Consider the following 71,893-nt stretch of genomic DNA (forward strand, 5'->3'; position numbering starts at 1 on the left):
ACAGGCAAAATCAGATTAGGTTAGATTGAAGAGTTCGTCAGATGTTCATGGGTACATCCCCTACTGGGTCAAGGGTAGGTCGTCAGTCACTGGCACGCCCTCTCCTGTGGCTTGACCTTGGCCATGGGTAATCCCATTTGTTAAGACCCGGCTTTTGTTCTGGGTAGAGCACTGACCTCAGGGAGGGGCCAGCACGATCTTCTGTGTGCTGCGCTTTCCACTGTGGGAACCAGCAGAGCCTGCCCTACTGGAGCAACTACTTAAATCCTTTGGCACCACCAGCTTCCTAACTGAGCCCAGATTCCTAAGTGCCAGGAACCGGCTTGCTCAGCACCGGCCCCCACAGTTAGCTGTGGTCCTCTCTGCATAGCCCCTGGGTTCTGCTTATGTAGCTCAGTCACCACGGCGCCTGCCGAGTTCCACCTTCAACGCAGCAACATTGACCACGTTTTTTTTCTCTAGGAAGCTGTTTCTCACAAAACCCTTCATTTTCTGGTTAGCTGGCCACTAGAAAGCCAACCACACCTTTATTGTCAGAAACCTCCATATTCCTTACAAAACTGGTTACAACCAGGAGGGCCGCTGATGCTTTTGTTCAACAGTCTGACCTTTGGTCCAGATTACCCCCTCTATCTTACAAGTCTGCCTGCTGTGAGCAGGGTCGTGGATAGGCATAGCTGGTCCCTCATTCCTCAGAGGTCCCTAGTATGGCATCGTCTTGATGTACAGAGAGTGGGTACATACATTGAAAAAAGACCTTGTATCTAATAAGTAGCCCTCATCTCTCCAGCCCAGATCGGCTCCGAGGGAGCTGGGTGTGGGAAAGCCATGTTTGGTGTGGGACTGCAAACAGGAATGTGGTCCAAGGAACCTTCTCCACGGCGTGGAGAAGACGTTTAAAGCCCAGCACTAAAACAGCAGGGGGCGTGGAGGCCAGCAGTTTATTGGGTGTTTCCAGTAAAGACTCTGAGTCCCAGGACTCCCTGGGGTCCTCCATCACAAACACTGCAAGCACACGTTCATCTGGCTGCGTTTGCACTTTTCAGCGTTTAGACAGATCCTGACTGGGGGTGGGGGAGGGAGTACATGCCCTCCCGCATCCTGCCTGCCTGCCTCTGAAATCAAAACTACAGGCGCAGCCAGATGCAGACGGAAGGAGGAGCGCCGAGAGCTTCAGAACTGCGCGCCGCGGCCCTGAACAGAACGCTACCTCAGCTGCAGGCAGAAGTATGCTTTGCTCTTAAACCACGGGCCAGGAATGTGCCCTCTGATGTTGATTGCAGGTCAAATCAACAGTCAAGTGATAGAAACCAGACCCATGCCGGGACCAGGCTACAGGCAGCTGCAGCCTTAATGAGATCCAGAGTCCTTGCAGGACTCTCTGGCAGGTCCCGAGGGGCGGGGCAGTCACTGTTCTAAAGGGCTCCTTGCCGGAGTCTGGAGGTTTAGCATACCCCCACGCCCCCACACCCTGACCCTAGGGCCCAGCAGGTATGCACCAGAGTCGGCCTGATCCTCACCCTTGAGCCTTGCTTGGGTGAAAGAGAGGGATAGGGAGTCTAAACAGATGCCGTTTTCCCTAGGGCCTCTTTCCCAGCCCAAACCACAACCTTCCTCCCTCCCAGCAGCTCCCAGTGCCCTCCTTTCTCATCCCACTGTCCACGTCCGTAGAATGCAGATCGGCTTTACTCTGCGCTTGGTAAATGCTGAAGCCCATAATAAATAGCATAAAACCGCTGGGTAGTGAGCCGATCTCTGCCCGCTCTGGCAGGCTCGCCTGCTCTTTCCTTTCCCTCTGCTAACGGAAGTTCAGTCTTTTGCAGACTGCCATGGTTTGGGCTTCTGTTTAAGAATACACAATATTTACTAAGCACTCGCCATATAGAGCGATCCCTTGGCGAGATGGAATTCTAAGGAGGCACAGTGCTAAGAGCATTTCTACCACAAGGAGAGCAGATTTTTAGGAACCAGTGAGCTATTGTCACTAGCCAGCAGTCCTCGGAGTGGAGGGCAGTAGTGAAGGGGGATGCATGAGACCCATGTAGTGGCATGTGGTTCCTCGTGGGGTGAGTGGCAGGAAAAAAATAGAGCCTGAATGTTTGTTCTGGTTCCCACAGGCCAACAGAGCAGGCCTCCTGGATAGCTGCCTCTTCGCATTTCTCCTTAGAGCAAAGTGAGGCCGACACTCAGTTTCCTGTGTTTGATGTGGGGGATGAACCGTGTTGTACTTGGGGAACCTCTGAGACTGTTTGGTCAAAAGCATCACCTCAGCTCCCTAACACCCCTTTATACAAAAAGCCCAGATTGTTTGGCTGGGGGACTTCACCCCCAGCTCCTGGCATAAGTCCCCTCCCCTGGGAGTTGCCTTAGTCCAAACTCCACCTCCGAGAAAGTCAAATAGTGACCCCTCCCCAGGGAAGGTCGGGACCACTGCCCCCCAGGGAATGAACTCATGGTCTCCAGGTTTCGCATGGTCTCCCCTTTCCTCTCTTCCCCTCTCTGTGCTTTTCCAGGACCACCCAGGAGCATTTTTATTAAACATGGGCATCTTTTATTTGGTCTGATTTGGTCTGATTGGAATTATTTGGTGGAGAGGCTCGTCTAAGACAAAATACCTAATACTAACGACCGCCTTCAGAGGCTCGGCTCTCTCCATTTGCAAAAGATCTCTGATCTGAGCCTATTGGCTGTTGGTCCTGCCCCTCCGTACCTGTTCTGTGTAATGGTACATTAACTGCGTGTGGCCCTTTGGAGGGGCTGGGGTATATAGACTGGAGCAGGCTAGGAGGAGGGTGGTCTCCGCCTTTATAACTATGGGAAAGTTATATGAAGTTATCATCTTTATAACTATGGGAAAGTTATATAAAGTTATCATCATCCCTACTGAGTAAAGACTTTACAGGGCAGCCTTCCGGGAAGGGGGCACCCATATACCCTCATCTATGCTCTGTAGGCACGGCCACAGCTACGGCCAATAGAATCATTGCATTCTCAGAGGGAACTCTGGTGGAATCTGCCTTGGTTTGTCATTGAGGTCTCCCCAGGGAAGGAATTTTACCAACACTAAGCCTAGCTGTTCACTGAAAGCACAGATACAATTTGAAGCCAGTCTATACACACACACACTCATACACACACACACTCATACACACACTCACATACACACACACACTCACATACACACACTCACATACACACACACACTCATACACACACTCACATACACACACACTCACATACACACACACACTCACATACACACACTCACATACACACACTCACATACACACACACACTCACATACACACACTCACATACACACACACACTCATACACACACACACTCATACACACACACACTCACATACACACACACTCATACACACACTCACATACACACACACACTCATACACACACACACTCACATACACACACACTCATACACACACACACTCATACACACACTCACATACACACACACTCACATACACACACACTCATACACACACACACTCACACACACACACACACACACACACACACACACACACACACACACACCGCCCCATGCATGCACCATAGAAAGAAACACTAGTACTGAGGGACTGAAGTGTGTTGAGCAGTTAGGGATCTTCCTGTCACTTTTCTTTCTCAGTGTGGTGAACTCACTTGCAACCTTGTCACAACCAAGAAGTCAATGAAATGCAAGTCATGACCATGAAAGAAAAGGCTTCCCATGGTCACAGCCCAAAAGGGCGCATCACCATGGACAGAGAAGCGACAAAGGTCCCGATTCCTTGGAAAGTATTCATACTTTCCAAGGAAGAATTTACAGGAGAGAGCAGGCCTGGCCCCACCATGGGAGAAAGCTCCTTTACCTGGCATCTGCACCTCCTTGGAGGAGGCAGATCTCTCAAGTACAGTTGCAAGATTCCTCAGAGGGACACATCACAGACATCGTCAGTTATTCCTCACAGACAGAATCCTGTGTGCAGCTCCCTGCCCCCTGGATGTGCATCCAAAAACCGCATTCCAGAGTAGACTGGACTATTTCAGAACACCCTGAGAATTCAGGAATGCATGCGCATCTTCCTATTAGGCCGGTCACCTGTCTCCTCCATGGTACTTCCAGGGTTCAGAACCTCCTTGAACTGGACTGCAGTTCACCAGCCAGTCATACTCCACACTGGTGGCTCCCACTGCTCAGGTTCACCTGATATTCAGTGGATTCTCACAGGCCACACCTCTTCCTTCAGCTTTAGTCATGGCCCAAAGCAGATGAGGGAAGCAGGCGATCCCTACCTAGGAACAGATATAAGGTGTCTCCTGGCTAGCCGTCCTCTGGGGCCTCAGCATCAACTATAAAAACACGGTGGAGCTTGTGGCAATGATAGCAGGGCTGTTGAAATGCTTGCCCAGAGAAAATCACTGGCATCCATGGAGCACTTCCTATGTGAAAGGATTTATATTCTGTTCAGTCCCATAAGACAGGGATTTATTTTCCCTATAATAGGCAAGGAAACAAACTCTCGTGTATCCTCAGCCAATCACAGAAGACTGGGTTGACCAAAACTGGCTCCAAAGCCAGTCTCCTGCCTGGAGTCCAACCATATTGGCCTGAAGTTATCTGCCCTAGGTTTCCCCCATAATGGATGAGCATCCTGGAAGGCAGGACTTTGAATTCTAAAACAGGACACATTTGGCCAGCCCATGAAGGAAATCAGAGTCAGACACAGAGGCCTTGAACATCTGTTTCCCGCGAGAACAAGCCACGGATGCAGTTCAGAGCAGGGGGGCAAAAGTCAACAAGAAATTTATTTCCTTTCATACTGTAGGGTAAATGTATAGTTTTCCCGTCTGCAGAACAACCTGGCTTTAGCTTCCTGGCCAGGACACTGGGCAGGGTGTGGAGGAGTAGACAGGATTGGTCGGAGGGCAGGACTTGTCACTAGAGAAGAAGTTTTTCTTCTTTCCATGATCCCAAGAAGTCTAAAGGTAGACAGATGTTCTACAAAAGTCTGTTCCCATAGGTCTAGAGAGTTTAACTTCTGAACGTTCTCTCCTCCGGAAATGTTTCAGGGTCCGCATGCCCACAGGGATGGAACCGGAGTCTTTGATCAGACCTCACTACCTCAGAAACCATTCAGAGGGTAAAGAACGGATCTCTCTTTACTTTTCCTCTTCTGCCTTTTTGGAGGCCTCACTCTCTTCCAACTAGCTGGGATGTGTTCCAACAGTCCATGTCCTCGCTAGCCACTTTGAACTTGAATGTACAAATCCGTAGGCACAGCTGGATAACTTTATTCTTTAGAAGCCCAGCCCCCACTGTGTGCCCCCCCCCCCAGGCTCTCTCTGCCAGGTGGGCTGATGGGCTAGAGAGAGATGCTAGCGTTTCAGTGGTTCCCATGGCAGCATCCGAGAAGATGCTAGCCGCGACAGCTGTGGCAGAGTTCAGGGGACCTGAGAGAAGAACATTTTGTAAGTGGATGGTTCCCATGGCAACTGCAGAGGGCCTCTGAGAAGCCACGAACCTGTAGCCAAGGCTAGGTCAGCCTTGAAAATCTAGAATGCCTGTGGCTGTACCCTGGAGGAGAGAATATTTCTGGGTGGTATTTTTAGCACCAGTGTGTCCTAAATAGCTGAGCTTCCATTTCATCTGTCAAGCGTCTGCATGGGATCCTAGGAAAAAGACATGGTTACTCCGACAGGCCTCCCAGACTAGAGTTATGCGTTCGTCTATGGCAGAAGGGATATTATCTGTGGTGGTTTAAATGGTAAATGTCTCTCCCTCCTAAGGCTCAGGTATTTGAATACTTAATCCCCAGCTGGTGGCTCTGTTTGGGGAGGGGGTGCAGCCTTGCTGGAGGACGCACACCACTAGGAAGGGGCTCTGAGGGCTCATAGCCTTTCCCCTCTTCCTCCTTCATGCCCTCTGCTTCCTGTGCAGATGAAATATCACGTGCAAGCTTCCTGCCCCTACCAGCACACCATCCCTTCCCTGCTATGAGTCTGGAACCTTCCTTCCTTAAGTTCCGTCTGGTCGTGGTGTCTTATTGCAGCAGCAGACAGGAACGGACACCGCCTCCATCTCACCCAGCAAGCGAGGAAGGTCGATGAGGGGGACACTCTACAAATGAGGAAACTGAGGCTCAGTTACCCAAATTCATCATCATGCTTTCTTCCTGGGAATGTGAGCAGGAGTGTCCCTGGAGAGCATGTTTTCTCTAGCTATCTACTTGCTATCTGGTAAGAGGAAGCCATGAGGGCCACTTCCAGGCTTCATCTTCATCACCTTGCAGGCCACCACGTTCTCATTTTTCTGGCTGAAATGGCAATGGCTCCTAGAAGTAACCTGGCAAGGATGGTCGAGTCCCTGCCAGTCTGAGTCACTCTGTGTTCATAATAGGAAGAGCTGTCCCATTCTTCTCTTCCCTAACCCTCCCAGACTGGAACATGACGAGAGTCCTATCCAGCCTTCAGCTCCCCTGTACCACATTTCAGAGTTTGGGGTCGGTTTCCAGGCAATTGGTAACATCTATGGTATGTGATAACATTGGGTATCCACAGACGCTGGTTCAGAGATGCTCATGCTCTGCTCATCGTGACAGTTGCTTCCTCTGGTTCGGTGACACACCCAAAAGTTGACTTCAATATAGAATGCAAATCACATTCTCATGACACATTTTCAGGGAGGTTATAGATTTACTACATAATTTTATATAAATACTTGTCTGTGGATGAGGAATGGATGGACGGTTGGATGGTTTGATAAACAGATTGATGGATGTGTAGGTGTATGGTTAGATGAATGGATTGATGGATGGGTGGGAGGATGGATGGGTGGGAAGATGGATGGATGGATGGACAGACAGATTGATGGATGGACAGATGTGTTAATAGATGGGAGGAAGGCTTAGTAAATAAGTAAGTGAACAATGGAAAACACTTCTACTACAGAGCAAAGGAAGGATGGGATATTATAAATAGGGTCACAAGAGTCTAGTCAAGATGTGAACAATATTGATAAGGCTAGAAGCAGTTCATCTCAGTGACAATATCCTCTTTTCATATGCTGGAAAGTCCAGTCACGTAGAGCAATTAGGAGACCAGAAAAGAGCAGAAGATAGAAGACGTGTGGTTTAAGTGGCCCTTGATGCTGGAAGTGCCCTTGATGCATCCCAGCCAGAACTAGGATGGCCACTTCAATAAATAAAAACGCACAGAGAAATCTGAATTTCAAATACATGCATATCTACTAGTGTAATACTAGAGACACATTTTTTCTTTTGGTTTTTGAAGACAGGATTTCACTGTGTAGCCCTGACTGGCCTGGAACTCATTCTGTAGACCAGGCTAACGACAAACTGGCTGAGATCTGCCTTCCTTTGCCTCCTGAGTGCTGGGATTAAAGGTGTGTGCCACCACAGCCTGGCCAGTTAATTTTTGTTAACACAATCACTTTATTGCAATAAATTCACAATTAACCACATCATGCAGCTGGATTAAGGCATAGGCTCTCGCATGTGCTGGCCAATGGCCACTGCTACTGAGACTCATGTCCTGTCCTTCAGTGTGGTCTGCGTCTTAACCACCTGGAAGAAAGAGACCTGTCAAAACTTCATTTGGCCTCTTTCCTGCATTATGGCAAGTATTCTAAGTACAGGACATTGTGAGTCCAGAAATGGCAATGAACATTACAGCCACAAAAACCAGCCTTTGGTTTTCAGCCCACTGGGTTCATAAGTGACTTCCACCCAAGCTGGGGACTATTGTTTTACTGTGAAACATAAGATTTCATTCATAGTGTGATTTACTGAATGGAGCCCAGGAGGTCCTACTGCTTCCACCTTGGAAGGAAGTATACCTGTTTGTGAGTCATGGGGAGTTCCTGTCCCTGCGGAGAGCCTGACAGAAAATAGTCTGTTGTTAGCACAGGAGCCAGTTTAGTTTGGTTTGGGGATATGGTGTTTTGAAGGAGCATGGCCCCCATTATATATGCTCATATATCTGCAGGTTGATGAACTGTTTGGAAAGGATTAGGAGGTGGGGCCTGACTGGAGGAGGCGTGTCACTCAGAATGGCTTTGAGCTTTCAAAAGCCCACAATAGGTCCAGCCTCCTTTTTCTCTCTCTCTCTGCCTCCTGCCTGTGGATCAAGTTATAAATCTCTCAGCTACTGCTCCAACAACATGTGCACCGCTTTGTCACCATGCTCCCTGCCAGGATGCTAGCAGACCAGCCTTCTGGAACTGTAAGCCAGCCCCCAATTAAATGCTTTTTTTTTTTTTTTGGAAAAGTCATCTTGATCACGGTGTCTCTTCACAGCAGTATAACAGTGACCATGTCAAGTTGTTTTTTTCTCCCCTGCTTTGGTTTACTTTGTTTTGAGACAGGCTGGCCTGGAGCTCACTATATAGTTCAGGTTGATCTTGAACCCATGATCCTTTTGTTTCTGTCTTCTTAGTGCTGGGGTGAAGGTATGTGCCACACATCTGGCCTCATGGTTCTATCGGCCTTTAGATAGACGTCATTCTCTTCTCCCTTTAGATTCACACTGCCTTGGCTTGTTTTCTTGATAGTTCCAGAAGCCATGGGGAAAACACTAAAGGAATCTTGCCTCACCCTTCCCTCATCCATGAGTCATATTGCAAGTTAACATTAGATTCTCTACAGAGCAAAAAATAACAACAGGCCTAAGCTGACGCGTCCACCTTCCTGGGCAGAGGACCGTCTGGTCTGCCACCCAGCCCCAGCCTGCTGGGATGTGCCACCTCCCGTGGGTGGAGATTGACAGCTGGACCTAAATATCACTCATGACAGAAGCATTGTCAGTCACCCGCTTCTCACATGGGCCACACGCCCTCAACCCCCACGGCAGCCCTTATTCTTACGTCTGCGTCTCTATGGCGCACGCTCTACAGCCCAGCTTCTCAACCTGCGGTCACAGCCCCACAGCGACTGTCTAAACACTGTGAACATTTCAGCAATAGTAAATGCTTCTGAACACCAACAATTAATTTAGAAGCAAATGGGAGTCACCGGTGTGTTCAGCAGCCTATGCCTCAGCATCTCAAAACTTCCCAGCAGCCTCTGTGCTGAGCACACAGCATGAGCGCATGCGTGCCATCATCATCACGCCATCACAACATATCAACAGGCCTTTCCCAAAATACCTCCCCTCACATTCCAGATGATAGTATGCTATGAATTTTTATATTTTTGTGGTACATAGGAGGCTTTCTGGTTTTATAGACACACGATAGCTTAGCTATAGAAAACAAATTTTTTTTTAGATTTTTTTACCTCAGCGTGTAAATATAACATTAGCATATTCTTGGATTGCATTGTGTTAGAATGTTTGGTTTTAAAAATCGCTGTTGGAGTTGCTGGCTCGAGTCTCATAAATTCTGTAAATAAATCTTGGCTTAAAGTTAGGACAGAATTTCCAACCATGTCTGAAATGGCATTAAACACACGTCTGCCATTTTGACCTGCGTGCTTGTGCAAGATGACGTTCTCAGCACTGCCAGTTATCAAGTCAAAATGTTGAAGATGCTCTATGCCCTGCCGTACCAAATATTCAGCCCAGATTTAATTCTCTATGTCAAAATAAAACAAACACGCCCATCTCATCACTATGGAAATGTACTACGTCTTTACCGGATTGTAAAATTATATGTCTGCCAAAGATTTCTTTCAAGATCAATTTCAGGCTGAGGTATCCGTAAATGTTCGGTGTGTATACCTATTTGTGCACCTATGTGCCTGGGATCGCATAGAAACATCTTGAAAACGAGTTCTAAGTGGAAAAGATTCACATAGCCCTGGCGCAATGTAAATGCACTTGGTGTTTAAAGCACAAGGCAACTGCCAGATATGATGTCACACATCTGTGTGTGACTCCAGCCCTGAGGAAGCGGGGTGACGGAGAAGAAAGTGAGCGGAGGGCAAACCCAAGACCAGCCTAGGGAGACCCTGCTGCAAAACAGGGGAGCATAGGAGAAGGAGCCGGTCATGCTCGAGGTGCCTCTTGCCGTCTGGATGAGATGAGGCCTGCAGGCGCACGGGTGAAATACGGTGTTCCAAGGAGGCTGGAGATTGCGGCAGAAGTATGCAAATGAGCATTACATAGCTGTGCCAGGCTCTGCAGACTGGCCCCCAGGGCATGCTGGGAGCTTGCTGGCCCTAGAGAAGGCTTTGTCTGGATAATCGGTTTTGAGATGAGACTTCTGCCAGGGACAGACCCTAAGTGAAGTGGGAGCCGTCATTGATATAAGATGTCTTACCATCAGGTCCCATTCATCAGCCCCCAACTGTGGCTTCCCCAGAAGTAACCAGATAAAACAAGTTTGTTCTGAAACGTCGAGGCTTTGGGAAAACCAACTTCCACGGGAGTTTCTCCCTGTGTTCTGGTAAAGTAAACTGAAAGGCTCCCGAGTTCTGTGCATTCGAGCGGTGGGGGGCAGTTCATAAACCTCCGCATGACGTCACCACGCCGTCGCGTGACCTCCAGCACAGTCTCGGGGCTCAGAGGCCCTCTATCCCGAAAAGGCCATGAGCGAAATACAACCAGCAGCTTGTTCTAACCTAATTTCTAAAGTATGCGCTGGGCAGGACTTCAAGTGAATTCCTGGGTGTGTGTGGGCGCAATATGTTGCAACTTGTTGCCGTGGGAGAAGCATACATATATACCTTTTCTATAGAAATCTCTGGCAATGCTTAAGATATATGCAAATGGCTTGAAGATAAGAGAAACCATACACTTTCTTTTTATGTGCTAATTCTAAAAATACGGTTAAAATTTAGGCTGTTACCAGTGCTGGAGTGGCGGTTCGTCAGTTACAAGTATGTGCTGTTCTTCCAAAGGACCTGGATTCAGTTCCCAGCGCCATATCACATGGTTCACAACCATATGGACCTCCAGCTCCAGCTTCTGGTCTGCCTGTGCACCTGCACGGTCGTGGTGCGCGCGCACGCGCACGCACACACACACACACACACTCTACAATACAATAAAAAAATCAGGACACCACAGAGATAGAAGACAAAGTATTTTAAGAAAATGAATATTTCAACTATCCTTTCTGTCGACACCATGCCAAAGCTATCGTTTTGCTCTGGCACACACCAAATGGAGCTAGATTGCTTTTTCAGTTAGCAAAGGACTGTAGAGTTGGAAACTACTGCCAAGTTCTGGAGTCTGGTAGGGAAATTCCTTAAAATCTTGTTTGTTTAACAGACAAGAAGGGGACCAACCACACTTTTCTTTGTCAGGGCAGGGAGCCATTCTGCTCCCTTTTGACTTAGTTGTGAACTGGAAAAATCACTTTAAAAAATGAGTGAAAATATACACGATCAATTCATTTCTTGCAAATGTGATTTTTCTTTTTCCAGTTTTTAACAATGTTTTTTTTACCTGTTGTGAATGCTTTGCCTGCATGTATGTCTACACACCACATGCATGCAATGCCTGCAGAGGCCAGAAGAGGGCTTCAGATCCCCAGGAACTGGAGTTACACTTACTTTTGATGTGTACTGTTTTTCTTTCTTCCTTCCTTCTTTCCTTTCCGTCTTTAATAAAAAGTTTGTTTTTTAAATGGAGTTACAGACAGTTGTGAACCACCATATGGGTGTTGGGACCAAACCTAAGTTCTCTACAAGGGCAACAAGTGCTCTTAACTGCTGAGCCATCTCTCTGGCTCCCAAATGTGATTTACCTTACCTGACGCGTCCTCCATAAACTAGGCCAGTGCTGATGTGTCTTGGATTAATAGGCCCAGGTCAATGTCTGTCTGCAGAAGAGGAAGCCATCCTGCTTTGGGCCCCAGTTAGGAGGGTGAATTATGATGGGCAATTGTCACACAAAGTAGCTAACATTCTGAGGATGCCACCTTAGATTCCCAGAGCCCTGAAGAGCCTTTTGAAAGTTAAGGTGCTGACCATGAGCCTCTCCAACCCTGGCTGAAGCAGTGTGATTGGAGTAGATAGTCAGATACACACACAGTCCTGAGCCATCGCTGTTCCCAGCTCTGGGACCGGGGGCAAGGCAATCTCTCTCTCTTTCTAACGGCTGCTTTCTCTGAATGTGAGCCTATGTTCTCACAGTGCCTGGCTGCTGTAGCGTGGAAATGGCTTGTCCCTGGAAGGCTCATGGGCCGGAAGCTTGATCTCTGATGTAGCAGTGGTGAGAGGTGATGGAACCTAGGTCGTAGGGACACCACTTCGGGCCTGGCTCTAGAGAGTGGGCCGGATCTTGAGACAACGAGTTTGCTACCGAAAAAGCAAGATACTGTATGTGGAACCATTCTGTGCGTTTGGCGTCTGGACTCAAGTGGTTAGCATTTCTGTGTCACGCTCTTCTCTTCTGTGATGTCATCTACCACTGGGGCACAGTCACCTGCAGATCTTGGTATTTAAACCTTGTTATGTTTGTTTCTTTGGCAAAGCACATGGACCAAGATAGTTTGTTCCAGTAAGTGAATGAGGACTGGGCGGTGTGTTTGCTTTAAAGACTAAGGAACAGGTGGGTCTGTGCATCTGAGGTCACTGACCTTTCTAACTACCAGTTTGCGGCTTCCTGGTATGGAAATCATACAACACTCGCTCTGTTGCTACGAGAAAACACCCTGATGAAAAGTAGCTTCTTCCAGCTCACAGCTTGCAGTTCCTCACTAAAGGAAGTCTGCACAGGAACCTGGAGCAGGTGTGTCAGCGACCCCCTGCAGGGTGAGCGCTAACCAGAGCACTCCCCGCCCAGGAGGAGCACTCTGATGACTCACTGGCCAGTTTGTCACTTCCTTACACAGCCCAAGACTGCCTGCTCAGGGAATGGAGCCACCCATGGTGGACAGGGCCATCCCTGACCTACCGTTAAGACAATCCCCACATGTCAATCTGATTTACTCATCAACCCTTCAGCAAAGAACACTCCTCTCTATGGGAAGCTTGCCATTTTCAGCTGAGGGGTGAACTCAGTTACCCAGATCAACCCAATGAACTCTATTAGTCAACAGGATAGCAGGTTCTGCGGTCGGAGAACACTGGTACCCACATTTTATGCCACTGAAATTGTTACCAGCCAGCTATCTCCAGATGGGTCCCTATTTCCAGTCTAGCAGGTTTTGTCTTCCAAGCTAATTGTTACTATTCTGCCAGGTTATTTCTGCTCAATTCCTGCTTTGCGTGGGTCATCCTTACCCTCCTTCCAGGAATTCTTCCTTCCTTTCAGGAACGTTGTCATTGCTGTGTGGCTCCTCCGTACCCTGCCTGCAGGCTTCTCAAACCTTCCGGCTGATATCTCCCAAATGACAGAGGCAAAGCTGTGGTGCAGAGTGATACTTTCCTTAAGACTTGAATTTTATGACAAGAACCATGTGGACTCCGTAATTCTATCACAAATAGTCTGTTCTCGTTCATTGTCATAGCTGCTATGGTTTGTTTGCCTGCTGAATGTCCCCTGCAAGTTCCTGAGTTTGCTATCTTGACCCCCTAGTCGAAGGTGTTGCTTTGAGCATTTTTAGTATCCTTTTGGCTTACTTAGCAGAAGTGAGTGCCTGGGGCATGGACTTGAAGCTGATATCTGCTTCTGGCTCTGGAACAAGCTCTCCACTTCCTAATCAACTAAGACATTGATTCTCAACCTGTGGGCCGCAACCCCTTCACAGGGGTCGCATACCAGACATCCTGCATATCAGATATTCGTATTATGAGTCATAACAGTTGTAAAATTACAGTTAGGAAATAACAATGGAAATAATTTTATGGTTTGGGCAGTCATCACAACACGAGGAACTGTGTTAAAAGGTTTACAGCATCAGGAAGGCTGAGAAGCTCTGAGCTAAGATGCAATAAGCCACACCTACTACTGTAGCCAAGGGTTCCAGCCTCTTCAACAGCCAAACCTTCCCTCCTATGAGGGCTTGACAGCCCCTCAAGTGTGAGCCAACAGTCTATCCATAGTAGCCCTTTGTTTTCTGCTTCTGCCTCTTTTCATCAAATTCTGTCCCCAAAATACTTAAAAGAGAAACAGTTATTTCCTCTCAGAGAACCACCTGATTCTTTTTTTTTATGCCTAACTATTGTGTAATGGTTTTCTCTGAGATGGAAACATTCCATCCTGTGGGGAGGCTCCTTAAGTAAGAAGGTAAACCACTCAACACAGCTTCAGGAAGTCCCTGAAACTGACCAGATTCACTAAACCCCTCCCTGTCAGAGTAAGCAATAACAGCTGAGCGTCACTGTGCATCTAACAGAGCCATGAAGTAGATTACTCAGACAAGGAGAGCTGCAGAGACTCTGAGGCCAGACCCGCTGCCTGGAAGAAGCAGAGACCAACTGAGATGTTTGGAAGAGGTTTGGACCAACTGAGTCACCTGGAAAGGACACTGTCCAACCTGCTAAGGTGCCTGTTGTGGAATAGTATTTTAAGGTGTGTTACATTTGTCTGTGCCGTGGAACCTTTGTCTAATGATGCAAAAATGTGCTGTGTTCTTTATGTTGCATAGGCGGGACTGGCAGACAGAAAGAATGCATAGAAGGAGAAAAAGAAAATAGATACAGGAAGGAGAAGAGGAGGAGAGGAGGACTCCAGAGGCCAGCCACACAGCCAGACAGCCAGACATGGAATGAGAAGGAAAGAAAAGATATACAGAAATAGAGAAAGGTAAAAGTCCAGAGGCAAAAGGTAGACGGGATAATTTAAGTTAAGAAAAGCTGACGAGATTCAAGTCAAGCTAAGGCCTGGCATTCTTAAGCCTGGGGGCTGGGTGGGGGCCCCCCAAAAGAATAAAGACTCAAAAAATAAAAAAATAAAAATAACTACAGCTGCCTGCAGGCTGTTAGGTGTGCCCCAGGTCCCCACTGGGGTGGGCTTTGATGACGCAGCTGTCTTTGAGTCCTTTCTGCTCCTGTGAGTCCCCCTCACCCATACTCCCGTAAGTAACCCCAATAAAACACATTGGTTCAGGTTCACCACATAGGTCCGTTCTTTGATCTGTCCTGGGCTCCCTGCGTGGGATGAGCGGAAATGTATGTAGTATCCCCCCAGGAAAAGTCCTGTCAGACAGCGCTAACCTGATTTCTTCCCCTGCCGGTGAACATGTCCTCCCAGGCAGGGCTGAGATCTATTTTAATTCCCATGCTTCATTTGGACACCATGTGGCACCTGCTGGCGCAGTGTCTAAGGGGCTTCTCTTGAAAACAGGAGGCTACGCTTCACGTGGGGTTTGGGCATGTTGGTGTGCCAAGGGAAATTTTCATTTGGAGATCAATTCTGCAGAAATGAAGAGAAAAGCCTCTCTCTAAACATTTTGATAAGAATGTCCTCCCACCTGGCCTAAGCCAGTCTGCAGGCGAGAGCATTGCTGCTTCGTACTCTCGCTCATACACAGATCTACGTGCTGTCTTCCTCCACATCCAGCCTCTCGGGTGTCTGCAAAAAATATTTTAACAATATGTCACCTGTGATCAGAAATACTTAATGAAGTGCTCAGATAATCCTATGGTGGCAAGCCGCAAAGAAGGCTTTATTCTGATCTACATAGGAGGACCCAGGTGCTGTGGGCACAACTTTCATGGGTACTTTGTACCCCACTGTCTGTAACGCCTGAGGACCAGTGGTTAGAAGAAGGCAAAGTCTGCGTTTCATCCCCAAGGCCTCTCCCAGTTCCCACATTACTTACAGATCAACGTTCTCCAGTGGAGGGGGCTGGGGGGACAGCCCAGTGGTTAGAGGACTGGCTGCTCTTGCAGGGACCCTGGTTCGGTCCCCATCACCCACATGGTGGCTTACAACCATCTGTAACTCCAGTTCTAGGGGGCCTGATGCCCTTCCTGGCCTCTGAGGGTACTATATGAGTACCACACACACACACACACACACACACACACGCACGCACGCATGCACGCACGCACGCGCGCGCGCGCGCAGTTAAGTACTCAAAATAAAATACAGCCGGGCGTTGGTGACACATGCCTTTAATCCCAGCACTCTGGAGGCAGAGGCAGGCGGATCTCTGTGAGTTCGAGGCCAGCCTGGTCTACAAGAGCTAGTTCCAGGACAGGAACCAAAAGCTACGGAGAAACCCTGTCTCGAAAAACCAAAAAAAAAAAAAAATACAATTAAAAAATTCTAAAGAATGTCAAGTCACTTATGAAATGAATTCTAACGATCTACTTTATTTAACAATATATCCACAGAACTACTATTACAATAGATGATGGATACGAAAACATTATGTGACATTACACATATCTCCTGTGTGGTTTTCCAAATCCAGTGTGTATTTTTACACTTACACATCTCTGCTCCGAGAAACTAAGCTGGTGTCTGTGGTGTCATGGCGCAGTACTGAGGCGAAGCTCTCGTGAGATCCAGGGATCCTGCAGGCGTCCACACGGAGAAAACCCAAGACTCCTTTCAAGAATGAGATTTGCCAGGGCTCTGTCCCCAGCCTACCAGCTCCTGTCTCCGAGTGGCACTGGAGTGTGCATTTTTAAACAACTTAATATAGCCGGCCTTGTTCTTGCTGTATCTAAACCATCTGTTATTGTTTCAATGTGACGTGTCCCACGGGCTTGTGTGTCTGAACACTTCGTCCCCAGCCAGACAGTGTTCTTGAGGTTTGTGGGAAATGTGGGATGAACCAAACCAAATGGAAGTAGGGAAAGACAGGGCTTAAGGATCTACGGTGGGCCTGTGCTCCCTCCCTCTCCCTCCCTCTGGATAGCAAAAGCTGTGGATGTGGCCAGCTGTCTCAGATTCCTGCCACCATGCTTTCCTCCCATGAAAGATGTTCTCCTTTCTCAAAAGGTGATAGAAAAACAAAACCAAAAAAACTTCTTTTGTTCTTTAATTTGACTTTGTCAGGTATCTTGTCACAAGAAGGGGAACCATTACCCCATCCATAAGGCTTCTTGTCCCAAATATTCTTCTAAGCCCCTTAGCCCTCATTCACTGTGGCAGTTTGAATAGGAATGGCCCCCATAGACTCATGTGTCTGAATGTGTGGCCCATAGTGAGTGAAATTATTAGGAGGCGTGGCCTTGTTGGAGGAAGTGTGTTGCTGTGGGGGCGGGCTTTGAGGTCTCACATGTGCTCAAGCCCAGTGTGGTACACAATCTCCTTCTGACGGCTGTAGATCAAGATGTAGAACTCTCAGCTCCTTCTCCAGCACTGCACCTGCCTGCACGCTGTCATGCTTCCTACCGTGACGGTAAGGGACTGAACCTCTGAACTCCAAACCAGCCCCATAAATGTTTTCCTTTATAAGAGTTACGGTGGTCATGGTGTCTCTCCACAGCCACAGAAACCCTGAGCAAAGGCACTGACCGTCAGTCACCACAGCCTCCATCATATGATCACAGAGGTGAGGATACACAGTCATGTGACCCGGCCCATTCATCATTCATTGAGTATTGATTATGTGCCAGTCCAACAATGTGGGGAGAATTCCTGCCCTTTCAAAGCTTATACTGTACACTAAGTAATGGGCGTTGGGTAAACACATGGTCTGACTTCAAGTGAAGGGGAGTCCAGAGAAGAAAGGTAAGGCAGAAGTAAGGGGGATGGGGTGGAGTTCCCTTAGCTGCCGTGTGGCATCAGGGAAGGCCACCTAAGAAGGGGCCTGCTGGCAGATGATGAATCTGTGAGAAGAGCCGGAATTAGGAGGACCAGAGCATCACGCTGGAGTTCTGTGGGAGGAGCAACACGAAGACCAGAGTGGCTGAAGCCAAAACTAAACTGAGAGCATCTGTGGTGAACAGTAAGACTGAAAGAGTAAAAGGTCTCCCCACAAAGAGGCCAGGGACTGGTTAGAGTGGCTGTTGGATTCTCCCATGCCTTTAGAGAAGAGCTGACGCAAATACCTCTCAAAAATATTCCATAAAATAGATAGGGAGCACACACTGCTCAACAGACTCTAGGAAAGTAGTTGTTACTCTAATGCCAAAACCAAATAAGGACAGAAGAGCAACAACAACAAACCAAAACAAGTTATAGACCTATGCTGTTGAAAAGCAAAGACACAAAAATTCTTAGGAAGCCCTTGCAAACTGAGTTCAGGAGCACATTTAGAAGGTCATACATGATAGCCAAACTGGTTTCCTTCCGGGAGTGCAAGGATGGTTGGATATAAATAAATGTCACACAACAGACAAATAGACTTAAGGGCAGAAAACACATGATCTTCTCAAGAAATGTAGAACAAGCCCTTGATAAAATTCATCACCTTTTCATAATAAAATCCTTGAAGCTATGAATAGAAGAAACATATCTCAACATAAAAAAGACTATATATGACAAACCTCTAGCGAAAGGAGAAAACAACGAAAGCATTTCTTGTAAAATCGGGACTAACATGACTGTCTTAATCATTGGTCCATGGTTCTGAAGAGACACCATGACCAGGCAACTCTTCTCAAAGAAAGCATTCAACTAGGGGCTGGCTTACAGTTTCCGAAGGTTAGTCCATTATTAATCATGGTGGGGAGTACGGTGACAAGCAGACGGGTGTATGGTTCTGGAGAAGTAGCTGACAGCTTTACATCCTGATCCACAGGCAACAGGTAGAGAGACACACTAAGCCTGGTACTGGTTTTTTAAAACATCAAAGCCCACCCCCAGCAAAATATCCCCTCCAACAAAAACACACCTTCTCTACAAGGACACACCTCCTCCACAGGGACACTCCTCCTCCACAAGGACACACCTCCTCCACAAGGACACACCTCCTCCAACAAGGGCATAAAATACTTAAGAAAGAAACTAATCAAGAAAGTTGAAGGCCTATACAATTAAACTTTAAACTGGGGCTGTAGAGATGGATCAGTTGTTAAGAGCACTGCCTACTCTTCCAGAGGACCCGGGTTCAATTCGCAGCACACACATTACAGTTCACAATTGTCTGTAACTCCAGTTCCAGAGGATCTGACACCCTCACACAGACATACATGAAGGCAAAACACCAATGCACATAGAATAAAAATAAATAAATCATTAAAACTTTAAACCACTGAAGGAAGAAATTGAAAAAGACACTAAAGATAAAAAGATCTCCCATGATTACAGATCCACAGAGAACGTGACTCTATTACCCAAAGCAAGTCGCAGCTCCAGTGTAGTCCCCATCGAAATCCCAACAGTACTCTCCAAGGAAAAGTGGGAGAATGTGGGAGCCAGGAGACCCCAATATTGAAACAAAAGCACAGAAGACTCTGAATAGCCAAAGTCATCCTGAACAGAAAGTAATGCTATTGGCATCATGACGCTTGATCCCAAACCATAAGGACGAAAACATGGCGCTACACCACACACACACACACACACACACACACACACGCACACACACACACACACACACACACACACACGCACGCACGCACGCGCGGCCAACGGGACAGGGCAGAGGACCGGAAAGGAAGGTACACAACTACAAACCCTTCAGCTTTGACAAAGCTGTAGTGTGCTTTAGAAGAAAGAGCCTCTTCGACAAATGGTGCTGAGAGATAAGCAAAATAATGATGCTAAGACTCACTAAGATCAAAAGCAAAATAAACCAGAGTGCTATAAAAAAAAATACGGGAAACACTAAAGACTCAGACATAGGCAAGGACTTTCTGGAAAGAATTCTAATAGTGCAGGAACTAATTGCAAGAACTGACCAACGGGACTCTCGCAATTCCAGAGCTTCTCGCAGGGCCTGCAAGACAGCTCAGTGAGAGCTTTTGTGCTGCTGCCGAAGCCCGAGCCCCAAGCTCAGTCTTCAGGAGCCACGTAAAGTAGAAAGAAGACTGACTCCACAGGTGTGCCATAGCACACCCACACGCATGCACACTCATTCACACACACTCATAGTAATAACTAATAACACTTAGTTAAAAGATCCACAGCCCAGAGAACGGGAGAGAAAAATCTGCTAACATATATATCTAATAGGATATTAATATCTGGAGTTCATAATGAAATCAAAAATTAAACACACACACACAAAAACAATCAATAAATGGGCTGCCTAACAGCAGAAAAGATTGTTCTCAGAGGACTAAGAACAAACGGCCAGGAGAAAACTGAAGTGATGTTCAATATCCTTGGTCATCAGGGAAATACAAATTAAAACTGCCCTGAAGTCGGGTGAGGGGACCCACACCTTTAAAAACAAAGAGAACTGTGGAGAGGCACCTCTCACCCTCTGCAGAAGGTTCAGCACTGAGAAAGAAAGAAAAGAAAAGGACAATGCCGACAGGATTTAGAGAAGAGGGAACCCCAGCTTTGGCTGGTGGGTGTAGAAACCGGAGAGTACACTGTGGGAACCAGTAGGGAGGTTTCCTAAAAGCTAAAAGTAAAACTAGCACATGATCAGCAACACCGCTCCTGGGTTTATCCGCGAAGGACCCTGGCTTGCCATCCACAGAGTACCTGCACACCCGTATTTATGGATGTGCTATTCCTGGTAGTGAAGACACAGACAGCTGTCCATCAACAGACGAGCAGATTGAGAAAATGCAGTCCGTATACATGGTGGAATTTTATTAAGGTTTACAAGACGAAACTGTCGTATTTGAAGGAATGTGGATTCAACTGGAGCAAAATAAGCCAACTCTTATATAGCATGTGTTCTCTCTGATGCATGGGATATAGGGTGTGTGTGTGTGTGTGTGTGTGTGTGTGTGTGTGTGTGTGTGTAGTCGGATTTTTCTTTAGACAGTCAGTTCACAAATAACCACACGGAGACATTATTGATTATGAAAGTTCAGCCAATAGCTTAGACTTATTTCTAACTAACTCTTATAACTTAAACTAACCCGTTTCTATTTATTTACTTTCTGCCTTGTGGTTTTATTACCTCACCTCTGTACTGACCATCCTGCTTGCTCTGCATCTCCTGGCATCTCTGCCTTCTTCTTAGCATCCTCTCTGCCCCCCAAATCCTGCATAGCTATTGGCCATTCAGCTTTATATTAAACCAATCAGAATGACACATACTCACAGTAAACAAAAAGTTTATTCCACAAGTGTGTGTGTGTGTGTGTGTGTAAGACAGAGAGAGAGAAATGAAAATATATGTGAGATTATGAGGGGCGAAGAGATCTAAAGGAAGAGCAAACAGTAAACAAGGGGGGACAATGGGATATATGTGACATGAAATCAGAAGGGAGACTTTTGGGGAGGAAGGAATCCAGCAAGGACAAAGAAATGGCAGAGGATGGGAGGTATGGGATTAAAACCAAAGTATGATGATATATATGTATGAAAATTCCACAAAGAAACCCATTTTTATGTAAGCTAATGGGGATAGCTAGTCTTGGTTGTCACTGACTTGACCAGATCTGGAATCAACCAAGACACTATGCACTCCTGTGAGGGCTTTTCTTGATTGGACCATTTGAAGTGGGAAGACCCACCCTAGATCAGGGCCATACCTTCTGGAGGCAGCCCACATACGAGGACAGGGAGGAAGGAAGCCTTTGCCTTTTGCCTGTGTGCCCTCACTCTTGCTGGTAAACTCATCTATCCCATCGCTGTGGCATCCCTTTGCTGGTATTAGGATCGCCTCCTTCAGGATCCCAGTGTAGATGAAAGCCAGCGGTTCTCCAGGGATCCTCCGGGCTCTCAGTACCAGATTGCGACTACAGTGCTATCTGGCCTTGTGGATGGACTAAGATTCCAATGTGAGACAGCCTCCCAGACCGAATCCCATAAATCCATCCAATAAATCTCCTGTGTATATAGTCTAACAATGCTAACCCCTTTACAAGAATTCTGACTAATATACTAATGAAAAAAGTTACATTATTTAGGAAAAAGCAGACTGAGTTTCCCTTGCATGGCCCCAAAAGATGCATTTCCTCTTATCTGTCTTGAAAATCTGACTACACATGTGTCTCCCAAGATTTCCTCTTTGTCCCAAAGGCACCTGGGTGACAGCAGTTGGATCACTCCAAACATGTCCAGAATAAAGGCTGTATTTCATTCAACATAGCCAGTGAGTGACTCATGAGTCTGTCGTGAATTTATTTATTCATTTGTTCAACCGACATTCGGTGGCACTTATGACGGGCCTGACATCATTTTCAATTCTTACAGCGCATTCTAAACTGCATGACATAGTCAATGTTGGGCATGATGCAAGTGACCTAAGATGCCAACCTAGTCCAAATATGAAGTAGGGGAAGATGCTTGGTCAATAAAAGACTCTTAAAGACATCAGTGTCCATAATATGGATATTGCGATTTTAATTATCATCATCTAGTCTATAGAAATACTCGTAGCAAATACAGAAATACCACCCCCAAACTGAGCCATGAGCCAAAATCGCATCTATGCCCTTTATTGTCACACAAGACACCTTCAGAGAGCAGGATAAGCCAAGAGTAGTGCAGGATGGAGCAAGACAATAAATCCTGGGCCACTGCCACGTTCAAGGGGCGGAGCTGACACAAAATAATTTTCTTCCCGGAAAAGCAAGGTTAACTGATGCTGAGGAGCCCAGAGCGGCACTAGATTTACAGCATTGTACAGCTGAGGAGCAGAACCCTTCACGGGGCTGAGTTATGATGCCTCGCTATTGATCAGGTGATCGCCCCACTCCGTATCCAGCAATCAGGGGATGAGAAGCAGCGGGGAGATGGTCGTGGTTACAGTTCTTATGTAGCTCGCAAAGTCGCTTCCGAAGAAGAAGATGAGGTAATGGTTGAGTACTCCGGCAAGGGACATGAGAAACAGGAACAAGATGATTCGCTTGCCGAATATGTAGCCAGGGGTGCTGCGGAAGAAGGCAAAACGGTGGTAGACCCAGCACAAATGACCCCTATCTCACCCCCCAAATATTGCTGCTTCCAGACACACGGAGTTTAAATTATAACTCATTGTCTCAGTACTGCTCCGTTTACACTCTTCCTTCATAGCAATAGTGGGAGCGCCTTTGCTATTAACCGTTGAGCAGGTTTCAAAGCCAGGCGAAGGAGCCTGTCATTGTTAGGGCTCAGTGGCATGAGCTTCCCTGAGTTCTTTTAGTGTCCTCAACTCCAGATCCCCGGTGACAGGATGCTGACCATCTGACTGAGGCTTGGGAGCATTATGATTCGTTAACCGCCCCTGCAGGGTGGTCCCTATCAGGAGTGCCTACAAGGCTCAGGCTAGAGGCTGCATGACATGGAGATTGTGTTAGGGGAGATGCTTTAAATAAGCCAATGAAGGTCCTTCAACCTACCCTCCTGAGGCTGCCTGGGGAGAAATGAGGTTTGCACTAATGAGAGCTAAGCACCCAGCGATGGAAAAACGGTTCTTACATTCCAGGGGAGTGAGAGAAAGAAACATTTTTGCTTTCCTCCCCCTCCTCTTCCCTCCCCTCCCCTCTTTCCCTATCCCCTCCTTGCCTCTCTTCTCCTTCCTAAACATCTTTGGCAGAGAATCAGCTGGGGATAGGAGGCAATTCCTCATGAGAAGTAGCTGTCTAATGGTATGTCCTCTGCCCCCGTCTGAGACCCTGGCTTGCCATCTGAGTGGGGATGGCATATATGGAAGACTGGTGAAATGGTTTGTTAAGATTGTCAGGAAAGAACCAGCCAAGGGCCTGGGACAATCAGCACGCAAGGCAGAGCAAAGTCAACTCAGCCGGACAGGTGTGTCCCCGTTGCCACCAAGGGAGTGCAGTCCCGAACCAGAAACTTCAGCTGAAAGGAACCCCAGAGCCTCTCAACAAGTGTTTGAAAGTTGCTCTGCAGTTGGGTACCAGCCTTTGCCACCCTGTTACTAAGAGCATAGGCATCTGCAGGGAGCTTGTGGGAAGCTGAACCTCCCTGGTCCTTCTCAAACCAGCATGCAGACCCTGCATTCCAACAAGCTTCCTGTGCGACCCACAGACAACAGAAGTTGAGAAGCCCAACTTGCTGGCTCTTACTGCTTGGGTAGGAAATGTCGCTAAAGGCCCACGTGTGGACGGGTCTCCAGTTGGTGGCACTATTAACAAATAATTGGAGTATGAGGGCACCCGCCTCATCAGTTCACAGCTGGATGGGCTTTGGGGAAGTGGCGTGCAATCAGAGGATGTAGGTCACTAGAACCCTCTCTTAAATTCTTCAGCGTTGATTGATTGGTGCGCATGCCACAGTACCCACGCTGTCAAGACAACTTGCAGGAGTCCTTTCTGCCCATCGTGAGAATTCCAGGGAGGAATCGGGCAGTCGGGGGTTGGGAGTGACATGGCCAAAGGGCAGAAAGTGCTGAGGAGGGCTGGGCGTGATTCATCTGTGAACAGCGCAGTGGGCTGATCTGGAGTCTCCGACTTGTCTATCCCTACATCTGTGTTCCCACGGAGCCCCCGGTCTATCACTCAAGAGACGCTGTGGGAAGGTGCAAACTTTAGGTCTCGTTTCTCTTGACAAACGATGAGATGTTTAACTCAAAAGAGGCCTGGGAAGTCAGACTTTAAAAGTCATTGCTGCCCCAGATTCCACCACAGAGAACAGCTGGTATGCGGTTGCAAGCAATGCACAGCCCAGCATGCTAAAACGCCCCTGTGAGCCGAGGCTGTGTAAAGGGAAAATTGAATGGGAAAACTCGGCAACTCCCCAGCTGTGTTTTCAGAGCCCTTAAAGCTGGGGCGAGGGTGCGGGTTCCCTAGCCTGTCCTCCCTTCGTCCAAGGAGAACCTGTTGAGCTTTGGGAGGCAGAGTGCCCTTTGGCAGTAATAGCCTCCTACTGGAAAAGCACAGGTCAAGTTCTTCGGCACCCTGAGACCTACCTCTGAGTTCTTTCTCCCAGGTAGCCGACAAAGTACTTTTGCCTCACAAGCAAATACATCAGTCCCGCGAAGGCAGCCGGAACTAAAGTAGAAAAATGACAACACACATGTCAGTTTTGGCCTCCCAAACCATTGTTCAGACAGCAGGAACGGCAGCCAAGCAATTAGCGTTTGATCGCAAAATCCATCAGAGACCCCCAGTTCTGAAAGTGGAGACTAGCACACTGGCTCCGTTTGGGTTTCCGTGGCTGCACTAAAACATTCTAACCAAAAGCAACTTGGAGAAGAAAGGGTTTATTTCAGCGTACAGCTCCACATCACCGTCCATCATCGACAGAAGTCGGGGCAGAAACTCAAGGCAGGAACCCGGAGGCAGGGGTTGGCACATAGGCCATGGAGGACCAGTACTTACTGGCTTGCTCCTCGTGGCTTGTTCAACCTACACCCCAGGACCACCTGCCTGGCTGGTGGCACCACTGTGTGGGATGGAGCCTCCTCCATCAATGGTTAACCAAGTTACTACTCCACGGGCTTGCTTACAGGTCAATCTTATGGAGACATTTTCTCATTTAAGTTCCTTCTTCCTAGATAGGTCTAGGTTTGTGTCAAGCTGACACAAGGCAGTCAGCATACATACACTTCAAATGGAGCTCAAGGGCTGGGTGCATGTCAAGCTCCGAAACGATTGATTACCTTTCACCAGCTCTATGGCAGGCTACACAAAGTCCTCACTTAAGAACCATCTGATGCAAACATGTGTATCCCTAGATATGGGAAGTTGGACTCAGGCAGCCGGGGGCGGGGGAGGCTTGTGTAAGGCCATCAGCTGGGCAGGAAGGCAGGGAAGGTTTACATCGGGAACCAAAGCCCCAGTTCTGAGACTGGGTCCCTGGTGAGGATACTCTGTGCCTCTGGGGTTTCTGGCACACAAAGCAGGTTTCTCTGGCCTCTAGGGGAGATTTCTTTGCATTCCCACATCTGGAGAAACAGCTGCAGACAGCACTCCTGTCAACCCCGTAAAATCCTAAATTTAGGGTTGGGAGCAGAAAACACCAGTTCCCTATGAAGAGAATGATCTAGAACAGGGGCTTAACTGGTCCTAGGTCACAGCTGTCTTGCTATGTGTGGACAAGGACTGGCCACAGCTGTCCTACTGTGTGAGGACAAGGACTGGCCACAGCTGTCCTACTATGTGTGGACAAGGACTGGCCACAGCTGTCCTACTATGTGAGGACAAGGACCAGTCACAGCTGTCCTACTATGTGTGGACAAGGACTGGCCACAGCTGTCCTGCTGTGTGTGGACAAGGACCGGTCACAGCTGTCCTACTATGTGAGGACAAGGACTGGCCACAACCTTTCCATCTTTTAAGAAGAGCGTGGGAGAGGAGTTCCATCTGGATGGAACCTTCATCTGGCGATGGATGGAGATAAGAGACAGAGACCCACACTGGAGCACCGGACTGAGCTCCCAATGTCCCAATGAGGAGCAGAAGGAGGGAGAACATGAGCAAAGAAGTCAGGACCACAAGGGGTGCACCCACCCACGGAGACAGTGGGGCTGATCTATTGGGAGCTCACCAAGGCCAGCTGGACTGTGACTGAAAAAGCATGGGATAAAACTGGACTCTCTGAACATGGCGAGCAATGAGGGCTGATGAGAAGCCAAGGACAATGGCACTGGGTTCTGATCCTACTTCATGTTCTGGCTTTGTGGGAGCCTAGCCTGTTTGGATGTTCACCTTCCCAGACCAGGATGGAGGGGGGAGGAATTTGGACTTTCCACAGGGCAGGGAACCCCAACTGCTCTTCAGACTGGAGAGAGAGGAGGAGAGGAGTGGAGGGAGGGGGAGAGGAGTGGGAGGAGGGGAAGGGAAATGGGAGGCAGGGAGGAGGCGGAAATATTTTTTTCAATAAAAAAAATAAAAAGAAGAAGAGTGTGGGAGTAGATAGGACTGTGTGAGGACAAACACCTGAAAGTCCCCCAGCACTATGCAAACACCAAAGCAGCTCCATTAATGAGAACCTCACTCGAGTCAGTCCCTCTGGCTCCAAGGCCACCTGCTGGGTGAGAGAGCTTTCCTGTGTCTATTTTGCAGCAGAAGAGATCTAAGCAAAGACAGAGAAAGTTCACAAGGACACTCATTGTTCCCAGATCACCTCTGTCTTTGGTGGAGTGCCTGGAACATATAGGCTATCAATAATGTTTATCAAATGAATGTTATCTTGAAGTCCAGCAAGTGTCATGAAGTGACTCCAATTTCTGGGTCTCTCTGGTTCCAAAACCTTATCACTGCCCAGCAGCAGTGGTAACACTTATGGAGCTTCTACTGTTAGTTTTAACCATACAGAAGAAATGTTTTTGAAAATTTTTAGTATTTATTTTTATTTTGCCTTCATGTATGTATATGCACCATGTGCATGCAGTACCCACAGAGGCCAGAAGAGGGAGATAGATCCCCTGGGACTGAAGTTACAGATTGGTATGAACTGCCATGTGGATGTTAGGAGTAGAATTTGACTCATACACAGAATTTAAAATAAAATTAACCATTTTTAAATGATCTAAAAAATAATGTGGGGAGAGAAAAACAAATTTTGGGGCCTGTTCTAATTTTTAAGTCATAAGACTGTCACAATTAATTATGTCACAATTAATGATTTGCTTTGTATAAAGTTTTCTCATTTGGACAACTCTATTCTGACTTTTGTTGACCCATTTCTCCTCCAGTTGGAATTTACCTGGACATAAACTAATAGCCCATAGGTATGGGAAGGGTTCATATCTCCTGCCTTATGCAGAGAATAGCAAAGACCTTCCAAGGGGAACGTGGGCCATGTGAACCACAAAACAGATACAAATCTAGGCTCTAAAACTATAAAATTAAGTAAAAGACTTGTCCATCTGGCTCTTGGAAGAATCTTCAAGCTGAGAAGTCTGGAACGCAATAATCTTTGGGTTTCCTCTCAGCTGAACAATTTACATAATCTCTGTGCTCATAAGAAAATGTCAATGGTCAACTAGAGTTGACTGACGCACTTGAGACTGGGCAAGGTGGACGCTCATCATGAAGAGATACTCCAGACTCCCTTTGTATACGCCTCACAAAAGAGGTGGCAACAGATTTATCTAACATCATTCAGACCCCACAAGACTCATCGCGCCTCACATGGGCTTTCTTTGGCTTGGTTTTTCAATGCCAGAGACATTTTCGTAATCTCACTTGAGCAGCAAACGGGAAATAAATGACGAGCTGCTGAGAGCCTTCAAGGTGCTGAGGGAGACCACATGACGTCACTTTGGTGGTTTCTATGGCCCGTAGGGGTGAGTCTCGCTCTTGGCGATAACATATCCACCCACCTATTTACCTTTTTAACTTTTAAAATGATTTGTTTTTATTGCTGTTTTAATTGTGTGTATTGTGTGTGTGTGTGTGTGTGTGTGTGTGTGTGTGTGTGTGTGTGTGTCTTCGTGTGGGTGTGTGTATGCAGTACCCTTGGAGGTCAGAAGAGGGCATCAGATCCCCCTAGAGTCACAGGCAGTTGTGAGCTGCCTAGAGTAGGTGCTGGGAACTGACCTCTGGTCCTCTGCACGAGCAGCAAATGCTCCTAATCTCCGAGCCACCTCTCCAGACCCCATAAAACTGCTCTTCAACTGTCCTTTTGCATATTATTAATTTGCATATATCCAGGACAAAGCTAGCATAGAATAAATGTTTGAAGTGTGTTTACAATGTGAATTAGTACAGTAAAAGAATGCTTAGAGAAACTCCAGACTCTAGAAATAAAAGACCCAGGCTCTAATCCTGCCCATGAGGCTCACCAGCTGAAGAACCCTGAACTTTGGTCCCTAAAGTGTCCTTAAGGGTGGCAGGGAAACTAATATCCACTGGATGTGCTTTTTAGACCAGCAGAAGATGATAAAAATCTCATGGTTCTTCAAATGATTGCTTCTGGACTTTCTCTATGGGTCCTGCTGGACCACCGAAGCGGCTCCAACCGCACTGAGCCAACCAAGCACCAGGCAAATGCCAGTCTCGGCCAAGGCCTTCTGGTGTTCGGTCTCCAAAGAGAACCAAGAGCATATGATTCTGGTTTTCATTTCGCTGCAGAGCACCTCAGGGAGTCAATCCGTCCTTCAGATTCGTTGAAATCGAGACTGTGTGCAGCCAATCACCCAGGTTCGGCTGGGACCCAGCCCAAGCTCTGTAGATGCATGCCCGAGGAAGGGCCAGCGTGCTGGGAGCTTATTAACAGAAGAGCCAGCAGCGGCAGTCCCAAAATAGATCCCTCTGGCGCTCTCATTTACAATGCCCTTGTATCTGAGCTAACACTGCTTACGGATTCTGAGTCACATTTAGCCTTAAACCACCCTTGTCAGCGCTCGCTCTCAGCCAGCCACCAGGGAGCAAGCATTAGCAATGCATTACCACGCCACACTGCGCCTGCACCGAGCATGCCCGAACACAACCTCCCCGGGGCTCTCATCTCTCCAGGGCATCCTGGATAAGAGCTGTAGGTCCAGTCAAGGCTATTCAACAAAATGCCTGCTCTCTGAACCCCTGAGAGCTGCACATTAGAGAAAGAGAATTCACAAAGGGAAGTCACGGTTACCTTGGCTGCAAAGTAGTCCCGCAGTCCAGAGTACCACGAGGAAAGTGGGGTATGCATCTACGCAGTTCTGGCTGTAGAGCAAACAGGGCAGAAAGAAATCAGAAAACACGTGACTACAATGTGGTCTGAAAATAACCCGAAGACCCCAGTTCAAAATCACCACTGTGCCAGGGTCACCGGCCCCTCTCTTGTCTCACCCCGAGAGGGCAGCCAGCAGCACCACATCCAATATAGATAGTGGTAACAAGTGAGCATGCTCAGAATTCATCATTCTTAGATGAAACGGATCAGACGCTGCCGGCACGTTCCTTTGGCAGGGCTCCGTGGTGGGTGGTGCCCATACACTTCTTGGAATAACAAGTGAGCAATGCAGACATGGTGTGGTCACTGTCTGAATGGGAGAGGCAGCACGCAATGCCGACCAAGGGGAACCGTGTCCTATAGAAAGCACCAGGCCAAGTGGGAAACCAGATCCTCAGAGGGTTAAAGAAACCAAGGTCCATTCACAAAAGCCCACGAGAGACTTCCGACAGCCCCGGGGGATGCTGCCACTGTGTGCCAGGCACTGTGCTGACGTTTTGCCGTCCATCCTCTCCCTTGTAAGTGTCGCACATTCCCTGCGCTGCGCCAGATGATTCTGTGGGTTTGCTTTAGCTAGTGTGACACTCGGCCACCAATTCGGTGGCTTCAAATACCACAAATTCCTTGTGTCACCATGGCAGCGGTCAGAGTCCGAAATGAACGTCCCCGAGCCACACTGTCAAGGTGTGGACAGATTTGCTTTCTCTCAGAAGCTCAAGGGGGTGGGGAACTATTGCCTTAACTCTCCAGACTCTGGGGATCCCCAATATTCCCCGGATCACGTCCCCTTCCAAAGCCAAGGATGACCAATGAGCCTTTCTAATGGAAAGGGTGTCTCCTCATTTAAAAGATTCCATTTGTGGGGCTGGAGAGAAGATTCGGGAGCTAACAGTTCCTGATGCTCTTCTGAGCCCAACTCTAGACCCTAGCATTTATCTGCACTGGCTCACAACCACTTGTAACTCCAGCTCCAAGGATGAAACACATTCTTCTGACATCTTTGCGCACCTGAACACACACACACACACACATACACACACACATGCACACGCAAGCACATGCACAAACAAATCAAATAAGCCTGACTCACAGAAGCCAGGAAAGATTTTTTTTTCAAAACCAAGCTGCATTTCTCCACATAATGAAAAGACAGCCTCATAGGAATAGGATGAGTTAGGAGCCCGTTATCCTGCCTCCCACAACTACAGTCCAACTCAGAGGAGAAACTAAGGTCCAGAGCAGCTGACTAACCCTGGGGTTTCCCAGCTCAGGAGTGGGGGCTGAAGAAGGCCATATCTCACACCTGGCCAGCTTGTCTCCAAACCCTGGAACTCTTCCACTGTGTAAAGAGTAAGTATTCCTGGGTGCAGCTTGCAGTTTCTAAACTAGAGTTTTAAAAAAAAATATTTGCAGCCGGGTCATGGTGGAGCATACCTTTAATCCCAGCACTTGGGAGGCAGAGACAGGTGGATCTCTGTGAGTTTGAGGCCAGCCTGGTCTAAAGAGCGAGTTCCAAGACAGGCTCCAAAGATACACAGAGAAACCCTGTCTCGAAAAACAAACAACAACAACAAAATGCAATAAATACGGAAAAACAACATAACAAAGGTAGGAGAGGTATTCAGGGGGCAACGTGGGTCGGCGGAAGGAAAAGGTAACTGGGACTCGGGCCTTGGAGGGACCCTAACCAGCTTCAGCATTGGCTATCTCTCCGGGTTCCGTGTCCTCACCCACAAAACAAAGAGTACAGCAGTAGCTCGGCCCTCTGAGGCTCTAAGTCAGGAGTGAGATGCAGAGATTCTCGTGTGTGCCCCATCCAGAAACATCTGGGGCACCTGAGGACTTATTAGACCCACAAGTGCTTGCGCAGCCTCAGACGTGTGGCACCAGAACTTGGGCGAGGTGCTCAGCAACCCATGCCTTAGCGGGCTTTCCAGGTTCTGTGCGTGGTACAATTTGAGAACAGCAGTCTGGCAGGGTTCAAGTACAAGTGAAAGTCGAAATGCAATGTTCAGACTTGTTTGATGTCTCAGAACCACCAAGAAGTCTGCTGGTCTTGTCTGAGTATGGGTACAGTCCACCTATATATTACACAAATTACGTATTGCACGCTGGTCCCCAGAATGCAGTGCTAAAGCTCTGCAGGAGATGGGCCTAGGGTGGTCACTGGAGATGCGCCCTGAAAGGGTTAGCTGGACTCTGTCTCCTCGTTCCCCCTCCCCACTCTTCCTCCATCCCTCTCCCGCTCCCCTCTTTTTCTGACTTAAACTATAAACCCGCAGACTAACACATTCCACTGTGGTCCAAGTTATGCTGTCCCCACCATTGACTACAGCTCGTGTCAAGGTGACTAAAAGTTAACCAGCACAGCTGGATAATACATCTGGATTAGTCACCCTTCATCTCTATGGTAGAGAGAGCCTAGTGATGTTGGGCTGTCCTTTCCCCACCACAAGGACCTTCCCGTCCCTCTGTGGTCTAAAGAGCCTTTCACTAGGGAAGTTAATGAACGGCGTAGGTGATGGGCCCACGTCTCCTATCCTGGAGACACCTTCAATCCAGGCACAGCACACAGAACAGAACCTTGACGGCCTCGACGGAGTGGGGTGATCTGGATCCACACAAGTTCCACGGGTCTAACGGGCACAGAGCCCCAAAGGGCAGGAAGTTCTTGTGCATGGTCTGTTTGCAGGTTCTCGTTTACTACACAGACAGGCCCACAGTTGAACTGCAACAGCCCCGGGGTGGCCGCGGTCTTGCTATGCCCATTTATTAGTAGAGCCACAACCCAGCAGTCTCAGGATTGAAAACACATGATCCATCTCCCAGCTCAAGAAAGGCAGAGACAACCTCTTCCAGCTGGCTTAAAGCGTACAGCGTCAGCCGACCGCACCGATTAGCAACAAGGATTGCTCCCTGCTTCGGCCTGATGCGCATACTTGGTCTGTTTCGAAAGAGTGGTTTGGGAGGCGATGCACATGTCGGTGTGCATGTGTGTGCACACGTGCATGTGAGCACCTGTGTGTGGAGAGGGCAGAGGTTGGCATCCTGGGTCTCTCATTGAATTTGGAGCTGGTGAGTTAGGCTGACCAAACAGTGAGGTTCAGAAATCTCCGTCTCTGCCTCCCAGCATTGGGTTCCAAGCTTGTGCCACTACACCCAATCCTCTCTCTTTTCTTTCACACAGTTGCTGAGGCTCAAACCCCGGTCCTCAGGCTTGAGTCTTTTCCACAGCCCCTGAAGTAGTCATCTTGGCTAGGAAATAAAAGGAACAGGCTTCCTAATTGCCAGGAATCCGTACCCTGGAGAAAACTCTGGATGACTGGAGCAGGCTTTCCGCCACTCCTGCCTGTGCTTCAGATACCTTTTCCCTACTGAAACACGCCCTGTGTGGAGTTGGTACCTGTGAGTGAAACTCCCCCCCCCCATATTACTGTTACACTTCTTTTCTTTTGGAGGAGCTTTGTATCTTTGCTTTTTTTTTTTTTCAAAACAGAACTGGTAACCCCATCTTGACGCTCACCCTGAAGGCTGAACAGGGTCTGCTCAACTGGTCTTGCAATTAATCACCAGGCTGTAAAGTTGAAGCCTCACCCACAACCTGTTTCGTGGAGAGGCCCTGGGCTCTCTTTTCTTTCCTTCCTACCTCCACTCCTCTCAGAAGATAATAAACACTTTAAAATTCTGTTGATTTGCTTGAATTACATTAAAATAAGGAAGTGCCATGAATAAGAACTACGTACTATATACGCCAGTCAGGCTCCTTGTAGATACAGTAGCTTTAAATTACTATCTGCTGCTTGAAAAATGAGCCCGCAGCGGACACCAAGGGATGCTGGGGTATGGTGACATTGGGGTGACATTTCTCAGAAGGTGTTCTGACAGAAAGTGAATGGAAAGGGGAATCTCTGTGGGTAATTACGACACCCCCCTTGGTGAACTAGACTGTCCTTTGCTGCTTCTCGAGCCTCACCACGGAGCACTTGTTCTTTGTGGTAACATTTGCTAATGATTCATGAACTTGGAATCATAGAACATGGTCCAGGAAATGACACATCTCTGGACACCATCTCACCCCCCCAGCTACGCTTACCTGCACTCCCAAGGAAGAACCCACAGCCAGATAACTAGGATTTCCACCCCCCAAAAAGACAGACTTGGACACAGACTCTAACTGTGCTTATGCTCCAAGACCAGCATCCTGTGCCCTGTGCGTGTGGAAGAGTCAAGGGCCGGCCCCTTTTATCTAGAAAACTCTGGCTCAGCACCGCCCTAGTGGTCAGATGAGCCGTTAATCATGGGGTCTGACCTGATGGGCTCTACTGATGCTGGCTGGGTCATCTGTTAACCCACTGTCCCAGACTCTCCATCTATCTATATCCCTCAACAGTCATAGCTTGTGCTAAAATAACATGTCGATTCATAAACATCATTTGTCTTTCAGTTTATTTTTCTTTGTAGCCAAGATCTTGAAATATTCATGATCCTACACTCATCAACAAAAATCTGGGTCTTATCAGGAGCATGGTGGTGCATGCCAAGGGAGACAGAGGCAGGCAGATCTCTGTGAGTTTGAGACCATCCTGGTCTACAGAGTGAGTTCCAGGATAGCCAGGGCTACACAGAGAAACCCTGTCTCAAAAAAAAAAATGAGTCTTACAGCTTATGACAGATATGTTTGTGTATAAGTTGTATACAGCTTATAGTATAATATACTGTATGTAGAGATATATGTGTGTATGTGTATATGTATATATGTATAGTGTACTGCTGTCATTCTGTGTATTAACAACAGGAACAGTTTTACATCCTAAATTTTAGACAGCAAGATTAAATGCATACTCTTGGGAGAGAGAGATGGCTCAGGGGTTAAGAGCACTGGCTGTTTTTGCAAAGGACCCAGGTTTGGTTCCCAGCACCCACAAGAAGCTTACAGCCATCTGTATTTCCATTTCCAGTGATCTAATGCCCTCTCCTGGTCCCCATGGGCACTGCACACACATGGTGTACATACATACATGCAGGCAAAGCACTCACACACATAAAAATTACTGACTCTTTAAATACATTCTCTTGTGTTCTTCTACCTATTCTCAGTGCTTCTGGAGGGCCCTGGAGAAGAGGCTGCTGCTTGTGTGGCCATCTATGTATCATCGTCTCCTTCCTGGCGGTCTCCTGGCACAGCCAAACAGCCAGGGTACCCCTGGGCTTTGCAGGGTTCTGCTGAACAGACCTCCAGTCCCTTATGCAACCTACGCATGCCTGCACAAATACTTGTTGGCCAAGTGAGGAAGTGGCCTTTGTAACAGAACCACAAAAGTGCCTGAGCAACCCCTACCTTCTAGAAAGTTCTTCTGCCCGATCTTTACTTCCTACCACTCCACACAACTTCCCTGTCTGGTTATTCTCCTCCACCTCTCAAGAAGGCTGGGTGGCAAAGACCTGGCTTTTGAAAACTAGGCTGCAGGGTCTTCATGGTTGGGTCCCCAAACAGCGATCACTCGATACTCTCCTTGCACATATTCTTATCTTTGGAGCCTCCGTGCACTCACAGAACTTCTAAGCCACTCTCCCCCACCAGGCAGCTCAACTACCAGGGTACTTGTGCAACCTGGAAGCCAGCAGCTAGAGGCTCCGGGTGTGAGCCCACTGGACTCATAGAAAACAAAGCTATTTCTCTACCAGGGGGAAGTGGCAGAAACGAGATGTCTAAAGCCTGGCATGATAATACATGCCTGGAATCCCAGTACTGGGCAGGGCACAGGCAGGAGGACCACATATTACACATTCGAAGCTAGCCTTGGTTAGACAGTGAGCTGTCTGTCGAAAACAAACAAACAGATAAATAAAAGACTCAAGACTGCCCAGGATGCTCCATTCCTTGTGCATCACCAGCATGGTGAGAACTTAACGTGCAGGGCCTTCTCACTGGAGGATTGAGGAGTCTGTAAAAACTCCGTGTCATTGTGAGACTAATTATCAGTGCAGAAAGAGACACAGCTCATCCCCACTGTTAGAGGCTGTGGTTTCCTTTGAGTAATTTTGCCTCCACCCCTGATGAGAGATACCTTTACATCACCCGTACGTTACATTTCTGGGGCCCTTTGGTGTTACCCCCATAGAAAACGGTGCAGAAACATCGATTCCAAGCTACATGTTCTCTCGGCTCTCCTTCAAGTGGGTCTGTAAAGCCTTTTAACCAGCGTCTTTTAATGCCTTAAAGTGACACTGAGGATTAACGAAGCCGAGGTCTAAATGGTAACAAAGAAATCTCCCTGTGGCTACTTGAGCAAAGGATTTCCTTGGGCTGGCAGGAGTGTCTGCTGTGGAGGGATGGGAAGCAAGCATCTAGAAGAGCCCGCTGGGGACTCCTGAAGTAACTATGAGCGCTCACAAGGCATGCACCAAGTCAGACACTTAAGGGCAAAGGGAGTCAGGACTGGGAAATAACAATGGAGAACCCCCACCCCGTTATTACACACACCCACCTATACTTCACAGAAAGACTGAATGATATCTATGTGAGAGAAGATGCATTCATTCCTGAGGTCTGTCTCATCCTCACCCCCAAAATCAGTTTATCTCACAAGAAGCCAATGCTAGCTGAGTGGGAGCCCCCACCAAGCTGCTCACACAGGTCCAGCAGGGGCCCCGTATAGAACCTCCTGACCTTCCTACAGAGTCCCTGGCTTTGACCCTACTGTTGGATGCTGTGAATTTCCCTTGAAAGTACCTTTGGAAGAATCAATGTCACCCCTAGCGTTGGAGCTGACACCCCTCCCAAAGTAGCCCAACATGAAAGCAGGGAGCCTGCCCTTCTGGTGCCAGCATGCCTGGCTGACCCTGTTTAAATAGATTTTGCATAAAGGAAGATCGTGTTTGAGTAATGTCTTCTCAGGTTTGTGAGCCAAATAGAACCCCACAAACCTTTTGCCAGGGCCATTCAGGAGTCTCCCAATGGCTTTTCTAGTCAAAAGGCAAGGCAAGAGGGCAGGGGAATGTATTACTCAGGGCCTCCATCTTTCTGTCTTCATGGTGATTGCTCAAGAGGACCTCATGTTATGAAAGTCACTGATGTCACCTCCAGACTGCCTCTGGACAAGGCCAGGGAGGTGTGAGGGAGGCACTTCTGGAGCTGTTGTGAGTTACAGCTGGTTTGATCTGAAGAATTTCAACACCCACAGGAAACTGGTCCCTGGGTGTTTCTGGATCATCGAGCTCATAGCTCCCCTCCCCCTGCCCACTTCCTTCCTCTAAGGCTGGTACTCAGCAAGACAAGGAAGGGCACCTAGAAGTCTTCCAAGGGCAGGTCAGCCTTCCCAGAAGCCTGCCTCCTGGACACTCCGAAGGTTGACAGAGGCAGATGCGCCCGGAGGACAGTCTCATTCCCTCATGCCCACGTCCCCATTATTAGTCAGCACCATCAGAGTTTGAACTCACTTGGCAGTGTAGACCCGCTCAAAGGCCAGAGTCCCCGTCCTCTGGAAACTCCTCCCGTTCTGCGTCTTGCTTTCATGCTCCACCTTGTGGGCGAAGAACGCTGCCAGGGGAAAGATTAGGATTTGGTTCATAATCGGGCACATTCAAGAGTCTGTTCTTTAACTGTTGTCTGAAAACATAAAACGCTTCCTGGATTTGGTGTCCCAACAGGCCTCCTTGTCCTCCCCACCACAAATGTCACTTAGCGAGAATGTCTTCAGCATTAGTCCCCTCATCAAGGCATTGGTGCTGGGACAAGGCAGTAAGCAAGGCACAGCCTTGTCTTAAGAAACTCCCAGCTGAAAGATATTAACAACCAAGAAACACAGATATGACTCTACAGAATGGCTCAGAAGGGTAAAGTCCACTAGCTTAATTCATTGGCCAGGTCACAGAATGTCTAGAGAGAATGATACCTAAGAGAAAATCTGAAGAACAGGCAGGAATTTGTCAAGAGGCTGCAGGGCACAGGGGATACAAGAGGAATCAATCTTGTGCTCATGTGAAGATGCCTATGCAAAGGCTAGAGGCAAGAACCGTGTTTCTGTGGTTCAGTAGGTCCAGCTCAGGTTAGGGGATGGGGATCGGGACCCAGGAGAACTACAAATGAGCCTACAGAATGATTATTTTACAAAGGACCATTTCCCAATTATATAGGCTACTCTAATGGTTTATGTGTAGGGTTTTCCCCTGCATGTTTGTATGTGCACCACATGTGTGCCACATCCATGGGGCCAGAATAGGGCATCTGATCCCCGAAACCGGAGTTAGAGATGGTTGTGAGCCACTACGTGGGTCCTGGGAATTGAGCTAGGAGCCTCTACAATAGCAGCCAGTGCTCTTAACTGCTGCGCCATTTCTCCAACCCCAGTGAGTGATTATTTTAATGACTTATCTGTTGTCTGCTACCATGAACCAGATGGTTAGCTGAAAACAAAACAGACCGAGATCCTTATCCCAAGGAGCTCATGTTTTATAGACAATAGCAGAAGGGGAGCCAGGGAGCCAGTAAACAAAACCTCTAGGATACAAGTGGATGGTGTATAAAACCATGGACAGAGGAGGTGGAAGGAGCTTGGGTGGGGTGCAGCCCAGGGGAAGAGCACTTGCCTGCACCTGACAGTCTCTGGGTTCTACTCCAGCGTGGGGAGAAAAAGAGGCACTGAAGTTGAAGTTTGATCAGTAGAGAGTTTGTCAAAGACCTGGGTTTCATCCCCGGCATCACATAAAACCAAGCATGGTGGCAGACACCTCTAATCCTAGCACTCGGGTGGTAAAAGCAGGAACATTCGGGGTCTGGGGTCAACCTCAGTTATACAGTAAGTTTGAGGTCAGCCTGAGATACTGAGATACATGAGAAGGGGGGTTGAAAGAGACTAGTACAAGGCCGCAGACATGCATAGCATAGGACTCCCAAAGTGAGGCTCAAGAAGGCAGCTCCGGAGCTGAGACTCAGAGAAGTGAAGTATCTAGAAATGTCCATTGAGTTTAGAGAAACTGCTGGGTCCTGGTGTGTGAACGGAGGCTGCTCTTTCATTCCTGGCCACCCAGGCCCGAATAATCACAGAAACTATATTCATTACAACACTGCTTGGCCAATAACTCAGGCGTATTTATAGCTAGCTCTTACATCTTTCATCTTCAATTTCTATTGATTTCTGTTTCTATTAATTTTTGTATCACCACAAGGCTGTGGCCTATCAGGAAAGGTTCTGGGCATCTGTCTCCTTCAGGAGTTACATAGCGTCTCTCTGACTCCACCTACTTTCTCTATATATCTCTTCCAGCCTGGCTATAGTCTGCCCAGCTATAGGCTGAAGCAGCTTCTCTATTAACCAATGGTAATAAAACATATTCAAAGCACACAGAGGGGAATCCCACATCACTGGTGAGAGCTGTGTGATGAGAACAAGGAGAGACTTAGGGTTTATGCAGAGCAACCGCAGGACCAAAAACGTCTTTGGTGCGTCAGGTGCTTCGAGAAGACAAACTAAAGATGGGAAAAACTCAAAAGCTGACCAAGGTCATGGCTGTGGTGGTGTAAGAGACAGGCGGGTCCCAGAGGAGATGGCGTAGACAGTAAGGAATAGAGGTGGTTTCTCCCTCTCTGATTCAGTCTCATATTCACATCTAGGGAGCAGAAAGTGAAGCTGGGCAGCAGTGGCGCACGCCTTTAATCCTAACACTTGGGAGGCAGCGGCAGGCGGATCTCTGCGAGTTTGAGACCACCCTGGTCTACAAGAGCTAATTCCAGGACAGGCTCCAAAGCTACAGAGAGATCAGCCCTCAGGAAGGCTCGGGTTGAGGGCTACTGAACTCCAGCTCAGATGAGGCTCTCCTCCTGCTATCATTGAAGTATAAGTCTCTCTACTCTGAAAGTCTCTACTGACAGAAAGCATAATAGAAAACTCCTTTCCAGGACCCAAGATGGCTTCTCTTGCCTCTGAACAGAGAAATGAGCCTGGTATCATGGAACACAAAGGCTCGTTCCTCAGTCAGCAGCAGAACTTGGCTACGTATCTCTGTCTGCCTCATCTGCTGAAAAGCAAAGCCTTCCTTTTTCCCCAAGAAGAAACCTCTCCTCTGCTGTCTGGCCCACCCATCCACCCCCTCACGCCTGTTTCTTCACTGCGGTCCTCACTCCTTTATCTCTCAAGATGGCCCTTTCACGTCACCAAAGACACCCACAATTGCATCCAGACTTGAACAAGTCTTTCTCAGTTCGCTGTCTATAGATGTCACCCTCTCCATCCTCTTCCTCATTCTCCCTAAGCCCTTGTAACCCTCCGGTAAATTCCAGAAGACATGCAGGCAAAGACTACTAGTACCCCCTTTTCCTGGCTTGTTGTTAAAATTAAACCAATATTTGTGGGTGAGAAGTGCACACCCACAAATGGCCGCAAACAGCTCCTCAGAATTCACCAGAAGGGGGTACTGACAACCCCTAACGATCAGCTAAATACCCTCAACAACCACCCAGGCGGTTATCACCTTCTCAAGTGAGGAATGGAGGGGGGGCCACAGCAGGGACTCAAACAAACTTCTTAGGGTCACATATAAAAGATCCTGAGATTTCAGCTCATCACCAAGAAAACGGGAGACGGCAAAGTAACAGCCACAGGTCCGCAGAAAAATAGCATGTATAAGGCTGTTTTAACGGAACTGACGCCGGGGTTACCGGGAGCTGTTTTCTAAGGCAGTGGTTCTCAGCCTTCCCAATGCTGCAGCCCTTTCATGCAGTTCTCCCTACTGTGATGATCTCCCGCAACATAAAATTATTTTGTTGCTACTTCATCACTGTATTTTTGCTACTGTTATAAGCTGTAATGTAAAATATCTGATATGTAGGGTAGCTGATATGCAACCCCTCTGGGGGTCGTGACCCAAGGGCTGAGAACCACTCCTCTCTTCATTTCAGGAAGAACCCCAGGAAGGGAGGAGGTGGCTCCGTGGTGGAGGGGACAGGAGGATGCGAACTCCTCCCACTTTTTCTCATCACTCTGTGGGCTGTGGGAACAACATTCCTGCCAAAAGGAGACCTTTGTTTGCTGTCCCCAAGTCCGGGACAGCCCTCCTTCACCCATCTGCTTCCCCCAATCTCCTGTATCATTTTTCCCAAATAGATTCTCCCCTACTTTGATGCAGATGCTTTCCCAATAAATCCACCCCAAGTTAGAAATCTTTTAAGTGAAAAATACATTTAATACACCCAACTGGCTCAATGCCACAGCTCAGCCTGGACCACCTCCCATATGCTCCAATACTTCCAGTTGTCTGTGATTGGGCCACAGCTCAGCTTGGACCACCTCCCATGCGCTCCAATACTTCCAGTTGTCTGTGATTGGACCACAGCTCAGCCTGGACCACCTCCCATGCGCTCCAATACTTCCAGTTGTCTGGGGTTGGGCATCGTCGTCTAACGCCAAGCTCATCCTACAATACTGTCACATAAGTCATTGTGACTCCTACTAAAAGTGAGAGGCAGAATGGTTCTGTAGACACTCTTCCTACAACTGGATAAAACTGAAAAGTCAATAGCGAAACCATAGTAAATGTCCTAATTCGGATTTCTACTGCTGCAACGAAATACCATGACCAACAAGCAAATTGGGGAGGAAAGGGCTTATTTGCCTCACTCTTCCGTTTCACTGTTCATTATCAAAGGAAGTCAGGACGGGAGCTCAGACAGGGCAGGAACCCAGAGACAAGAACTGAGGCAAAGGCCGTGGAGGAGGATGCTGCTTACTGGCTTACTCCTTATGTATGACTTGCTCAGCCTGCTTCCTTATGAACCCAGGACCGCCAGCCCAGGGGCAGCCCCACCCATCAATCGCTAACTATGGAAATGCCCTACAGGGTTGCCCGCAGCCTGACCTTATGGAAGCATTTTCTCATTTGAGGTTCCCTCCTATCTGATGGCCCCAGCTTGTGTTGAGTTGACATAAAAGTAGCCAGCACAGTAAGTTAGAGGCAATATGCATTTGAGTTTTTTTGTTTTGTTTTGTTTCATTTTTTTTTTACGTTTGCCTTGTGGCAAAACTGCTGGCCCCTTGGCAGGAGAGAGCCAAGACCTCTTGACAGCTTTTCTGGAAAAGCAACTGGACCTAGGTGATTCAGGACTAGGTTTCTCAGCTTGGCCTGTCCTCCCCAATCAGCATTCTGCTGGCTCAAACTGGAAGCCAGCCTTAAGTTCAAACATTTTGATGACTAAAGAGTTTGCAGGCCGAGAGGGAAGTCACTCCAAGCAGGCAGGCTGGGCACTGCCCATCCTCAGATAACCAGAGAATGCGGAATCAAGCCTCTGCACCTCGTTATCAGCGGCAAGAATAGAGTGTTCAACACTTGGTCGCAAAAGTGGAAAAATTTTTTTGACTAACAGGAAGGTTTCCAAATGGTGTTTTGGCAAGGAGGATGAAAAGAGGAGGGTTTTTTTTTGCATATCTTTTTAGCTCTCTCTTGCGGTTTATAGATAAAGCCCAGCGTTCATTAGAATTGCAAAGAGAGGCTGAACTTAGGACTTAGTGTTGACCTAAGCTCACAGTTACCATCAACACCAGTGCTGTGTCTCAGCTCGTTTAAATAATTCTTGTCCCAAACAGGCATCTCCAGGGGTAACAGAAGGTCCTGGAAGATGACTTCAGTCTCACCTGGTCACCCAGGCTCCTACCCCACGGGAGAAAACAGTTGATCCAAAGCCACTATGTGGTATCGTCCAGGGCAACAGCATCGCCATTCCCTGGCACCATGATGCTCTGGCTCCACCTTGTTCTGCTGGACTCCTGGGGGATGTGGGAAGGAGGAGCAGTGTTGTGGGGGCTGTAATGGCATCACCTGCTTGTTTGCTTGCCTGACACGAAGGGTCTCCAGTCTAACCAGGAGTCTCTTGCAGCTTACCCGATTCATTTCTGAACCAAGAGGACAATGGTGGAAATGAATTTGAACTTCCTGTTGAGCCCAGTTCCAACTGCATTGACCGAGGAGAGGACACGGTTGCCTGTGCACCGATCCCCATAAGGTACAGTGTGGGGTACAGAGAGAGATAGAGGGGAGCCTCTACCCAGGGCTGAGCAAACACTGTCCCTGCCTCACTTAGCTGTCTTCATGACACTGGAGGAGCCCTGCTGTCACTGCTCCTGGAAGGCATCCTTGTTTCCTATCCTGCTGTCAGACCCCCTGGACACGGCCTGGCGCCATGCATGGTCTCTGTAGGTGTCTTAGGTTGGCTGCTTACTCCCCCTGTCAATATTCAGAGCCAAAAGCTCCCTGCATGAGACGGCAGTGGTTTGAGGAAGTAGTGGCCTAAATAAGCCACTTGTTCCCTCTCCGTGTTGCAAGTTGGTCAAGTTTGATGTCGCATGAAGACGATTGTGTCCGACCGCTCCACGCTGTTGTTGCATACAGAAAGCATGTTTATGGTGTGCCAGGCTGTGTCAGCCCCTCCACAATCAAGATGGGGACAGATATGACAACATCCCAAGGAGGATGGTCCTCAGTACTCCAAATTTCAGAGGGTGACAGGATGTGCTCACGAACAGTTACCATGAAGCCTTGGTGGTAACAACACTTTGATTTTCTCTTAAGAGACTGTAAAACTCAAAGGCCCTGGTATCCTGACCTAAAAAAATGAGCCTGAAAAAGACCCAAAGCAGAACTTTGAGGCAACAGCTCTACATAGCTCTGCCCTTCGCAGATCTGTGCCCTGTTAGGTCTTTAACTCTTAATGGGGTTAATGGCAATGCTAAGAAAAGGGACTGTTTCCCCAGACAGACAGATAAGAGGTGATAGACAGAAAGACATGATAGACAGATTAGATAGATGATAGATAGATAGATAGATAGATAGATAGATAGATAGATAGATAGATACATACATACATACATACATACATACATACATACATACATACATTGTGTGTGTGTGTGTGAAAAGCTGTACACTAAAGAGCTGGGATGTAGATGAGGAATAGAGTAATTACCTACTTAGAATATACAAGGCCCTGAGTTCTATCCCTAGTGTCACACACACACACACACACACACACACACACACACACACACACACAGTGTGTTTTTGGACATTTTTCCCAAAGAACTTTTCTAAGAACAGAAGTAAAATAATGACAAAGTGCTTCTGGTCTATAGCTCTTAAATCAACCCCCACATACACAGATGACCATCGTTGCCCTGCAGATTAACTAGTTCAGCTTAGCATCCATGTGAATACACACCCCCTGCTTTCTCCCCAGACCCCTTGCCCTCCACCCTTCTGCACCCGTACACTAACTGCAGACACTTGGGTCAAGTTTGTCACCAGCCCTTCAGGTTGCTGTCTTTCCTCTGTAAACGTGGCCTGTCATCAGCACTCAAGCAAAAGAAGGTCCAGGAGGAGAAAAGCCCAAACTCACACAGAAAGGCCTCCGCCCCTACACACTCAGGTCCAGAGAAGCAAGTAGAGAAAGATGCATAATATATGTGCACACAGAGCTGTGTGTGCCTGGCTCGCAGCACCCCTGTTGTCCCTTACCGTTCTGGACCACGCTGATGAGGGTGACAATGACCAAGAGCACAATGTTGCCCACAGTCTCTTGATCCATCCTTGCTTCAGGCTCTCCAGAGACGACTAGTCTGTCCCCAGCGCCTCAGCCCCACTGTGCAGAAAGGGGAAGTGCCAGCCTGGCTCTGCCTTTCACCAGCAGAGTTTCCAAAGGTCCCAGCACAGTCACTCACTGCCGCTGCTCCTCCCCTCCTCCTCTCTTCCCCCCTTGCTCCTTCTCCTCCTCTTGCTCCTCCCTCTTCTCCTCTTGCTCCTCCCCCTCCTCTTTTTCCTCTAGCTCTCCCTCCTTCCTTTTGCTCTTCTGCCTCCTCTTGCTCCTTCTCTTCCTCATTTTCCTCCCCCTCCTCCTCTTTTTCCTCTTGCTCTCCCTCCTCCCCTTGCTCCTCCTCCTCCCTCTCTTTTTTCACTCTTTCTTTTCTAATTATTAGTCAACAAAGTGGCTGGAGTGTGGATCAGTGTTACCTTGAAAGAATAGCAGAACCAGAGCAGGGAGGTGGTGGGGAGCAAGTGTGTGGCACTTTCTTCAATATTGCTTATCATGAGCAGCCTCCCTGGGAGCATTCAGCATGAGTTCTGGACCCTGACCAGCAGGAGGTTCCAGGAGCCACCACCATTTCTTGCATTGGCAAGAAGAAAGAAAAAGGGAAGTGAGATTTTAAAAAAATAAAATAAAATGAAATCCCAGCACTCGGGAGGCAGAGGCAGGTGGATCTCTGTGAGTTCGAGGCCAGCCGCGTCTACAAGAGCTAGTTCCGAGACGGGCACCAAAGCTACAGAGAAACCCTGTCTCGAAAAACCAAAAAAAATAAAATAAAATAAAATAAAAAAAAATAAAAAAATAAATAAAATAAAATGAGTACAGCACCAAAAAGACCTGTGTCCTGAGTATGTCCTTTCTTCTTGGAATTCCGAGTGGGAAATGTGATTTAACATATTCTAGGATGTAGAACAGCAGCCGCATAGGCTGGGGTGAATGGATGGGTGGGTGGATGGATGGGTGAATGGATGGGTGGGTGGATGGATGGATGGGTGGGTGGGTAAATGAATGATAACGAAAGAGCTGGTGTCTCATTCCCTGAAATAAAAGGAAAATATGGGGCTCAGCAGCCAGCTCCGCTGGTAAAGTGATCACCATGCAAACACGAGGGCCTGAGTCTCTCCCCAGCACTGCACAGGTCCAGTGTGGTAGAGCACTCATGACCTAACACTAGGAGAAGGGGGACAGGAGACTCCGTGGGGCTCACTGGGCTGCTCTCTCAGCTCAGTGCTGAGTTCCAGGCAGGGAAAGGTCATGTCTAAAAAATAAAGTGAATGGCACTTGAGGAGCTACGGCCAGGGTTTCCCTCTGCACTCTACAGGCACGCTCATGTGAGTACACACACTCACACACAGACATACGCACAGAGGAAAAAATGAATAATAGGAATTTATAAATTCAGCTAGAGATTAAAACTAAACCAAGGGACACATCAAGAGACAGAAACAGGGTTACCAGACATCCCCTGAGGAGAATGTCTGGACAGGACTGGCAAACACCTGGATTGGCTTTCCCCGAACTTATTTCCAGGCTAATGGGGAGAGTGCAGTTCCCACGGTGACAGGAAGGGTATGGGGGGATTGTGTCCTTCATGACAAAGAAGCCCTACCCGTGGCATCTCAACAATACGGTCACCAAAACAAGAACTAGAGAATGACATTAGCTGGCGTGTCAACCTGCCTGGGAGAAATCTCACAAGACCCCACCTAGAGCTGAATGCAGGCAATTAGTGAGCATGGGAGAATTAAATCTTCCCTGGAGACGAGCCTCTAACTGGTCACCCAATACCAAGTGGTCAGCCTTAATACATATACATACAAGCAACATTGAACTAACTCAGTAGGTTATGTTTGTGTATTTATATGCATGTGTGTTTATGTGTGTTGGCACGTAACAGTCATAATTACAGAAAGAGGCTATGGATTTGAAAAGTGGGTACCCAGGGGGAGTTATAGGGAGGAGGAAGGAATTATGTAAATACAGGTACTCGCATGTAAGTTCTGTATGGATGGGTAGACCTGCTGGTGAATGATATGTAATGTCTTGCCACTCAACAGCACAGCTTCCTACGTAAACAGCAGTCCTTCGGAAATTAGACAGAAAAAGCAAGCTGCTGGCAACTTTTGTCCCAGACCCAAATGTTCAAGAGGTGTTTTGGTGAAAAGTCCACACTGGACAAGACCACTGGCCACTGTCCCTGTCTGCAGCAGAGAGACACATCTGGGAGTGGGAGGCGCCAGCGTGGAGCTGGGACACTACACCTGCTGCAGCAGCTCGTGTATCCTCAGTTAACTCTGAGATGTGTTCACAGGGGTGCTGTGCAGGCTTGGGTGCACAGGAGCCAGTGGTGTGTAGTTACAGTTACATGAGAGAAGATTAAATGTGGGGATCAGTTGGCACAGCAGTCAAGGAACCTTATGATCTGCCGTATGCCAGCTGCAGATCCAGGAAAGAAGAAGGCTTGTGACAGTCACAGCCCAAAGGCCTGACACCTGGGGATGCCAGTGGTACAAAGCCATGACTGAGTCTCAGAGCCAGAGAACCAGGTTTTCCGTCCCCAGGGCAGAAGATGGATGCCCCAGCTCAGGAAAAAGATTCATTCTTTTTACTATTTGTTCCGTTTGGGCCTCAATAGATTGGATGTTGCTCCCTTAAATATTGAAGGAAGATCTTCACCTAATCCAGGGATTCAGTGGGCTCTTCTAGAAACATACTCACAGACTCATGCGGAAACACCACTTTTATCAGCTAGCTGGGCATTCCAAAGCCCAGGGAGCTGAAACATACATTAGCAATTACAGAGCTGTGACACTCTTGGTAATGGGCTCAACACTAGCAAGATCTGTGTGCGCACCATGGTGAGATCTCAGAGGACAAATCTGAGCATCTGTAAAGATAAAGTGTTAGCCAAAGGCGGGAGAGGCAGCTCAGTGAATAGAGCACTTGCTGCTCTTCCTGAGGATCCAGGTTCAGTTCCCAGTACCCATGTGTCTCACAACTGTGACTCCAGTTCTGGGGAATCTGATGCCCTCTTCTGGCCTCCAGAGGCACTGCACACAAGTGGTGCACATGCACACACACAGACAAACACTCATACACATAAAAGAAAAATAAATAAGTCTTTTAAAAAAAAGTTCTTCTAGCTGGCACAGTGACACATGCCTGAAAGCCTAGCGCTTGGGAGGCTGAGGCAGGAGGACTTAGAATCTGAGGTCAGCCTGGGCTATAAAAATTGGGAAGGAGGCAGGAGGATCTCTGCGAGTTTGAGACCTGCCTGGTCTACAAGAGCTAGTTCCAGGACAGTCTCCAAAACCACAGAGAAACCCTGTCTCGAAAAACCAAAAAAAAAAAAAAATGGGAAGGAAATTGAACTGTCTTAGTGATGACATATCAGATGTGAAAATCAGTTCTCCTCAAAGGATCTCCAGACACACAGGAGAGAAATAGCTCAAACTGACTGGTGGGAATGGGAAAATTTTAGCTCAAAGACTCTAATTGACTGAAAAACTGAAAGTCATAAAGAAGGGCAGTGGGGTTGGACCTCGGAGCTAGAGGATTCTCTGTGTGTGTGTGTGTGTGTGTCTGTCTGTCTGTCTGTCTCTCTCTCTCTCTCTCTCTCTCTCTCTCTCTCTCCCCACACCACACACGCACACACACACACACACACACACACACACACTCAAATATTGCCTTCTCAAGTGAGCACTGCCCTCTCCACCAATCACTGACCCTTCAGCTTCCCTTGCATGTTGGGCTTTCTCTGTAGAGCAACTTTTTCCACACAGTGGAAGATGTTCTCGCCTACTACTGGGCTTGTTTGTTTGTTTGTTTGGTGGCCAGGGAGACAAGGCTCACTATACAGCTCTGGCCGTCCTGGAACTCGCTATGTAAACTAGACTGGCCTCAAACTCACAGAGATCCATCTGCCTCTGGGTCTCTAATGCAGGGATCAAAGGTGTGCAGTATGGGAAATGCCTGGCCCAGCTTGGGGCTTTTACCATCTTACAGGATCTGTCTTCTGTCAAGTTTAGACTCTGCTAATCTCAGCTCTGAGGACAATCTCAAGTTTTCAGGGTTTCTACTCCCAGGAGGTTAAACAAAGGTCAGGAAAAGGAAAGAGCCTGGTGGAGGGGAATGTTCCCTGGAAAATAAGACAATTGGAAGTCCTGATGGACCCACGTTAGGATACAACTTCCCACCACTTACCAAAATTAAAATTTTCCAGACTTGGAGATGGGGGAAGGGGAAATCTGTTGGGGACATTGATCACTAGGGAACCAGGATTGTTAAACACACAGGAGCCTCTTCTCAGGGGAGGAGGTAAAATACCTGCCTTCCTGCCCAGGAGGCTGGGAGAAGCTGTTAATGACCTGGTGACCTTCCTACTCTCACCCACCTTTTGCTACAGAGGTGGGCCTCTCCCAAATTCCCCAGAAAGTGTATCCCAGACTCTCTCTCCCTAGTCTTTTATCTATAGCTCCCAGTCAATAGAGCCTATCCTTAGGGAGGCCGGATGTCACATGTCCTTTATGGCCTGTTGACCTCTATGCTATGGAAACCACCCTCATGGCCACCCGTACTTTGAAAAGGAGTCTCTTGGTAATCACACCTTAAGCTTTACTGGGCACCTGGAATTGGACTGATTGTTGGCTGGGAACCTTTTCCCCAGTTGTACTGTGTTAGACGCTCCCCAGTCTGATCCAGGTTGATGGTGTCAGTCTCTTCCCTACCTGGCTGGATATCTGAGGGACCCCCTCAGAAACGCCCCTGCAGAAGCCAGAAGAGAACCTCAGGTGTTATTCCTCAGGTACTGTCAACCTTGAGTTTTTTGGTTTGGTTTGGTTTTCTAAGATTTGTTTTGTTTTTTTTTTCTGGCCTTGACTCTGGTGGCCTCAGGCTGCTCTACTGAGGTCTCTTTTACCCTTCCATTCTGGCTTCCCTGAGCTCTGGATAGGCAAAGTTCGAGGGAACGATTTATTTCACTTTTAATCTTGTGTATACCTGTATGTCTGTAAGTGTACGCCACATAGGTGGGGTGCCTACTGAGACCAGAGGTGTGGGATCCCGATCGCAAACTGCCTGACATGCGGGCTAGGAATTGAACCTGGGTCCTCTTAGAAACCTCCGAGCCATCTCTCCAGTCCTGCCTGCCAAGTCTTACCTTTTAGTTTGTAGCATAATCTCCCACCTAGAACTCAACAGCTAGAGTAAGCTGCTGGCTCATAGTCACACACACAGGACATTTTCTGTTATGACAATCAAACTCAGGTCGTGGGGGTTATATGGCAAGGATAGTACCCACTGAACTCTCCAGTCCCCAAATTGCCAGGATTCTTAAATTATATGTATGGTGTTTTGACCACATGTGTGTCTGTGAACCGCCTGCATGCCCGGTGCCCACAAGAACAGAAGAAAATATCAGATGCCCTGGAACTGGAGCTTAAGATGGGTGGAAGCTGCCATGCGAGTGTTGGGAATAGAACCCAGATCCTGACAAGAGCATCCAGTATTCTTGACCACTGAACTATCTGTACCTCCCTTGCAGGTCTTTTGGGTCTTTTAATTCTCTCTTTGTCTCAGTCTTTGTCTCTCTGCTTTTCTCTGTCTCTTTCTCTATGTGCTTGTGTATGTGTGTGTGTTGTGTTTACCCATCGCTCGATTCCCTTAGAGCTGGAGTTCAGGCAGTTGTGAGCCACAAGATGTGGGCTCTGCCCACCCAACCTCCGTCCTCTCTGACTGCTAAACAATCTCCCCAGCTCACCAATTTTCACTTTTTAAATGTGTCTGTACCCCACACTTGTCTTAAAGCTCACCTCCATCTCTTTCCGGCCCTAGTGATTGTGTTCGTGGTGTTTATAGGAGTACTCAGGGTGCCTGCATAGAGAATAGTATTCCCTGGGACTCTTCCCGGCTTCACAGGAGACAGGACGGGGGAGGCCCTTGCTTGCTTCCTAAACCTTCCAGACCCCCACTCAGGGAACAGAGTGTGCAGCCACTTGCAATGTAGCAGCTGAGAAGACCTTTGGTAAGTGGTCCAGGGACGCTCTCCCCCCCACCCTCAGTGGAGAGTCTGTGGTGGAGACGCAAGTCCACTCCACCCAAGAAGAGTGTGTTAATAGCCAGCCTACATGGCCATTAAATCACAGAGCACACATTAAGATTCTGGTTGCGGCAGCAGAGAGCACTTATCAGAGGTGAAGCTTCTGGCAATGCCATTTATCTCAATGGAGAGCTGCTGAGACAGAACAAAAAGGCAGGGATGTGGCGTGAGGAGGGGCGGTGGGGTGGGGTGGGATTCCTGGCAGGGCCACCTGCAGCATGCCACACCGCCACACCGCTGCTGCACCTGCACTGTCGGAACTGAAACGCCTGCATCCCAAGGCACTGAATAGCTGTGCCCTGGGACTTGGCTTGGGCCAGGCTCTGTGCCAAAAGTCTCCACTGCCGTCCTTCCGTGCAGCCCTCCAGGGGACAAATTATCCCTACCAGGGTCTGGAAAGATGACTTTTGCAGATGATCTGAGTTTGACTACCAGCATCCATGTCTGATGCTTGAACTTCTGCACGCACACACACACACACACACACAGAGAGAGAGATCACACAATTAAAAATAAAATAAACCTTTAAAAAAGTTATCCCTGCCATTACCAGAAACATGGCCGATAGTCAAGGGGAGACACAGAGAGAGAGAGACAGAGACAGAGAAGACAGCGAGAGCTCGCTGCAGAACTGGAGTCCAATGGATCTGCGCTCTGCTGTGGAATCATTTGGGGATCTTGGGAATTCCTGGTCTTTCTGTACCTATGCTTTAGCAAACCTCCCAGGGGCTAACCCATCCAGCCATGCCTCTCTGCTTCTGAAGAGAGAGTCTTGTAAAAGAAAAATATATGTTTGTTCCTGGAAATAATGTGTCCCCAAGACACCTGTCTTTTGGTCCAGGCGGTTTCACCAAAAGTACCCCACAGCTCCAAGGTTATGAAGTCACTGTCTCATGCCAGACCTTGCCCCGAGACCTTCAGGACTCAATACTCGCTGCGTCACTGTGTGTGACAGGTCACTTAGACGACCGTCCTGGGAGTTCTGAAGGATAATTAGTGCATCCATTCATTAGCATGCTATTAGTGGTTTGCCTGTGAAGGACAGCCATTTGTCAACCGAGAGCAAGACAGCTGGGGCCAGGCAGTGACTTGAGAGAGAGCAATCCAGGCGCGGCAGTGGCGCTGACCAGCTGCTATTTAAAAATGTGGGGGTCGCTCAGACATTTAGCATCAATGCTCTTCCGTCACCATGGCAACGTGGGACCACTATGCCTAGCTGCCAGGGAGCAGCATTCGCGCGTCCTCCACATGCCATCTCATGGCATCTCTCCCCTTCACTTCTCTTGCCAGGCTGCCCCGTGTTCATTAAAGGAGCGTTAACCGGCACGTGATGGTGAGGGACAGGGCCAGTCCTAGGAAGTTATGAAGGTACAGGCTTGCTCTACAGGTACAAATTAGATATCATTACAAAATAACTTGGTTTTGCTTCAGCTGCTCAAAAGAATATTCAGAGCAATGTTGATCTGGAGGATAAACGAGACAAACAAAGAGACCAGACATATCTTATTCTGAATGTCACATGTCAATGGTTAAAAGACAAAACAACAACAAAATGCCATTTCACATGTCGGCTGTAGTCACCTGCATAAGACTGCACAAGATTGCTGGGCAGTGGTGGCACACGCCTTTAATCCTAGCACTCGGGAGGCAGAGGCGGGCGGATCTCTGTGAGTTCAAGGCTAGCCTGGGCTACTTAGCTAATTCTAGGGGAGCCAGAGCTGTTACACAGAGAAGCCTTGTCTTGGCGGGGGGGGGGGGGGAGAGACCACACAAGATCAAGACATACTCCTGGGTAGATGGCCTTCAGGCCAAGCCTTGTACAAAGGAGCTATTGGCTGTGACAGTCCCTTGAGAAGAAGAAGATTCGTTCTTTGCTGAGGATGTGCCACTGCCTGGCTCCCCACGCTCATGCACATGTGGTCAGCACTGTCTGGATTTAGCGGGTTAGAAAGACAAAAAGGACACGACGCAGGGAGCGGGCATGTCAGTGCGTCTATGGGGGAGGTAGAAGAGGGCAGTGTGGGTAGATATGATCATATTTCCTAGAATTTGTCTACGAAATTGCCAGAAATGTTGCTGTATGGACTGCGGGAACCCAAGCTTCCGGCCTGTGTCAGATGACACCGAGTAACGGAAACTCGGGTTCAGAAGCCGACATGATGAGCGGCCACGGTGATGTGATGAATGCTTATTATTGGCAGTCACCAGCAGACCAACTTTCTCCAGAGACCTCCAGTCATCACCAGAGCGTGGCGTGGCTTTTGGTTTCAGGGGCCAGGCTGATGTTCTCCGCAGTTGTCTTCCTAACACCCCAAGAAGATCCCCTGTCTTTGCCTGACACTTCAAGTGTACCATTTCTAGTTGCTCTTGAAGGCCCAAATAGTGCAACAATGCACATGGCAGCTTGACCTTGTGTTACGGTTTAATAAAAATAAAAGTCCCCGAGTGGGCAGTGGGCCATGAGGCCATGCTGTAGGTCCCAGAGCAGCGGGCATCCAGTCTTGAGACCATGGCAGGCCACGGAAGGCAGCCAGTCTCAGGCAGGGAGCCACATGGTGGGTGAGAGACTGAGATGGACAGGCGTGGCACGATACCTTGCCGCAGGTCTCTGAATACGTGGTGAGAGACCACACCTCGGCTGAGAGACAGAGACCTATTATGCATGCCATGCAGAGAAAGTGGGTATTTATTTAGTGGGTTATGGAGGGGAAACAGGGAAAGGGGAGAAGGGAAAAGAGTAGAGAGAGAGAGACAGAGAGAGAGAATGGGGAGGGGGGAAGGAAGAAGTGGGGAGAAGGGAGAGAGGCAGAAGCTGCCACTTAGGAAGAGAGACAGAAAGGAAGGAGCTCAGACTGGAATCTGAGCAAGATCCCCCTGCCTCGGTGGGTGGACTGGGAGAGGGGAATGGGCGGGACTTGTCTCTTAAAGGGACATGTCAACCATGATGCCTTGTACATGGCACCCTGACCTTACACGTGGCAGTGTGACTTTAGATGTAGACCTTATTGCTCTGGGGTGTCACTCAAATCCTGGCCACTTTTTAGATTACTGGCTAATTGAATTGTCATGCCATGGCCAAATAAGGTATGTGCTGCTTCTCAAACCCAGGAATTATGTCTTTTCCTCTGTAGTAAAAGTAATGATATATAAAGCTTGTTCTTTACCTCAGGAGGAACAGGCCTAGGACTACTGGATTCCTGAAAATTCTCAAAATACAAGCACACCTAAGACATTTTATGTAATACAAATCCATCCTGTGTCCACACATGGACCCATACTGAGTTCGCAGTGGCTTTCAAAATAGCCCAAACTGGGAATAGCTCCAACATCTGTGAGTGAATGAATAAGTAAATTGTGGTGTATTCTTACTGTGGGATCGTTCAGTAATAAAACAGAGCGAACCAACAACTCTCCCAGCATAGATGAATGGAACCACAAAACCATTACGCTGATCCAAAGAAGACAGACACAGAACACAGGGCTGTGTGGTTCCGTGTGCTGGCTGCTCTTCAGAAGAGGAAAATCATCTGCAGAGATAGAAAGCACTTCTCAGCTTTGGGATGGGGCAGGGGAGACAGAAAGCATGCCCTGGGACTCTGGAGCCGGGCCCACGTCGGTGAGACTCTGTGGCGACTGGAGAGCTGGGGCTGGGCTCGCACACATTTGTTAAAATACAGCATATTGCGTACCTGAAACTGGGTTTCTTGTGTTCCCACCCTAACTTCCCTCAGTGACGGACTCTCACCTAGAAGCTTAAGTAGAAATAAACCCTGTCCTCTGAAAACTGGAATGGAGGCACCGGTCCATCTGATTGACTGGTAAAAACCCTGCAACTAAGAACAGCATGGGACCAGCTGATCTAATAGGCTAAACGCTATTCCTTGCCCTCCTCTGTATCAGATTTAATACCAAGATAAACATTAAAAAAATAAACTTTGGAATATATTAACTTAACAAAACCCTCTTTCCCACCAGGGGCTAAGAATGCTATCAGCTACTTCTGAGACCAATAGCTGAGATCCACCTGTCTGCTCTAACTGTCCACTTAAGGTTTCCATAAATGTATTTTAAAGAATAATTTGATGTATAACTTCCTTTGTTCTTTTCCTATAAGAACTCCATGAAGCTACCTCCACATTCAGATGCTGTATGGGAACAGCTAGATTCCCAAGCCATGGTCACTGAAATTTGGCCCCAGAATAAACTGTCTCTTATTCCATTTGAGGTGACATGTGTGTGTGCACTTCTTCCCAGAGCTTTTGGCCAAGGTTCTTCTCATAGCAACAGAAAAAGCAGATGGGAACACAGGCTCAAGCCCTCGAGTGGAGACTTCTCCCAGACACATGCTGGACGTCTCGCCTACAGGACTATGAGCACTGCTTACACGGGCGCTGGACTTACTTTCTGTGTTTCTGTAGTCTGGTTTCACCTTGCCAGCTGCGATCCAGTCGGGTTCCCCTGAAGACACCACCTTGGTTAATTAAATTCCTTATCAACCCTCTGAAATAAAGACTTCAATAAAACTTAAATAAAAACGCACTGGGTGTGTGGAACCTGTCAAGATGCTGAAGTCCAAGTCTGTCCTAGAGAAGCCTGACCCCTGTCTCGGGTACGGCTTTCTTTCTTCACTTGACCAACCCGTCTCCTAATACATATGCTTAAAAATCTATATTTAAAATGACTTTTAGCAAACTCTAACTTTGTTTTCATACTGGCTCATCCTGAAATTCTTTCCTGGGGTGAATCCAAGGATTGGGTTTTCTATCTGAATGGAGGTCCCCAAGGGAACTCCCTGGGCTGCTGCTGTAGAGAACATGGTTCTGTATCTCCGCCTGTGCCGACAGTCCAGCCGTCCCAAGGTCAGCGATGGCTCAGGGGCTTTCTCTCTCCCGTTCCTCCATCATAGACTGTCGCTTCCACATTCCCTGCACCCTGATGACTTAGATGATCGCTGGAACATTCACCCTCCATTGCCTCTTTAGGGAATAGGAACGACAGAAGAGAGACTTACTCGCCCTTCGAAAGAGCTCCACTGGAAGCCCTGCCCAACCGCAGGCTTTCTCACTGTGCCTCCTGCCTAAGTAGCCAGAATGTTGTGGTATTGGGATAGCTGCTGCTAGCTGCAGAAAAGACTAGAACCCTATAAGCCTCTCCACTAGGCGCAGTACAGCCCCAGTAAGGTTCGCAGTGCATGACGACAGGATAACAGCTAAGCAATTGTCCCAGTAAGGCTCGCAGTGCACAGTGACTAGATGATGGGTAAGCGATTGTCCCAGTAAGGTTTGCAGTGCACAGCATCTAGATGATGGGTAAGCGATTATCCCAGTAAGGTTTGCAGTGCACAGCATCTAGATGATGGGTAAGCGATTATCCCAGTAAGGTTTGCAGTGCACAGCGTCTAGATGATGGGTAAGCGATTATCCCAGTAAGGTTTGCAGTGCACAGCGTCTAGATAACAGCTAAGCGATTGTCTCAGTAAGGTTTGCAGTGAACAGCGACTAGATAACAGCTAAGCGATTGTCCCAGTAAGGTTTGCAGTGAACAGCGTCTAGATAGTGGGTATGCGATTGTCCCGGTCTTTTCTACAGAGGCTATAAAGGCAAAGGTTGGGAGAGGGTGGGGTGTCAGAAAAGAGGAAATGACATATTCAAACAACCTCAGTAAAAGAACATCATGATACCGCTGTGGAACTGGAAAGAATTTCCACATAGCTGGAAACCAAACTGCAAGCGCGCGGTGGGAGGGTACTAGGGAACGAAAGCATGGGTTTCTCAATGTTCTTGGGGGCAAGGAGAGGACGCTTGGGGACAGAGCAGGTGCCTATTATCTGACGGCGGTATGGAGTGTGTATGAGGGCACGGCATGGAAACTGGGTGGTGGTTGATGGGAGGATGAGTCACTGGAGTGAGTTCTATCAACTATGTCTTGGCGAGTCCATGGCTTTGCGGATTGTTTGCTAACGGAACCTGCAGAGCTTAGTGGGGGATGGGAACTAAGGGAGGATTGCTAGGTAGCTGCACAGGCATCAGGAGCCTCGGCAGTCCCTGAAGAGAGGCTCCCACGCCAACGTGCGGACCACGAGGATTACAGGAAAATAGGATATATCACTACTGCTTAATACCCGATTACAGTCCATTCTCTTGAGAAGCCCACATTCACGCTTAGAAATATTTCTTAACATCCATTTGTACTTAATCTTTATTAGAACTGTTAGGTTCAAGGTTCCCCAAAATGGCAGTGCTGGTGACAATGCCCTTAACAGAAGGTCTTTGACCAGGTAAAAAAAAGACCACATGTGACTGGCTGCTTTGGAGGCTCCTTCCTCAGCTTACTAGCCCGTTTCCACTTTGGGGAGTGCTTTGTTCAGTTTTTATTTGAGGCAGGGTTTATCTATGTAGCCCTGGCTGTCCTGGAACTCACTCTGCAGATCAGGCTGGCCTTGAACCCACAGAGATCCACCTGCTTCTGCCTCCTGAGTACTGGGATTAAAAGCGTGTGCCACCACTGCCTGGCATTTTGCCCACTCTTAATAATCTGTTTCTATTCCACGCCTTAATCCCAGCACTCGGGAGGCAGAGGCAGGAGGATCTCTGTGAGTTCGAGACCAGCCTGGTCTACAAGTCTACAAGAGCTAGTTCCAGGACAGGCTCCAAAACCACAGAGAAACCCTGTCTCGAAAAAAAAAAAAGCATGCTTCCGTCTGTCTCCTCCTCCAGGCAGATACAGGATTTTCATTCAACCTATACTTTGCTTTTCTCTTAGCTGCTAATAAAACTATCTTGGAACCTCCTTTTGAGACCATTTATAAATTCTTCTAGTATTGAGAGTAAGAACCCCAAAAGGAGGGCTGGAGAGATGGCTCAGCGGTTAAGAGCATTGCCTGCTCTTCCAAAGGTCCTGAGTTCAATTCCCAGCAACCACATGGTGGCTCACAACCATCTGTAATGAGGTCTGGTGTCCTCTTCTGGCCTGCAGGCATACACGCAGAAAGAATATTGTATGCATAATAAATAAATAAATATTTGCCGGGCGGCGGTGGCACACGCCTGTAATCCCAGCACTCGGGAGGCAGAGGCAGGCGGATCTCTGTGAGTTCGAGACCAGCCTGGTCTACAAGAGCTAGTTCCAGGACAGGCTCCAAAACCACAGAGAAACCTTGTCTCGAAAAAACCAAAAAAAAAAAGTAAAAAAAAGAACCCCAAAAGGGACTTTCAGTTTCCCCAGTGACAGCACCAGGAGTTGAACCCAGAGCTTGGTACACGTTAAACAAACACTGTGCCACTGAACTATCCCTAGGCCTCCTTTTACCCTTAAATTTAAGATACTACCTCACTAAATTGTTCTGGCTCACCTTGAACTTGTGACTCTCCTGCCTCTGCTTACTCAGCAGTTAGGCGTATGGGTTTGAGCCAGTAGGCTCTGGTTAGATAGATGTATGTTAAAAACGGCTGTCTTCTGGGGGAGAGTGTTCAGACCTGTAACCCCAGCACTCAGAAGCTCAGGCAGGAGGATGGCAAGTTTGTGACCAACTTGGATCACAGTGAATGGGAGACCCGTCTGCCCTACAAAGCAAGACCTTATCTCAAAAGGCAAAAGAATTCCTGTCTCTTAGGCCTTTCTAGAGGGAAGGAAGAGAGGGGCTGCTGGCAAGCAGAAAAAAATAAATAAAAAGATGCAGGGAGTGGAATCGGGGAACCAGTGCAGAGTTCTCAGCTCCAGATTAGAGACTCAGCACACTTGGCTACATCTCTTGTGTGCCCATAGAAGAGGGAGGAGGGACGCTAGCAATGTACGTGTGCTTTCAGGGGACAGACTATACCACGGTGTAGTCTGCGGATGAGACCAAAGGGCACAAAGGCTCTTCCATTTGTAGTTAGGTCTTTCTCTCTCTCATTCACAGACTGACACAGTGTGCAAGGGGAGAGAATACTTAGATCAAACGACTAGGCATTTAAATATTCAAAAGTTAAGTTTCTTTCCTCAACAAATTAACTGGACCAGGCTGCAGAGGTGGCTCAGCTCTTAAGGGCACTGGCTCTTCTTCCAGAGGACCCGGGTTCAGTTCCCAGCAGCCACATGGCAGTTCACAATACCATGTAACTTCCGTGGCGGGGGAGATTACACCTTCTTCTGGCTTCCTCAGCTACTGCACAAACGTGGTGCACATGCGTGCGTGCTTGTAAAACACTCAGCCACAGAAAACAAAAATAAATTGATCATTAAAAACAGCCTGACCACATGAATAGAATACGTATAACATTCAAACATTTCTTGTTCCTGTTTTCCTTCTGAATAGACTAGCTGAAGACATCACTGTTTGTGGTGGCAAATGGATTTCATAACTAATTCAGGATGTGGCTAAATTCATAACACTGAAATCATTTATTTGAACTTCCTGGTTCCTACATGCTTAATTGTCAATTTTTAACACTGCATTAAACATGAGCTCTCTGTGTTTTTAATGGGAAACATTTACATTCTTTTGTGCCTGTGATTATATTTTGTTGATTATTCCTCGATGTTGGGTTAAGTCTATTTAAAGTATATCTCTTGAGACCGTTATGTGTTCACTGCATTAGAAGGGGGAAAAAACTCCAGATACTCTCACATATCTTGAGAGATGGTGCAGTTATATAGTATCTGAAGCTTGTTAGGAACTACGTAAACACAGACGAGGTACTGGGGAGGGTGGGGTGTCAGTGAACTGCAACCCCCAGCAGTGTATAACATTGCAGAATTGAACATAAATGCCAGACACGACTCCAGATGCAAGCACATACACTAAAAGTGTTTTTCAAATGCCAGGAGTGGTGGTGTGTGTTTGTAATTCCAGCACTCAGGAAGCAGGGGCCTACGTCATGAATGGCCGCCAGAACGTTGCACTAAGACCCAGTCTACACTACGGACCCTTGGCAGTCATATCAACTGCTTCAAACTTACCCATCCCATCTTTGCTCTAGAGCAGTGTTCTCAACCTTCCTGATGCCATAAGCCTCCAATACAGCTCTTCATGCTGGTGACGGCCCCTTCAACCATGAAAGTATTTTCATTGCTGCTTCATAGCTGTGACTTTGTTACTGTTAGGGATTGCAATGTAAATATCTGATATGTAGGGTATATGATATACAACCCCTGTGAAAGGGTTGTTTAAACCCCAAAGGGGATGCAACCCACAAGTTGAGAACCACTAATCTACAAGTCAAAGAGCTATGTCCTAGCAAAAGACAACCCTGTGCTTGCTTGCTTGCATGGTTGCCTGCTTTCTTGTTTGCTTTAATAATATTTATTCATTTTATTTTGTGTGTGAGTGTTCTTCCTGCATGAATATCTGTGTGCCACATTCATGCTTGATGCGTGCAGGATAAGAAGAAGGCATTCGATCCCCTGTAATGAGAGTTATGAATGGTTATGAGTCAACATTTAAGTCCTGGGAATTGAACCCTGAGCTTCCAAAGTCCATTTAAAAGATAGTAGTCAATAAGCAATATTTGGCTCTTGGTACTGCCCTGAAGAACCCCATCACTGTATAAAAGACTAGAAAACTCGAGATCCATACCTGTAGCAGAAGATACGGCAGAAAGAAGGAGAAATGAAAACAAGCAGAAGGGAGGCTGGAGAGATGGCTTTGCAGTTCTGAGCACATCTCGCTCTCGTAGAGGACCTGAGCTCGGTTTCCAGCACCCACATCAATGCTTCACAGCCCCCTAACTCCAAGGACATCAGACGCCTCTGGCTTCCACATGCCCCGGGCACTCACGTGCACAGAACACACATGCGCCTACGTAATTAAAACTAAGATGCAAATGGACTGGAAAACTAAGGTATTTACATAAAGATAAAGAGTAAGTGAAGAGCATCGACTCTAAAATAAATTAAAGCAAAGTAAAATGAAACGCTTAAATAAACATATGGGAACATCCATGGAATGCAGCTAAATGCAATCGGTTTCACACATGTTGCTTTAATATTGGCAACAACCTCATGTGAGGCTATTAGTGGCCCTGCATTATAGATGAGGATGCTGAGATCAACAGGGGTCACACACGGAGCACACAGCAAAGCTGACATCCTAGAGGGATGTTCTTGCAGTGACCATCATCACTGCTATCTATAGACTATTTTCTGAGTGTACCACACACTGAGCAGTTGATACTCATTTTATTTTTTATAATGTGACTTTATTTCTCAGGTCCCATTACTGTCACTGCACTGTAGACGAGTACCCGGGCGCTGGGAACTTGCGGTATCTAACTGCAGAAACGGACCTCGGACCCTGTTCGCTGCAGACCGTGGGTTGCTTATGAGATTACACTGCACAGGAGGTGGGGGTCAGGGTTGGTTGTTTCTAGGTTCTTTGCATTTTATTCAAGAATGAAATAAAAACCACCCAACTTTGCAAGAGTAGCAAGGAAACTGGATTCAAAACAAAGCAGTAGGAAAGATCAGAATCCACTGCCAGAAGCAACAGGTCACAAAACTGGATATCCGGGAGTCCCAACTACTGTTTGGGACTTTCTGCTATGGGATGTAAGAGAAGGAGGAGGTGGCACTAAGCGGCACGGAGAGGGTAGCTCTTGTTGCAGATGTTAGATTGGGCTGTATATATGGCTGTTTTTCTGTCACTCACATTCCTTCCCTAACACATCTGGTTTTATGCATAGGCATGGGATGGTAGAGAGGAGATTCTCCTTCAAGGTCAGCTTGAAGACACAATTTTACCTTACTGTGCACACACCCCAAATCAGTTCATCTTGGTTCAGCCTTTCCCATTCTTTGTACCCAAATGCACTGTTGAGATGGTTGAGCGTAAAGTCCCTAAGGTTGATGGTCGTTGGGGTGGGAGGTGTGGGGTTACTGAGGCTTTATTCTGCCCATGTATAATGTAGCATCCTACAGGAAGCAGCTCTTACTCAGGAGGTCGGACCTGCATTTCTGATCAGTTGATGTTACTGCTCTACAGGGCCTGCGTGTTGGGAATGACTCTTCTCACACATCAGAAGACCAGGAGACATTAAAATCACCCAGAGGGCTTTTAAAAAAAAAACCCTCTTGCCCAGTTACATGTCATATGTATCCAATAAGACTAAGGGTGGGAGACGGGCATCCTTCTTCTTTAACATTGCTCAGGAGACTCTGCTGTGCAGATGTGCAGACAACTTCGAGAACCACTATCTATGGATGCCTGAGCCTAACAGATCCAAGACGAAAGGTTTGCCATTAGTGTCACGGGGCTGTGTTCCTTTAACAGGTTAGTAAACCGAAGTCTGGGTGTGGGCAGTGGCTATAACTGGAGAGCACATTGACCAATATAAATCCATGTTCTTGATTAAAAACCCAAACCCAGCGCTGTGGCGACGTCCTATCAGGCACTCAAGAACACATGTCCTCATTTTACTATGGATGTATTTCTTTTCACTGTGAAAGCTGGATTTGGAGGTCGAGGAGGGGTCACTCTGGGTTTCCAAGGGACACTGCTTGAATGTAAACTCTTGAAAAAGACCTTAAGGTCTCAAGAGGATTATGGAAGGAAATTAAATGGAGAGCTTTCCCGGAGGTTCTAGACATCTGAACGCATCACAACGGGAGGACCCTTCCTAACCTTCATACGGTGGCCTCCACAGTGGTTCGGCGTTAATGGAACCACACCCGTAGGTCTCAGGTTTCTACTGCCCTTCCTGCCCTTAGCGGTGCTTACAGAGAATGATCCATGCTCACCTTACTGCACTTAGCGGTACTTACAGAGAATCATGAGAGCGAGATATTCTTGGCCCTCCAAAGCCCCCGAGGATGTCCACTACCTTCATCTTCACTCTGACCATTTAATGGGATATGATTATGCTCTCAGAGTCCTAGAACATCCATTAGAATAATAATAAAATTAGCAATCACCAAGCACTGTACCTAGCACTTTATATCCAGCATCTCATCTGATATGAACAAAACTCCAGGAAGACAGGATCTGTTATTCGCCCTCTGTGGTGGTTTGAAAGAAAATGGGCCCCCAAAGACACTGGTACTATTGGGAGGTACGACTTTGTTGGAGTAGGTATGACCTTGTTGGAGGAAGTGTGTCACCATGGAGGTGGGCTCTGAGGTCTCATATATGCTCAAATCATGCCCAGTATCTTAGACCACTTCCTATTGCCTGCAAATCAAGATGTAGGACACTTGGCTTCTTCTCTAGCCCCATGTCTGCCTGTACACTGCCATATCACCCATGATGATAACGGGATAAACCTCTGAAAACGTAAGCTACCCCAACTAATTGTTTTCCTTGACAAACATTTCCGTGGTCATGGGGCCTGCTCAGCAGCAATGGAAATCCAAACAAATAAGGACGGTGGGGCTCACACAGCGGCTGTGACTTGGGAACAGTCACAATCGGTTTTCGAAAAGCACGGTTCTCAACATCAGATCTGTCAGACTTTAGAGTGGGTGAGGGTTGAGCAATTGATCCAATGCCGCATATCAACCTAGAGAAAGAGCAACAGGAAAGTCCAAGAAGCCTTCCTCCATCATAGCCACACACCAGAGCCAATCACAAGAGAGTCCAGCGAGCATTGCCCTCCCCCCAGTAGAGAATGATCCCTTTTGACCACGACAGGAGTCCAAATGGAGATGAAAGTACAAAAAACCCAACGAGTGGTAAACAAGATGCCACCCATGGGGGTCCCATGAAGTCAAATGAGCAGCTTGGTAAGCCCTGAGTGTCCCAGTAGGAACCGGGGACCGTAAGCTTTGGGGAGACATTGCACCAAAACCCAGGGCATGATGGCAAGCTCAGAGGCAATAAGTAGTCATCTTAAAAAAGACAAGAACCGCCTGTCGACGACGACGTTTCCAAGTCCAGAATCTTCTCCCATCTGAAGCATCGCGAGAGCCGTCTGTGAGCTGAACATTGATGGTGGGTCCCATGAGTGTCCCTGAGGCTGGTTGGGATCTGGAAGCCTGGCAGGCAGGAACTCCAGGCAGACAGTCAGTCACCTCTTGAGCAGGAACCAGAGGCAGATAGGGAGATGGTAAAGAATGAATACCGCCTCTAAAAGTAGACTACCTGCAGAAACAAGCAGACGCTGCCCTCCACTTACCCGTCTAGATCTCCACCCCCTCAACCTTGTACTAGAAAAGCCCCTCTGTGAGGAGAGAGAGATGGTATTCCTTGCCTGTGTGTCTTTTTCAGGAGAGAGCAGAAAGAGTTGCCTGGTTTCCCCCTCCACACGTATGGAGAGCTGCTCTAAAGTTGCCATTGTTCTGAACGCCCTGTCAAAGGGCTTTTCCCTGCAGTTTAGCACATCCGTCACATCCGCTCCAGGTTACCCAGCTGTGTGCTCTGCAGAGTCAGGGAGTTTCCACCACAGGGGCTTTTTCGGTGAGATCAGTCAGCTCACTAGGGTCTGACGCCATAATTCCGAAACGTGGCTCAGATGTAGACAGAGGTGGAGATGGCTCTGTTACCATTCCAGCTGCCCAAAACTGCTGCTCAGAACCCCTCCCCTTAGAACTATTGTATGAGGCCTTCGAGCTGGGTCACGTCGGAGACATGGTACGCTATGTGCACCCATGTATACGCACAACGCACACAATTCTTGCACACAAAACAGACATACACAGGCAACATCTCCACACACACACCACCATACACTCATCTCTGCACTGATGGCTTATACATTCACACAGCTCCTCTGTGTACAAAGATTTCGCCAGTTAGAAGTTTCCAGCATGGTGGTGTGTGCTTATCATTCCAGCATGCTGAAGGCCAAGGCAGGAGAATCATGAGTTGGAAGCCTGGATGATAGAAAGACTCTATCTCAAAAAAAAAGAGAGAGAGAGAGAGAGAGAGAGATGTAGCCTGGGATGAGTCAACTATGCTCAGTGGAAGGCCACACAGCCAAGAATTTTTGGTCAGTACAAATTGCTCTTCATGGGGGGAGGGGCGCAAAGTTGAGTGAGAAGGGAAGGGGGTGGGCTGGACAGAGCTGAGGGGGTGAATGTGATCAAAATGCATTGACTAAAATTCTCAAAGAATGAATCCAAAAAAAGAGGCAGAGGAGGATGGAGAGGAACAGAAAGAAAGGGAGATAGGAGGAGGAAGAGGAAGAAGATAAACACAGCAACAAGAAGTCATGATGGTGGTGGTGATGGAAATGGTAGTGGCGGAGGGAGATGATGGTGGTGATGGTACTGATGGTGGAGGTGGTGGTGGTGGGTGTGGTGGTGATGGTGGTGATGGTGGAGGTGGTGATGGTGGTGGTGATGGTGGTGATGGTAGTGATGGTGGAGGTGGTGGAGGTGGGTGTGCTAGTGATGGTGGTCATGGTAGTGATGGTGGAGGTGGTGGTGGTGGTGGTGGTGGTGGAGGTGGTGGTGGTGGTGGTGATGGTGGTCATGGTAGTGATGGTGGAGGTGGTGGTGGTGGTGGTGGTGATGGTGGTGATGGTGGAGGTGGTGGTGGTGGTGGTGATGGTGGTGATGGTGGTGATGGTGGAGGTGGTGGTGGTGGGTGTGCTAGTGATGGTGGTCATGGTAGTGATGGTGGAGGTGGTGGTGGTGGTGGTGGTGGTGGTGATGGTGGTGATGGTGGTGATGGTGGAGGTGGTGGTGGTGGGTGTGGTGGTGATGGTGGTCATGGCAGTGATGGTGGAGGTGGTGGTGGTGGGTGTGGTGGTGATGGTGGTCATGGTAGTGATGGTGGAGATGGTGGTGGTGGGTGTGGTGGTGATGGTGCTGGTGCTGGTGGTGCCGGCACTGGTGGATTCTCAAGCTGTGTGACCCAAGGGACATTACAGTTAAATGGGAATGTTTTTGTTTTTGTTGACCCAGAGGTCTACAATGCCCTGGTTTAAGCAAGCCCTACATAGTTGTTGCAGGATTATTCATTGCTTCTTTCTACAGGACTCCGGCGTAGGAGGAGAGGGTGAAGTGGGGGGCTACAGAACTGTACCACATGTCTCTTCTATGCCCAGATGATAGCAACAATGCCTGTCATTCCTGAGTACACTGTGTCTCACTGGCCTTCCCCTCACCACTACCCAGGGTAGGGGTGGGTAGAATTAGCTACCTGCAGAATCGGGCAGTGCAGTGGGGGAGGGCCAGGAGTTTCAACGTTGCCTCACTTCCGTGTACCAAGCAAGAGGAAGCCCTGTTGTCAGGTCTGTAGGACAGTGCCCTGTGTGGACACTTCCTCTTTCCCAATGCCTATGTCACTCCCCAGTCTGTCTCCTATCACCACCCCCTCCTTCGAGTCCCTGGGCCTATGATCCTCGTCCCTTCCCTCTCTTTAGAAAATGAACCCCTTCCACCACCCCATCCTCAGAATATGTTGCTTCCGGCATCATGACCCTTCCACCACCCCATCCTCAGAATATGTCGCTTCTGGCATCTTGAGAAATCGTCTCAGGCTCTGTTCAAAGGCATCTGCAGCCTCCTGGTATTCGACATTCGCTGGAGAAGCGGGATGAGAGGAAGTTCTGTGGGCTGATGCGATCGCAGCTGGAGGGAAACTGGTGTCAGGCATCCCAGAACCAGGTCCCAAATGCCTCTGCCCAAAGCTCTATACCTCTGTGGGAGGACTGTTTCCCTCTGCCTGGAGCTGAGCGTGAGATGAGCTTGATGGGGGCGTGGGAACTGTGAGCCAGATAGACTGAGTCACGATGGGCATTCTCACTTATTAGCTGGCTAAGAAGCCCTCAGTCTTGCTTGACAAGAAACGAGTAATTTCTCCTTATAACAATACTTAAAGACCTTAAAATAATCCTGGTGTCTTGGTCCTGGCTCCTTACAAACCTAACACGTGCCTCATGGGTTATTAGTTCAATTATGTCCCCAAAATTTAGACATGGAACCTCAGAATACGACCTTACTTGTAACCAAGGTCATTGCTGATATACTTCATCATACCAGGGCTGAGGAGATTGATGCAATCACTGAGATAGCTCAGCAGATAAAAGCACTGGCTGCTCTAGCAGGAGACCCGGGTTCGGTTCCCAGCATCCACATGGTGACGTACAACCATCTGTAACTCCAGTTCTGTGGGGGTCTAGGTCCTCTTCTGCCCTCTGTGTGCACCAGGCACATGCATGGTGCACAGAGATATATACAGACAAGACACATGCATATATAAAGCAAATAGATCATACTAGAATATAACGATCCTTTAGCCAATATGAAAAACGAGTCTAAGGGGATGCTGAAGTCTACACACTGCGGAGAAATGGCACTTATTGTTGGAGTCAAGACAGGAGTCATGTGTCTGCAAGTTCAAGAAGGATGAGGGCTGCTGGCAGCTCCGGAAGCTGAGGAAAAACATGGAATTCCTTCCCCTCAAAGCTTTCAGAGAGCATAGCCCTGCCTACTCCTTGACATTGGTCTCCAGTCTCTGTGCAAATCTTTCCAGTATGTCGTATGTACGTGTACAAACTATAAGCCCAGATAATAATCCACATGAGTGTTCCCTGCTCAGAGTGACTCCCTATGTTCCTCCCCTCCCAGTGGGAGATGCCTGTATTTCAACCCATCCCACTGACATGGAAAGTTGTTCCTGGCTCTAACGTGTCATGTTCTAGCCTGGTTCCTGTTGTAGGGAAATGTGGTAGAGCAGTGGTATTGGGATATCCTGACTTTTCGGGAAGCCAGGATACCTAGAGCTGCAATAGAACAGCTCTGAAGGCTGGGCTGCAAGGGGACAGCTCCGCCCTGGAGGAAAGGTGTCCTGACTATGAGGAAGCCAGGATACCCGAAGCTGGGCTGCTGGGCTGCAGTGGGGGAAGCCCCCTGCAGAAATGTAGCAATCTCCTCGGGCTCCTGCAAAAAGTTGTTACTTTTGCTCCACTAGCCTTGCTCCGCCCCACTTAAGAAGCGTCCTAGCAAGGTTCTTCTGCTCTGTTCCGCCTTGCTGAGGCTCCCTAGGGAGCTTCTCAGCAAGGTTTTTCACCTTAGTCCCCTAAGGGACGTCCCAGCCAGGTTCTTCTGCTCTGTTCTTGGGTGAAGGTCGTCACCCAAGACTCTTTTGAGAAAGATTTATTTGGTAAGAAGTCCGGGAGAGGCCTCTGCCACTTAACTGAAGAGGTGGAGAGGCTTATATAGGGCTTCTTGGGTTGGGGGGGGAGGCGCGGAGTTTTCCCAGGGAGTCAGGGGATTGGTTAATTTTTTTCCCTGCTCAGTGATTGGTCAGTTTAGCTGGTCAGGGACAGAGATGGCTCTGACTTCACGGCCAAACTGTGTTTCTTTCACTGGTCCTTTTCAGTTTTTTTACTCTAATCTTAGGACCAGGGCATATTTCTTTCACCGGCTCTAATTCTAGGGACAAAGTGTGTTTCTTTAACACTAGTTTCTGAGCCAGGGCACATGGCTTTAGTCCTGGGTTCAGGGATAAAGATGTTTCTTTCCCTGGCCCAGGTCTCAGATCCAGGGTGTGTTTCTTTCTCTGACTCTGGGTTCAGAGTCAGGGTGCTCAGTAATTGGCTGGTTTCCTGCTCCAGTTGCCCCTTTTACCCTACAACTGCCACATATCACAATATCTTCCATAAACAAAGACGGGATACCACCGAAGAAAGACAAACGGTAACAGCAAGTGGTGTACAGGGATTGACAAATACTTCTAGCAAGAAATGACATAATTCCCTGACTCGGAACTTGAGCAAACGCTTGCTGGAAGACACAGCAAGATCCCCACACCAGTCAACCTCCACATTCTTCACACTGGTGTTAAGTAATGAAGGGCCAGGCTCAGAACCGCGTGCTGTGCTCACAGGCATCAGTGGGACCCGATGTCTGTCAACATGTCTTCTCTGGCTTTGACACTGATTTATTGAAGGTGCTAAAGAGATGGGTACTGCTCAGAAAATCACATTTTTCAAATGTTATCAGTATTCTGAGGGAGAGATTGCTTTTAAAGTTGCAAACAGAGTTGTTCAGTAAAATACAGGAGACTCAATTAAATTTGAATTTTGAACAATGAATAATGTTCTTGTATCTCTAATACAGCACGTGCTTTGGTGTGTTGGAGGGGTTTAATATCTTTTGTTAATCCATTGACAGTTTCATATATGCGTGTAATGTATTTTGGTCATAGCCACCACCTATTTCCTTCCCTCCCTCTGAACCTTTTCTTCGTCCTAGCAAATCCAACTCCACATTCATTCATGTCTTTAATTATCATTATTTAATAATTACTTAATAATCATTATTTACTAATTATTCAATGCTAATTATTTAATACTTATTATTTACTAATGTTATTATTTAATAATTCTGTGCCTTAATGTACACAGCTGTACCATATACATGTAGTGCCCACAGAGGCCAGAAGAGGGCATCGGATCCCCTGGAACTGGAGTTACAGATGGCTGTGAGCCACCATGTAGGTGCTGGGAACTGAACTCAGATCTTCTGCAAGAGCAATCAGTGTTCTTTAACCACTGAACCATCTTTCCAGTAACTGGAATTTTTGTTTTGTTTTGTTTTTCGAGACAGGGTTTTTCTGTAGCTTTAGAGCCTGTCCTGGAACTAGCTCTTGTAGACCAGGCTGGCCTCAAACTCACAGAGATCCTCCTGCCTCTGCCTCCCGAGTGCTGGGATTAAAGGCGTGCGCTACCACCGCCCAGCCAAATAACTGGAATGGTTTTCCATAGCCCCATTACATTCGTCAAAATTCACTGAGCGTTTAAAATGCACACAGCTTTACATCATGCAAGCAACATCTCTAAAATAAAAGCCCCATTTGCTTAAGCTTGGGGAGTTGGGTCCCTGTGGAAGAGACTGATGGTAAGTCCTGGCTAATTGAAAGCCAAAGATGAGGGCAGTGCAGTGAAGACATCATGGAGTCCAGTATGCCTCCCACCCCACCGGGTTCTCGGGCCTTCAGAAAGCGTCACATTGATGGCATCAATAATATTCTTCCGCCTTCTGGTGCAGCTGGGTGGGAAAACTCACCACCCTGTTGGGTGGAAATGAGAACATGTGTGCTTATTCCGAGGGAGACTGAAAGGCCGGGAGAGCTAAACCATCAGGCACGTCTAGGCACCTTGGGAAAGCTTTAGAAGCTCACAGCCATAACCGGGTGGCCGTGCACACCTTTAATCCCAGCACTCGGGATTCACGCACCTTTAAGTTTTGCTAGCCTTGAGTGTTACTCTTTAATGCGCCAATTAGTTTCAAGCTTCTCGTGGATCTTTATCACCTACAGAAAGGCTGGTGCTGGCTTAGTTTTAATATAGCAGGGGAAGACTACCACTTAAAAATGAGCTACAAGCAGCTTACAGATTTTTCATTATAATGTTTTATAAATTGATCTTTTTTTTTCTTCCCTTTTTACTTAGTTATTGCTGGCACCAATCATGCTGCTTGCCTAAGAGGAAAGGCCATGCTGGAATTCATATGAGGAGTTACCCCCAAGCTCCTTGAAATACTCCCCACTCAACAGGAGACTCCAGCATCAGAAGCCTGAAGTCATCTATCTGAACTACATGCCTTCCAAGGGATGCTCATGCCAGGCCAGCAAGTACAAATCCCAAGACGGCTTCCCAAGGCGGGGAGGAGGATGCAGGTGCTCTATTCCTGGTACCTGGGTTCCATTCACTGGGAAGACACCAGGTAAAGGCTCCTGGTGGCAGCAGTGACAATTGTGCTTGTGATACTAATGGTGCCATGAGAAAGTAATAATCTTGGAACCACACGAAGGAACACATGAACAAAATGAAAGTAACTTGGCAAAGCGATTTCTTTTCGTAAAATGGGTAGACCAGAACCCAAACTGGACTGTGAACCTTACATGACCAAGAGGGTCTCGGTCTTTTATCCCTAAGACCTGTGGTGGCTGGATCTGATCCCATTGGTGGGAGATCAACTTCACAACAATATGGAAAAGGAAGGCTTGGGGGATATGAGCCCTTGCGAAGCTAACTACCTTTGATAGAAAAACAAAACACAACAAACAAATAAAAGGTTTTCCACAGTGATAGTCGTATGAGCTGAAAATCATGCTGCATGGTATCCCCTTTTATTTTATTTTATTATTTTAATGGTGGTGGTGTCACTAATCGCCTAGAACAGCTTCATTTTGGAAGATAAAAGAAACTGGGCCCAACCTACATGGCATCAATGGCCCTGTCATTTCAGGGGACAGGGAGGAATGCAGGGTTCAGGGTAGAAAGCACATTTTTGGAAAGTCCCAGATGTGCCAGGTGGTAGTGGCTCATACCTTTAATCCCATCACTTAGGAGGCAGAGGCAGGTGGATTTCTGTGAGTTCAAGGACAGCCTGGTCTACAGAGCTAGTTCCAGGATAGGCTCCAAAGCTACCAAGAAACGCTGTCTCAAAAAACAAAAACCAGAAAGAAAGGAAGGAAGGAAGGAAGGAAGGAAGGAAGGAAGGAAGGAAGAAAGAAAGAAAGAAAGAAAGAAAGAAAGAAAGAAAGAAAGAAAGAAAGAAAAGTCTCAGATGCAGGTTCAAGAGAGAGGGATTGTTGAGGGTGTGGCTGTTTAAACAAGAAAAGTTCCATATAGCCTCAGACATCTGAACAGTTCTCCCCAGTTGGTGGCACTGTTTGGGAACATTTAGAAGGTGCAGCCTTGCTAGAGGAAGTTTGCCACTGGGGGTGGACTCTGAGAACTTGAATCCTCACCTACTTCTTGATGCTCATGGTTTAAAATGCGAGTTCCAGCTCCCGCTGCCCTGCCTGCCTCCCTCCTTGATATCCCTCAGAAACTATAAACCAAAATAAACTCTCTCTTCTATAAGTTGCTTCGGTCATGGTGTTTTATTACAGCCACAGAAAAAATATTGTTTTAAAAAACTAATACAGAGGGCAATGAGTTATTAACCCAACAGACAGACAACAGCCTGGCAGAGGCTCTGAAGAGAGGAAGTCGGGGATGACAGGGAGGAAGTGGGAATCTCTTCTACTTCTCTGGGGTTGGGAGTGGCTTCACAGCATAAACCTGCAGCCAGGCTCACTGGTTCCCAGGCAGGAAGCAGAAGGGCTGGTGTAAAGCAGGAGAGGGAGGGCTTGTGTGAAGCAGGAGGGGGGCTGGTGTGAAGCAGGAGAGGAGGGCTGGTGTGAAAAAGGAGAGGAGAGCTGGTGTGAAGCAGAAGGGCTGGTGTGAAGCAGGAGAGGAGAGCTGGTGTGAAGCAGAAGGGCTGGTATGAAGTAGGAGAGGAGAGCTGGTGTGAAGCAGGAGAGGAGAGCTGGTGTGAAGCAGAAGAGCTGGTGTGAAGCAGGAGAGGAGGGCTGGTGTGAAGCAGAAGAGCTGGTGTGAAGCAGGAGAGGAGGGCTGGTGTGAAGCAGGAGAGGAGGGCTGGTGTGAAGCAGAAGGGCTGGTGTGAAGCAGGAAAGGAGGACTGGTGTGAAGCAGGAGAGGAGGGCTGGTGTGAAGCAGGAGAGGGGAGCTGGTGTGAAGCAGAAGAGCTGGTGTGAAGCAGGAGAGGAGGGCTGGTGTGAAGCAGAAGGGCTGGTGTGAAGCAGGAAAGGAGGACTGGTGTGAAGCAGGAGAGGAGGGCTGGTGTGAAGCAGGAGAGGGGAGCTGGTGTGAAGCAGGAGAGGAAGGCTGGTGTGAAGCAGGAGAGGAAGGCTGGTATGAAGCAGGAGAGGAAGGCTGGTGTGAAGCAGGAGAGGAAGGCTGGTGTGAAGCAGGAGAGGAAGGCTGGTGTGAAGCAGGAGAGGAAGGCTGGTATGAAGCAGGAGAGGAGGGCTGGTGTGAAGCAGGAGAGGAAGGCTGGTGTGAAGCAGAAGGGCTGGTGTGAAGCAGAAGAGGAGGGCTGGTGTGAAGCAGGAGAGCTGATATAAAGCAGGGTT

General features: G+C 48.0%; 1 protein-coding gene across 2 annotated transcripts; it reads right to left on the reverse strand.

Annotated features, from left to right (window-relative positions):
- Window positions 1–21,999: 21,999 nt before the first annotated feature.
- Window positions 22,000–44,130, reverse strand: Alox5ap (arachidonate 5-lipoxygenase activating protein). Of its 2 annotated transcripts, XM_075956686.1 has the most exons (5): window positions 43,937–44,130; window positions 36,875–36,974; window positions 29,354–29,424; window positions 24,741–24,822; window positions 22,000–22,761 (listed from the first exon to the last, which is right to left on the reverse strand). In XM_075956686.1, exons 1-5 carry the CDS (start codon window positions 44,004–44,006, stop codon window positions 22,599–22,601), a joined length of 486 nt encoding a protein of 161 aa, XP_075812801.1. In that variant the 5' UTR covers window positions 44,007–44,130; the 3' UTR covers window positions 22,000–22,598. The 2 variants fall into 2 exon arrangements, with proteins under 2 accessions (XP_075812801.1, XP_075812811.1); XM_075956696.1 differs by lacking the exon at window positions 29,354–29,424.
- Between the last annotated feature and the right edge of the window lie 27,763 nt (window positions 44,131–71,893).

Source organism: Microtus pennsylvanicus, chromosome 1, assembly GCF_037038515.1.
Source record: "Microtus pennsylvanicus isolate mMicPen1 chromosome 1, mMicPen1.hap1, whole genome shotgun sequence".
Classification (NCBI taxonomy): Eukaryota; Metazoa; Chordata; class Mammalia; order Rodentia; family Cricetidae; genus Microtus; species Microtus pennsylvanicus.

Excerpts from the sequence above, each read along its gene's own strand:
- Alox5ap (XM_075956686.1), bottom strand. The coding sequence starts at position 44,006 with ATGGATCAAGAGACTGTGGGCAACATTGTGCTCTTGGTCATTGTCACC. Across the intron at positions 36,975-43,936 it reads CATCAGCGTGGTCCAGAACG|CGTTCTTCGCCCACAAGGTG; the intron begins GTAAGGGACAAC and ends TTCCCCTGGCAG. Across the intron at positions 29,425-36,874 it reads GAGCGGGTCTACACTGCCAA|CCAGAACTGCGTAGATGCAT; the intron begins GTGAGTTCAAAC and ends TTTGCTCTACAG.